We start from the raw sequence: 65552 nt of genomic DNA, 5'->3' as shown, positions 1-65552 counted from the left end.
GTATTCATCAACAATATATACCATTTAAATAAAGGGCACATCATGAAGACCCATAGCATTTGATTTATGCCCCACAGCCAGGATAACCTAAAAACTCAAAAGCGACAAAGTCATAAAAGAATTTTAATCAGCAGCATGAGTGGGATATTAATCATGCCCCACAACTCTTCATGGCATACGTTAAAAACTTTATTAGCACATCTCCTGCGGCATTAATCAAGATAAGTCAGAAGAAATGTTTTTGTAACAATCATACATCAGGGCCATTGATTTGTAATGACTGAGAAAGAAAATTCCATTACTATTACATATATAATATTCTGGGACATTTTTAAGTGCTATGGAGGCTGAATTCTACAATTGTCAAATAGTTTCCTATTTGAAGCAGCCAAAGCCTTTGCTGATACCACAGTTGACAATCTGTCAGGTATAATACGGCCTGTTCTTTTATTTGCATGTGGGATATGGGCATCGCTGGCTAGGCCAACGTTTATTGCCCATCCCTAATTGCCCTGAATAAGGTGGCGGTGAGCTACGTTCTTGAACTGCTGCTGTCCTTGGGATGTAGGTACACCAACAGTACTGTTAGGAAAGGAGTTCCAGGATTTTGACCCAGCGACAGTGAAGGAACGGCGATATAGTTCCAAGTCAGGATGGTGTGTGGCTTGGAGGGGAACCTGGGGTGTTTCCAGGCATTTGCCGCCCTTGTCCATCAATGTGGTAGAGGTTGCATGTTTGGAAGGTGCTGTCCAAGGAGCTTTAGCGAGTTGCTGCAGTGCATCTTATATATAGTACACACTGTTGCCACTGTGTGTCGATGATGGAGGGAGTGAATGTTGAAGGTGGTGGATGGGGTGCTGATCAAGCGGGCTGCTTTATTTTTATTTTTTATTTAGAGATACAGCACCGAAACAGACCCTTCGGCCCACCGAGTCTGTGCCGACTAACAACCACCCATTTTATACTAATCCTACATTAACACCATATTCCCTACCACATCCCCACCATTCTCATACCACCTACCTACACTAGGGGCAGTTTACAATGGCCAATTTACCTATCAACCTGCAAGTCTTTGGCTGTGGGAGGAAACCAGAGCACCCGGCAGAAACCCACACAGTCACAGGGAGAACTTTCAAACTCCGCACAGGCAGTACCCAGAACTGAACCCGGATCACTGGAGCTGTGAGGCTGCGGTGCTAACCACTGCGCCACTGTGCTGTCCATAAAGCTTCATGTCAGAAGTGGAATGGATGGTGTTGAGCTTCTTGAGTGTTGTTGGAGCTGCACCATCCAGGCAAGTGAAGAGTATTCCATCACACTCCTGACTTGTGCCTTGTAGATGGTGGACAAGCATTGGGGAGACAGGAGGTGAGTTACTCGCCACAGAATTCCCAGCCTCTGACATGCTCCTGTAGCCACAGCATTTATGTGGCTGGTCCAGCTCAGTTTTTGGTCAATGGTAATTCCCAGGATGTTAACAGTGGGGGATTCAGTGATGGTAATACCATTGAACGTCAAGGGGAGATGGTTAGATTCTCTTTTGTTTGAGATAGTCATTGCCTGGCACTTGTGTGGCGCGAATGTTACTTGCCACTTATCAGTCCAAGCCTGGAGGTTGTCCGGGTCTTGCTGCATATGGACATGGGCTGCTTTAGTATCTGAGAAGTCGCGAATCGTGCTGAACATTGTGCAATCATCTGACCTTATGTTGGAGGGAAGGTCATTGATGAAGCAGCTGAAGATGGTTGGGACTGGGACACTACCCTGAGGAACTCCTGCAGTGATGTTCTTGGACTGAGATGATTGACCTCCAAGGTAATTTATGGTTTTATAGATAATCCTGCAAGATAGTTTGGGTAGGTCAGTTTAGAAGTTTATTAGTGGCTGAAGATTGATCAGTGACTGATGGTATCAGCTGGCACCTTTCCCAAAAAGAGGATCTGCGGGGGAGGGAAGAGATGTCATTCCAACTGCCTGCCTCTGTTTCACGGCTTTGTAGGTGCCTAGGGGCCCCTGGAGAGGGATCTCAGAGTCCACCCGTACACTCAAGGCCTTCCACAAATGGTGGGCGTGGCAGGACATATCATCAACAACAGCTTGTATTTATAAAGCCCTTTTAATGTAGTAAAATACCCTAAGGCGCTTCACAGAAGCATTATCAAACAAAATATGACACCAAGCCACATAAGGAGATAATATCACAGGTGAGTGGTAGATGCTAAGAACCTTCTTAAAGGAGGAGAGATAGAGAGGCAGAGAGATTTAGGGAGGGAATTCTAGAACATAACGCCTAGGCTGCTGAAGGCACGGCTGCTAATGGTGGAGTGATGTTAATCGGGGTAGCACAAGAGACCAGAATTGGATCATAAGTTGCATCATAGATGAGGAGGAAAAAACTAAGCTTCTCTTTGTTGGATGAACCTTGAGTGAAAATGTTTTATTAGTAGTGCCTGCCTTTGGAAGGGGATATTTGTAATGATGTTATTGCTCAGATGGAACTGGAACCAGGACCATTTTCTAGGTCTATTTCAAATACTCTTTTGGATCTGCTTCCACAACTACTGTCTGTTTCCTGTCACTCAGCCAATTTTGTATCCATGCTGCTACTGTCCCTTTTATTCCATGGACTCTAACCTCAGTAGAGACCGTTAACTTAAAAACATGAGATATGGCCCATGCCTCCAATTCACCAGCCTGTCGATGTCCTCTTGAAGATCACACTATCCTCTTCACAGTTCACAATACATCCAAGTTTTGTATCATCCACAAATTTTGAAATTATGCCCTGTAAACCCAAGTCTAGGTCATTAACATAGATCAAGAAATGCAGCGGACCCAACACCAACCCCTGGGGAACCCCACTATATACCATCCTCCAGTCCAAAAGACAACCGTGAATCAAGCGTCTGTAGGGGTACATTTAGGGGACAATAACCATAGGTTTAAATCATAAGGTTTAGATTAGCTATGGAAAAGAACAAGGAGCAATCCAGAGTAAAAATAATTAATTGGAGAAGGGCCAACTTCAATGGAGTGAGAATGGATTTGGCCCAAGTAAATTGGAATCAAAGATTGGGAGGCAAAACTGTAATTGAACAATGGGCTGCTTTTAAAGAGGAGATAGCTTGGGTACAGTCGAGGTACATTCCCATGAGGGGGAAAGGTAGGGCAAACAAATCCAGAGTTCCTTGGATGATGAAAGAGATAAAGGGTAAGATAAAGCAGAAAAAGGGTGCATATGACAGATGTCAGGTGGGTAATACAATTGTGAACCAGGCTGAATATAGAAGGTTCAGAGGGGAAGTGAGAAAACAAATAGGAGAAGCAGAAAGAGAGTATGAGAGACTCATAACTAACATAAAAAGGAATCTAATAGGCTTCTATAGGCTTATACATAGTAAAATGGTGGTAAAAGGAGCAGTACACACTTTCACTTGCTTCTCTGGTACCAGAAGGCTGAAGAGCTGCTCTGTCTTGAGGCTTAAGCTGCTTCCGTGGGTCCCTGGGACTTTGCTTGAGACAGAGACAGGGAGAGAGAGCTTCCTTCTCTTTTGTCTTCAAATTGCAGTCTGTTAACTTTCTGTGAGCCACAAATCAAACAGTTCCCAGTCTGGCCAGCAGGTAAGTCACATGACCAGCTCTTTGTTTGAAACCGCATTTGATTCCCAAAGTTCTCCAGTCACACTCGGTGGGGTGTGGAGCTCTGGCTCTTACACAGACAAAGAAGGTTGATTATTATGATTGCCCAGACCAATCTTGTTAATTGAATCAGTGAGCACTCCTATTGTCTCTCTATTCAACTATCTCTCAGAATGCAAATATGCAGCCATGTTTTAGCTGTCCAACTCTGTGGTCTTTTTTAAACAAGTTCTGTGCAATGTCCAGCAAAAGGGTTCAAGTAGAGTTCCATTTGACAAAATTAATATGTTTCCATTTGGTAGGTGTGGTTTCCGTCACATATTCAACAGCCTAAAGCTAATAAAGAACCAGTTTTTGTACAGATTCCATATTGTCAGCATAAGGAGATAATAACTAAAATGAATACAGCTTTTCATAGTTTTTAAAATAATTTCTAATGGGTATCCTATCACTTAAGTCCCAATTAGAGTAGGCTAGCAACTGACATCACAAGATTTGAGCCAAACATCAGATCAAACACAAGGTGGCCGACGGGCCAGAAAGTGTAAAATATCAGGGTCCACAATCCCTCAGTGCGCAGAGAACAAGATATCTCAGAAGTGAAACGATAGAGGAACTCCAAGCACATAATGTGAAGGGACAAAAGAACCATTAGACCAGATAGACTGAGAGGGTCTTCACATCAACTGCGAGAGCTGGAAAGTTATTTTCCTAAGTTTGTTAAGTATAATTTTACTTCTAATAAATTTTCTGAACTTACTATCCAAGTATCCTGTTGCCTGAATTGGTTAAGTCTTGTCTAAACAAGAGTTAAAGTTGTTTAGACCTGTAATTGGCGACCGCAGCAGGATGAGACTAAACAGGATTATTTGGTTACTGAGGAAGGATCTTAGTTTGTTTTCTCTGGCCAACCAGCATGAGGTCAGTATTCTCTCGGTATAGAGAGGTTGGAAAAATGTTGGACAAAATATCCAACCTCGTCATTCAGTGCTTACAAAAGGCAAGAGACCTTCTGGCATCCGGCACATATTTTTGTGCCTTGGAAGACGACGAGAAAGACAAAAGAGATTGAGGAGTTAAAACAGCTGCTAGAAAAAGAGAGCAGAATGCTCAGGAGTTAGAGGCCTTAAAGAAACAAAACACAGGAGGTGTGGAGTTTGCAGCTCTGGATTCACGACCCAGAAAGAGATGCCGTTCAGACAGCATGTATGCTGCGACAGCAGAGCTATTCTAGTGCTACTGGAACAGTAGCTGTTGAAAGCGAAATAGCTAAAGCAGGAGGAACTTGGGAGACGGCAGGGGTACCCTTAGAGAATACATTAAACAGTGCCACCGAGAGGCAGATCACTCTCAATGTGAGCTGATAATTTATGATCTAAAAGGAAAGTTATTTGGACAGCCAGCAATGGTCGCTGCCGTCACAAGCTCCCCAGTGTACGGCAGAACGACCCAGAGGTTTACGTATCTGACGAGGAGGAGGTTAGCCATTACGCTCGATAGCGTGAATGGGCAGAAATGTTTGAGACAAGGGACCGCCCCCCAGCACCCTCGAAGGCACATCAATTCCTGTTGCTGTTGTAATGAAAGCCATTGTTAAGAATGTGCAAGGTGCTATATGCCGCCCTGGTTTGCTTAAAACTGTTTGGCTCATGGTATACCAGAGACAGTTCAGAAATAAAAGAAAATTCTGGGTTAGGGAAAATGGCCAAGAGAAAAAGAAAATAAGTTGAAACGCCCAAAGTGAAAGTCAAAACTGCTGTGAGAAAAAAATGAATGTTGGAAGCTTCTGCAAATGTCTTATCTCTGCATGCTTGTGCTCTTTTCTGCAGAGCTAAAAAAAATTAACTCTTTGTAGTCTGGCTGTTGACCTTGGAGGTGTAAGGTTGTTTACTTGTCCTCCTTATTTATATCTTTTGTGTGAAACTTGAATCATGTTTTGGGTGTGAATCAGTTGAAGCTGCGTGTGTTCCTTGGGTTTTGGAATAGGAATTTAACACAGATTTTGGCACTTTGAATTCATAACCCATGACAGGGATCAATATTTCTACGTTGTTTGGAATTAAGAAGCTGTGAATGTGATTGTTTTATGTGTTCATTTAATTTAAGATTGTGAACCCAGAAATGGGATATAAAAACTGAAATTACATTTTAAATTAAAGCTGCTGGTGTAGTGTTTTATTTTTTATTTAAAAGTTAGTTTTGCGACTGTGAAAAGGCACTGAACAGTCTGTTTTGTGAGAGATAAACTTCAGCCTTGAAGCCTTTCTGGCAGAAATCCAACTTTCTGCTATAAGGGCTGCAAGGTTGCAGTGCTGTTTTTAACTCTTTGCAATAAGAATGTTGACGTTTTTATGCAACTGTAAAAACTAACTTTTTCTTAGTTTTTTTTCCAGTTTTATTAGTCATTTGGAAGGGCGCCTAAAGAACAAGAAAAATAATTTACCTTTTCTTTAAAAATCGTATGTTATTCCGCTCTGTGTGTAGTTAATAAGTATTTGTCTGAATTAAGTTTAAATTATTACTTATTACAGTTAACTAACTTGTTAACTTGGGAAAACTGAAACTTCATTTGTGGCCACAATTAACTTCCAAGTTATCATGTCAAGCTATGAGGATGTCTTTGGGCTGGATTTTACATTCCCGCCACTGTGAGTGGTGGCGGGCGAAAAAAATTGCGGCCCTCACGCGTGGGCCATGTGCCACCATGCCGCCATGATCTAGCGCGCGGTGAATCATTATAATAAAAACAAGAAATGCTGGAACCATTCAGCAGGTCTGGCAGCATCTGTGGAAAGAGAAGCAGAGTTAATGTTTCGGGTCAGTGACCCTTCATCGGAACTGACCCGAAACGTTAACTCTGCTTCTCTTTCCACAGATGCTGCCAGACCTGCTGAGTGGTTCCAGCATTTCTTGTTTTTATTTCAGATTTCCAGCATCCGCAGTATTTTGCTTTTATTTTGGTGTTTAATTCACTGCCACTTCTCTTCCAGGAATGCCTACATTGAAGAAGTTCTGCTCTTCTCTCCGACGGGATTTTCGTTTGTCTCTTTTACCTTGTTCACCTTCATTGCTTTCTGTTTCCCTCCTGGTGTTTGATAAGGTAGCTACCAAAACTCATTTTCACAGCCACATCTCCTTCCTCAGTGTCTAACCCCGACATGGTCATCAAACCTGCAGACAAGGGTGGTGCTGTTGTTGTCTGGCGTACCAACCTCTACCTTGCAGAAGCTCAATGCCAACTCACAGACACCTCTTCCTACCTCCCTCTGGACCATGACCCCACCACCGAACATCAAGCCACCGTCCAAAGGACTGTCACTGACCTCATCTCCTCTGGAGATCTTCCCTCTACAGCTTCCAACCTCATAGTCCCACAACCCCGGTCAGCCCGCTTCTACCTCCTTCCCAAAATCCACAAACGGGACTGTCCCGGCAGACCCATTGTGTCAGCCTGCTCCTGCCCCACTGAACTTATTTCTTCCTATCTAGACTCTATCTTTTCTCCGCTGGTCCAGTCTCTTCCCACCTACATCCGTGACTCTTCTGACGCCCTACGTCATTTTGACAATTTCCAGTTTCCTGGTCCCAACCGCCTCCTCTTCACTATGGACGTCCAATCGCTCTACACCTCCATCCCCCACCAGGATGGTTTGAGGGCTCTCCGCTTCTTCCTTGAACAGAGGCCCAGCCAGTCCCCATCCACCACCACCCTCCTCTGCCTAGCTGAACTTGTTCTCACATTGAACAACTTCTCCTTCAACTCCACGCACTTCCTTCAAGTAAAAGGTGTCGCTATGGGTACCCGCATGGGTCCTAGTTATGCCTGTCTTTTTGTGTGATATGTCGAGCATTCTTTGTTCCAGTCCTGCTCAGGCCCCCTCCCCCAACTCTTTTTCCGGTACATTGATGACTGTATCGGTGCCGTTTCCTGCTCCCGCCCCGAACTAGAAAACTTTATCAACTTTGCTTCCAATTTCCACCCTTCTCTCACCTTTACATGGTCCATCTCTGACACTTCCCTTCCCTTCCTCGACTTCTCTGTCTCCATCTCTGGGGATAGGTTGTCTACCAACATCCATTATAAGCCCACCGACTCCCACAGCTACCTCGACTACACTTCTTCACACCCTACCTCCTGTAAGGACTCCATTCCATTCTCCCAGTTTCTCCGTCTCCGACGCATCTGCTCTGATGATGCTACCTTCCATGACGGTGCTTCTGATATGACCTCCTTTTTCCTCAACCGAGGATTTCCCCCCACTGTGGTTGACAGGGCCCTCAACCGTGTCCGACCCATTCCCCGCACCTCTACCCTCACCCCTTCCCCTCCCTCCCAGAACCGTGACAGGGTTTCCCTTGTCCTCACTTTTCATCCCACCAGCCTCCATATCCAAAGGATCATCCTCCGCCATTTTCGCCACCTCCAGCGTGATGCCACTACCAGTCGCATCTTCCCCTCCCTTCCCCTGTCAGCATTCCGAAGGGATCGTTCCCTCCGCGACACCCTGGTCCACTCCTCCATTACCCCCACCACCTCGTCCCCATCCCAGGGCACCTTCCCCTGCAATCGCAGGAGGTGTAATACCTGCCCATTTACCTCCTCTCTCCTCACTATCCCAGGCCCCAAACACTCCTTTCAGGTGAAGCAGCGATTTACTTGTACTTCTTTCAATGTAGTATACTGTATTCGCTGCTCACAGTGTGGTCTCCTCTACATTGGGGAGACCAAGCGCAGACTGGGTGACCGCTTTGCGGAACATCCCCGCTCAGTCCGCAAGCAGGACCCTGAGCTTCCGGTTGCTTGCCATTTCAACACTCCCCCCTGCTCTCATGCTCACATCTCTGTCCTGGGATTGCTGCAGTGTTCCAGTGAACATCAACGCAAGCTCAAGGAACAGCATCTCATCTACCGATTAGGCACACTACAGCCTGCCGGACTGAACATTGAGTTCAATAATTTCAGAGCATGACAGCCCCCCATTTTACTTTCATTTTTAGTTATTTTTTCTTCCTTTTTTTTACATTCTTTTTTACATTTTTTACAATTTTTTTTGCATTTATTTCATTTCATCTTAGTTTGTTCAGTTTGCTTACCCACTGTTTTTACCGACTGTTTTTTTTTCAGGTTTGCACTTGCTGCTGTTCAATATTCAGTGTATTTACACCTAATCTGTACTAATGCTTTGTCTTTCAACACTCCATTAACATATTGTTTGCCTTTTCTCCATGACCTTTTGGTCAGCTATGTGGCCTGGTCCAATCTACACCTTCTCCTTTGTTATCTCTTGCCCCACCCCCACCTCACTTGCTTATAATCTGTGACTTTTCTAATATTTGTCAGTTCCGAAGAAGGGTCACTGACCCGAAACGTTAACTCTGCTTCTCTTTCCACAGATGCTGCCAGACCTGCTGAGTGATTCCAGCATTTCTTGTTTTTATCTCCTTCCTCAGTGACTGTCTCCGACTCCGACTTATTCCACGTGGATTCCAACTGCAGTTTCACCCATCATGCTTTGAAACCACCCAGGATCACAGGTATCTCCGAGAAATACAACGTTCCTCGGACTGCTACTCTCGCCGCATCCTGAAATCCACACTCAGTGCTATGCGCCGCCACATGCACACACTGGACCTTTCTCTCCAGCAGCACTCCTTACACCTTATCTCAAAGCTGTTCTACTCCGCAGTTTCATTTCATCTTTCGTCTCATCCGACGCATTAACAAAAAACTTTTTTTCTTCCTTTCAGGTGTTAAGGAACGCAAGCTCCAGCAGCTGATGGGGACTAATGCCCCTCCAGATCCTCCTTCCGCTTCACTTCCCTCTGACCCCACCCCTTCTGATCTGACCCCTTGCCGTGTATTCAATATACCCTGTGACCTCCCCCTCTCTGATGCTGAGCATTCTGTACTCAGCAAAGGTCTCAGTTTTATCCCCTTACGCCCCCACTTCAATGAATTTCGTGCTCGGCATGACGTTGAGCTCTTCTTCCGTTGCCTCTGCCTCTGGGCTCACTCTTTGACCAGGAGTCCTCCCCCCGACCAGCAGACCCATTCACCTGCCTCCAGCATTCTCCCTCTACCTGGACCCCTCCCCCTGGCCTCTTACCCGCTCTTGATCTCTTCATTGGAAACTGTCGGCGAGACATTGTTCATCTCAATTTCTCTGCCCCCTCACTCACTCTAACCTGTCCCCCTCTGAAATTGAGGCACTCCGTTCTCTCAGGTCTAACCCCGACATGGTAAGCAAACCTGCAGACAAGGGGGCGGGCTCTGCGTTGCCAGCAACGGTGTCAGCTGCGTTTGCACAGGCGCTGGTGCCATTTTTAAAGGGCTGCCAGACCTGCCACAAAATTGGAATATTTAAACCCATGCCCCCAGTACACTGCAAATAAAATGTTGCCCCTTACCCCCAAAAAACATTTACATAAAATAGTTGCCCTCTGCCCCCAAAAACACTTACATTGATGACTTGACCTCTCCCCCCACCCCCTCACTCCACAACTGTTCAAAGTCCAGAGGTCACCCCCCACCCCCCACACACTACACATGCTGAATGGACCTTGTACCACCCCCACTACACTAAAAATCCTAAGTGCCCCCCTTCCCCACCTCCATGGTGGCAGCTTTCCGTGGGCTGGGAAATAAAGATGTGTGAGTGCTAGCCGCCGCACACAAGATCGTGGGCAGCCAATAAGATTGCAGGGAATTGCATTTAAAAGTATTCATGCTCGTTATTTAATTATTTAAAGTTGGGTCCCGTCGCCAAGCAGCAGGGGGGGCGGGTGCCATGGAGCCTCACCCCCATTGGGAAGATCAGGCCCAGCACTATTGGCAGCGGGCTCTGTGGTTGGCCACTACCGGTACGATCTTCTGCACCTGCCCCCGCCCCCCCCCCCCCCCCCCACCGCCACAGATCCCGACATCAAGAGCTCAACAAAATTCAGCCTTTTAATTCTGGATATAAGGCTTGCTCATATAACATTGGCAGTTTTGAACCTGCACTAGGACTTTCACATTAATTCAACTACTTGGGGGAAAATTCACATCCTTCACCCTGTATCTTTAAGCAGAACAATCAATTTGTCTGCCTCACCAGATGGATATGGGGACACCTTACTCTTGAACATAAAACTTCTATAACTTTCAGGGACCTGATTTAATTCATCAGTACATGGGGGAGAACACTCTGCTCAGTTCCGAAGAAGGGTCACTGACCCGAAACGTTAACTCTGCTTCTCTTTTCACAGATGCTGCCAGACCTGCTGAGTGGTTCCAGCATTTCTTGTTTTTATTACCTCTGCTCATTATTCACAATCGCCAAGGCCACTGGTTTGTCAGCTGTGCCTCCTATTATGGCATCCTTTTTAGGACAGGCTTTCTGTAAATTTACCACAGCTACCAGTTTGCCTTTTAACTTGCAGCATTCTAATTTTATCTGCCCTCTTTTATTACAAAAATAACATGTTGGTCCTTTGACATAACCCTAGTCTTTCATACTACTCTGGATTGTTTGTATCCTCTCCTTTACTGTTTCTCTCACTAAAACTAGAGGTCTTTTCCTTCTCAAATCTCTTGTCTCTCCAACTTCTCTGAAACATTCCAAACTGGGGCCTGTAATTACTACTTTTGTGGGTCAATTTGTAATCATCCGTCATTGCTGCGGCATTCCTTATTTTACCAACTCTATGTTCTTCTAGGTTGGACTTTATTCCTGAAGGGACACTATTTTTAAATTCCTCCATTAGGACTACTTCCCTAAGGCTCTCAAAGTCTTGCTCAATCTTCATTGATCTATACCACTGATCAAACATCATTTCCTTCTCTCGAGCAAATTCCATATATGTTTGTTCCTGTTTTTTAAGCTCCTGAATTTTTGTCTGTAAGCTTCTGGTACCAATTCATAAGCATTGAGAACAGCAGTCTTTACTCTGTCATAGCCCCTTGAGTGTTCATCTGACACAGATAAGTACACCCCCAAAGCTTTCCCTACCGAAACATTCTGCTTTTTACGATCTTCAGAGTCCATGGGCTGAATTGGGCCCATGGGCCCGCATGTGCCGCCATGCCATCGCAATCTACCATGCGGCAACCCAAGATAATACATCAGTCTGGCTACCGCCCATCCCGACCCCCCCCCCCCCTCACAATTACATGGTGGGGGCGGGCTCTGCGACACTGGCAACGGCGTCAGCTGCCTGTGCGCAGGTGCTGGTGTCATTTTTAAAGGGCAGCCTGACCTGCTGCTACATTTAAATATTTAAAATCATAGCCCCAGTACACAGCAATAAAAAAATCTCCCCTTCCCTCCCACTGATAGCACCAACAGATAATAGTTGCCCAACCCAAAAGACTTACATGCAAGACTTGACCTTTCCCCCCCTACCCCTCACCCCCACCCAAACAGTTCAAAGTGTAGAGGTCACCCCTTCCCCCTCCCCTACACTATTAATGCACATTTGACCCCATCCCCCACCCCCAACAACACTGAAAATCCTAAGTACCCCCCCTTCCCCACATCAGTGGTACCAGCTTTCCCTGGACGGGAAAGTGAAAGCACGTGAGTGCCGACCACCGCTTGGAAGATCCCGGGCAGCAGGTAAAATCGGTGTGACTTTTATGTCAATTTATTTATGTTCTTCGCTTACTTATGAGAAGTCCTGTCGCCCAATGTTGGGGGACCGCCACAGAGCCTTGCCGCCGGCAGGAAGATCGGTCCTGGCACTCCTGGTTTCGGACTCCGTGGTGGGCTGCTGTCGGTGCAATCTTCTGGCCCCCCCATCCCCTGGCCACAGATCCCGACCTCAGGACTTCAATAAAATCCAGCCCCATATGTCAGACCATAGCAAAACTACCCGGGCTTTCCTTTGTTTCCAGGTGTTAGAGAATGCAACTTGAATTTGCATTTTTAGAGACCCTGGCTCCCTGTTTACAATCTGAGAATCTGGAAGAGCAAAATCCATTGTCCTTTAGTGTTACAACCTTGTACTGTGCTTTCAAAAGGGTCTTTGATCTAGGTTCCTTGTGTTCATGGTAACCAAGACCTGTGTCTTGTCTCTGTGCAGAATTGGTGGGAGGTCATATGTCTCCTCCAAATCTTTTCTACATTGCATTAAAGATCACAGTGTTTAAAACATAAGTATATTACAAAGTCCGGCATTCATAACAACAGACAAGTGTCAAATGAAATTTAATACAGTAAAATGTGAAGTGATTCATTTTAGTAGGAAGAACGAAGAAAGGCAATATAAATTAAAGGGTACAATTCTACCTACCTTCTTTCAATCATAAGGTCAGAAGTGGGGATACTCGCTGATGATTACACAATGTTCAGCACCATTCGTGACTCCTCAGATACTGAAACAGTCCATGTAGAAATGCAGCAAGACCTGGACAATATTCAGGCTTGGACTGATAAGTGGCAAATAACATTCGCATCACACAAGTCCCAGGCAATGACCATCTCCAACAAGAGAGAATCCAACCATCTCCCCTTCACATTCAATGGCATTACCATTGCTGAATCCCCCACTATCAACATCCTCGGGGCTACCATTGACCAGAAACTGAACTGGAGTAGCCATATAAATACTGTGGCAACAAGAGCAGGTCAGAGGCTAGGAATCCTGTGGCGAGTAACTCACCGCCTGACTCCCCAAAGCCTGTCCACCATCTACAAGGCACAAGTCAGGAGTGTGATAGAATACACTCCACTTGCCTGGACGGGTGCAGCTCCAACAACGCTCAAGAAGCTCGACACCATCCAAGACAAAGCAGCCCGCTTGATTGGTACCCCATCCACAAACATTCACTCCCTTCACCACTGACGCACAGTAGCAGCAGTGTGTACCATCTACAAATGCACTTCAGCAACGCTGCGAAGGATACTCAGGCAGCACCTTCCAAACCCGCGACCTCTACCACCTAGAAGGACAAGGGAGGAGATGCGTGGGAACACCACCATCTGCAAGTTCCCCTCCAAGCCACACAACATCCTGACTTGGAACTATATCACTGTTCCTTCACTGTCGCTGGGTCAAAATCCTGGAACTCCCTTCCTAATAGCACTGTGGATACCTACCCCACATGAACTGCAGTGGCTTGTTACGACCAGGTATGAAAGGGGTCTAGGGTTCCCTCTCAGCCTTCACCTGACCTTACCGTAATAGGGTTTTATTTAAAATTCACCGTTTCTTTAGCTCCCCCTTAGTGAATCCTTCTTCACTACTTTCCAATTATAAGGCTGAATTATAATTATTATTAATTCAGTTGAATTCAGGTGAATTATTAATTATAACAGTTTTTCTTAGGTTTAAAGAGGAAAGGTTGAACCTTATTAAACTTAAACTCTAATTCAGTTAACGCCTAAGGATACACGATGTGCCCATTGCTAGCATGCATATGCGATACACACATGCAGATAGAGACAGAAAAAGGCAGAAGAAATAAAGTGGAAAAGTTTGAGGCAATATCTGAAGATGGTTTTGGTTACTGTTCTTCAAGCTCGCTGTAGAGTCCTTGATTGTAGGTAGGTCTTGCTTTTCTTTGGGGTCCAGTATTCTTCTTCAACCTTGTTCCATGTAGGAGACTTTTCTCTCTCTCTCGAGGTTCACGTGTCCTCAGTGGGTCCAGAGGCTTGTGAGAAAGAGATGGGAGCAGACAGGAGAGGTTGTGGCGAGCCAGTCAGGAGAGGTCTTTACAGTCCAGGAGCAAACAATCTCTCTCTCAAACTGTCTGTACAATTCAAGAAAATGCAGACTGCCCAGCAGGTTAGTCATGTGACTAGCTGGTTTGACCACAACTGGATTCGGCCATCTTAGCTGTCATCCTGGAATGTGAGCGTCCTCACCTTCAATGTCTGGTGATCAAAGTCCATTGTGGGTTGAATGTGTCAGGAAATGGTCCTTTGTCTCCACAAGCACTGTCTGTTAGTATGTAAATGTTTTTCCCAGCCAAGGCTGATCTGTTTAACAAGTCATTTCCTTTCTCCAACAACAGTTTAAAATCAATGTTCATATGACAAAATTAATATATCTCATTCTTGGCAGGTGGGAGTCTGCATGACAGGTTCAAGAAGGCAGCTCACCACCACCTTCTCATGGGCAATTAGGGATGGGCAATAAATACTGGCCTGGCCAGCCATGTGCACATCCCATGAAATGAATTTTTAAAAAAATTTGAAAGGGGTTGCAGGAGCAGAGGGATTTGGGGGTATATGTGCACAAATCATTGAAGGTTGCAGGGCAGGTTGAGAAAGCAGTTAATAAAGCATATGGGTTCCTGTGCTTTATAAATAGGGCCATAGAGTACTAAAACAAGGAAATTATGATAAACCTGTATAAAACTCTGGTTTGGCCTCAACTGGAGTATTGTGTTCAGTTCTGGGCACCATGCTTTTGAAAGGATGTGATGGCACTAGAGAGGGCACAGAAAAGATGCACAAAAATGGTTCTAGGGATGAGGAACTTCGTGGACTGGAGAAACTGAGTCTGTTCTCCTTGGAGAAGAAGATTAAGAGGGAGGTGTTCAAAATCCTGAGCAATCTGGACAGAGCAGATGGGGAGAAACTGTTCCCATTGGCTGAAAGATCCAGAACCAGAGGACGCTGATTTAAAAGAAGCAACAGGAGGAAAAAAATTGTTTTCACGCAGTGAGTGGTTAGCATCTGGAATGCACTGCCTGACAGTGTGGTGGAGACAGATTTAATTGCGGCTTTCAAAAGAGAATTGGATAATTATCTGAAGAAAAAAAGATTTACAGGACTACGGGGAAATGGTAGGGGAGTAGAACGAGATGAGTTCTTGCAAAGAGCTGGCATGGACGCGCCCGGCCGAATGGCCTCCCTTTGCGCTGTGACCATTTTATGATTTACACTAGGAATACGATTGGCCTCGTCCTTTAAATGCATTCCATGTGTATTACAGAACAGGTTAATTGTCAATTGGTGCCCAGTGTAAAAGCAGCAGCTCCTGTTCTCTCTTGCTGAGTTCAGGTGGCTTCGCGTGCGCCCCCTGATGGCCAGATCGGGTCACGTGGGGCGGTGCCCGCCGCGTCACATGACCACGCTGAAAATGGCGGCGCACCTGAGCTACGGGAGGGTGATTCTGAACAACCTGCGGGAGGCGGCCCGCAAGGAGCTGCGCGAGTTTCTGGATAAATGTGAAGGCAGCAAGGTCCGGAGCGGGCAGTCGGGAGGAGTGGGCCTTACCGCGGTTCGGGCTTGAATCTTACCGAAAATGTCTGTGCTGCTTGGGGCTGAAGCGCTAGGGCAGTCCTTTCCTTATTAATCCCTGGACATGGTGTCAGCATGAAGGGCATTCACAATCATTATGGCACTGAAGGTGGCCATTTGGCTCATCAAGGGTCTATGCTGGTTCTTTGTGGAGCAGTTCAGTCAGCCCCATTCTGCTGTTCTATCCCTATAGTCCTGCAAGTTTATTTCTCTCCAGTGCCCATCCAGTTTCCTTTTGAAATCATTCATTGTCTCTGCTTCTGCTGCCCTCTTGGGCAACATGTTCCGTGTTATTACCACTCACTGTTTTTTAAAAATTCTTCCTCCCATCTCTCCACCTCTTACACAAAACCTTAAATCTGTGTCCCCCTACTCCTTGTTCCATTTAGTTAATGGGAACAGTTCTTTTTTTGTTGTTGTTTACCTGTCATAATCGTTTGCACCTCTATCAAATCTCCCCTTAATCTGCTTTTGCTGCAAGAAGAAGAATCCCAGTTTCTCGAACCTAACCTTGTAGCTAAAATCTGTCATCCCTGGAACCATTCTGGTAAATCTGTTCTGCACCCTCTCAAGGACCCTCGCGTCCTTCCTAGAGTGTGGTGAGCAGAACTGGGCACAATACTCTCGTGGCCTAATCAGAGTTTTATAAAGGTTCAGCATAACTTCACTGCTTTTGTACTCGCATTAATATTTTTATACATATTTTTCCCTAGAAAGTTGGTGCCAGCATCAGGGGCAGGGTGAGCCTTTTTTATTGATCCCTGTAAACTTGATAACTGTCCTCTTTGATTATGGGGATACTAAACTAAACAATTACTCTGCTTTTAGGGACAATAGGACTTAATTTTTATTAAGGCTCAGTTGTTCTCACTTGTGAAGGGTTATTGATTTTACCAGAGTCCTGATTTTTTTTTTTACACTTTCCCAGTTCAAGAAATTAATTTCAATAGCATTGTTGAGACTGAATTAAATTTTTACCCTTCTGCACCCCACTAAAAGGTTTGTATAAACATGGCTTATTGGGTGAGTGAGCTTGCTAAAGTGTGCCTGTATCTAAAGGTGTTTGGTAAATACACTTGCATTCCATGCATTTTTAACAAAAACTGAAAGTTGAATATTTTTCTGAGATTGGGGTGTAGTATAAAAACCAAGACCCCTCCCCTGCTGACTCCCTCCAAAAATTATGGTTACTTCTGTCTGCACCTTTTCAAAACTTCAGTCACTTAATCCAGTGTCTTTGCTTGCTTCTTTCCTGATTTACCATCTGGTAAAACTGTTAGCTATTTTGGCCCTGCAATCTGAGAGTTGTTCCATTTCCCCCACCCTGGAAGTATTTGTGGAGAGAGTGAAAGTTGACAATTATGCTAGGTGGACTTTTGTCGGAACTGGAAAATGTTACAGATGTAACAGGTTTTAATCTTGGATGTGGGAGGGGAGGAGAGAACAGAGGAGAAGGTCTGTGGCAGGGTGGAAGGCAGAAGGGGTGATGGTGGGACAAGTAACTAAAATACGGTCTAAACGAGTTTTAAATGGCAAGGGCAGAATCATTTGCTGTCTCAAAAAATGGGAGAAGTGCTTATGATGTGAATTTGGTGAACTCAGATGTTGAGTTTAGAAGATTGTAAAGTGGCTAATGGAAAGTTGAGGTGCTGTTCCTCGCACTTGAACTTAATTGAAACTGTGTAGGAGGCTGAGGACAGCGGTTTGAGTGGGAGAATTAAGATGGCAAATGACTGGAAGCTCAGGCTTGCGGATTGAATGGAGGTAATGGCAAAGCTACTGCTTGGTGTCTGGTTTTTGCTTCTATGAAATACCTTGGGATCTTTACTATGTTAAAGGTGCAATTGAGACTGATTCCTTGTACTTAGCTTGCTGCAATGCACTTATTAGGTTTATTTATGTTGCTAGGGCTTATCTTGTTATTAACTTAGTCACATTTGCATTAATTCAGAGTAGGTATAATTCTGTCAACAATTCTACCCTAATTTATATCTTGCTATATCTACACGGGTGATAGCTTTATTGTGTATTTTTTTTTAAGTCACCTAATGTGTAGTGTCTGGTTAATTTTGAATATAGTACTATTGGCTTCCTAAGCCTAATGATGCCTTAGAGTTTTGCTTGAAGTGAGGGGAAAGTTAGAAGTTTTAAAATATTGTGTGTTTTCCTTCCAGGCGCTGCTTGTTTTTCATAAAATTCTATTTATTTCCAATCATTGATTATTATTTTTTTGAATATCAGAGCTCCCTGTTGGTTTAGTTCTTTTCAGTAGCTACAAATATAGTATGATACCACTTTTTGTCCAATCTGTTACCTTTTTTTGCAACTGTAAATTCGACTTATTTTCAAAAGAGTTCAGAAAATAGCAGTGACCTTCAGATGAGTTATAGAATTTTTTTCTCTCGGAGCTAAGGTATTGCATGAATTGCCTACTGCTTAAGATAATTGCATATTAGGTGGTGTCTCAATCTTACAAATTCTCTTGCTAGTGAGCTAAGTTGGAACATGGGACTATGGTATTCTGATATTTTGTTCATATGCAGTTGTGTATCCTCATGCTTGTTATGTTTTAAGCTGTGGAATGACGTGATAGAAATAGTTGTTTTGTGAGAGTCACCTTATTTGACAGTTTTTTGCTTGGACATGACTGTTGGTCAGTACTTTGAATGCATATATCAGATGTTGTGGTAGCCAGAGACATACAACAACTCAATTTTTATCTCGATTTCAGAAGTGTACCTTTCAGAAACTTTTAAAGCCAGCTGGTTCACTGATGTCCTTCAGGGAAGGAAACGTGCTGCCCTAACCTGATCTGGCCCATATATTATTCCAGTACCACACCAATGTAGTTGACTCTTAACTGCCCTTTGAAGTGGTCTAGAAAGACACCCAGTTCTTTCAAGCCACATAGCAAGGTAGCAAGGTAACTAGGCATGGACAATACCTTGGCAGCGATGTCCATACCCCAAGAATTCGTTTTAAAAACAAAATAAGACTGAGCATAAATTTGAAAATCTGTAGTCTTTGCTTTTTGGGTTACTGTTGGCTGATTATTGATTTTTCCTGCAGCAAGTGCAGGTAAAGAACTGTTTGATTCCAGATCTTTGTGAATTCCTGGCATATAAATAACTGTTTTTCTCACACAGGCAATTGTTTGGGATGAGTATCTTACTGGACCATTTGGATTAATTGCACAGTATTCACTGTTAAAGGTAAAAGGCTGTTTCCTAAGAGTTGGACACTTCAAATGGCCAACACTGCTCTGTTTTATTCTAATAAATATCAGTCTCCTAATGTGTAATGTTGATCTTCTCAATGCATCCTGTTCCAAATATGCATGTTCTTTATAGAAGTAATTGGTTATGAGATGCTTGGAACCAGGATTGGAAACTAACCTGTTTTTTCATTTAATACCTTTTGTTTATATAGGTAAAATGTATTTCTATAGAACTGCAGTCTCAGACAATTTGGAGTAACTTAATGTTGAACGTTGCCTGAAACCCATTTTGAAGCAAAATTTGAAGTTCTGTAAAATAATGCATAAACAAACTGTTGTATGCTTTTCTTGTAGACAACAATGCTAGTAAATATTTTTGTGTAATTGCAATAATGGCCAGAATTTTTCCCTCGGCGAATGGGAGCCATGCACTGATTGAAAAGTCAGTGACGAGCTCGCCTCCGCCTGGCCTGGGGATCCGGACTGCATTTTGCAGTCCACAGGGCTTTAATTGATTGGGGGTGGTTGAGGCAGTGGGGGTGGCCCTCCGTCGGGCACAGGGTGCCTGATCATGAGGGCCTCCCCGCCCCAGGCTGTCAGAAAGCCACCCGCTTTTGTCAGGCGGCTTCTCTCTGAGCCTAGTCCGTCCAACCAGCCACGGGTAAAATCCCCGTGGCGGCGGGTGGAGGTCCTTAAGTGGCCACTTAAGGGCGTTGATTGGCCTGGGGCTGGCGGGTTGTTTGCTGGTGGAAGGGACCCCTGAGCCTTCCGCTCCAGTTTGAGTTTGCGCTTACCTCCTGCTCTTTGGCGGGGTGTAAAATTCTGGCCAATGTAGTTAAGAGTGTGATATTTCTCCTTTCTAACAAATATCTAGAATTTTTAAAATAATATCTGCATTTGATGAGCAAAATCATTTGTAAAATCCTGCAAATAAGCCTGTTTTTCCATGAACTTTATAGTTTTTCTCTTAAATCTCAGAGTCATGACACTTACAGTAATAGTAATGTTTTATAATCCTTCAGGAACATGAAGTGGATAAAATGTTTACACTGAAGGAAGGTCGTTTACCTGCAGCTGATGTCAAAAACATAATTTTCTTTGTGAGGCCTAGACTGGAACTAATGGACATCATCGCTGATAATATTCGTTGGTTGGTACTTTTCGCTTTTAAATCAGATTGCTGATTTAAAAAAATTTAATTTGTCATTTTTCAACTTGTTTTCCGTGTCCTTTTGACGTAAGGTGTTAAAATGGATACTCTGGCCCTGGATTGGTGCTCTAATCTGCAGCCAAGGACATACGTTTATGCTGTTATGGTTGTTTTCCCATCATTTGGGGTAACAGTTCCCTCTATAAGCCAACCATTCCAGTCAAGGCACTTGATTATGTAATGGCATAGATAAAGATCCGGGAGCATGTATCCTGGCTGCCTTTTCAGTCAAAGAATTGTACACCTTTGAAGGAGATGTCACATTAAAAAGAAAAGATATTTTTTAAATCTTTTTTGAAATTGTTCAAATGTTCTGGTAACATTTGTCTTTTGTATTGTGCTTTTCTGTTTCCGTCATCAGTGTGAACACTTCATTGTCAAGTGTTTTACCTACTGGCACATGAACTTTTCTAATTCCACCTGGAAAATAACCAACTTGTTCTAGTTTAAGTAGATGGTATAAAAATGGTTAAACTGTTGTTGCAGATGCTGCTGTAATTGAATGACCGTCTTTTGGTTTTTAACTGGAGAGTCAAGTTTTTAGGGTGGTCACTCAATAATTGTAAAGAACAACCAGAGAGTAAAAAGCTGGTTTTCAGTTGCTGTATTTTGAAACATTTGTGCACATATGTTTACAACTAACATTAAGTTTATGTGCACAAGCAGGCTGTTTGTGCATGTACATGTCCTGTTGCATGCACAGTCTTTCCCCACTCTTTATGGTTTTATACTGGACAAAAGTTCTCTAGATATAATCAATCACTAGTCAGATAACTAGCATCACTTGCAACAGGAGAATAAGAATGTGAAACCAGAGTGGTAGAAATGGGACTTGAAATTCAGTACAGTCTGCGCATGAACAGTGTAAATCATTACCTAGATAAATTAATTTAAATTTTTTTTATTATAGTGAAGACAGACTTCATGGTCCTCACAGAGATTTCCATATCCTGTTCCTGCCGCGTCGAAGTCTCCTTTGTGAACAGCGACTAAAAGAACAAGGACTATTGGTCAACATCACCCACATAGACGAGTACAGCTTGGATTTAATCCCATTTGATAGTGACCTGATGTCCATGGAAGCTGAAAGTGCATTTCGGGTAACTGATTATCTCATTTCCATTTCAAAGTCTCAAATTTACTTTATGTATCAGATAAATGTATCTCTTGAAATGAACTTGGTTGCAATTTAGGCTTTCTGTATTTGCTTACGTGACTGGATCAATCAGTTATATTTTCCACAGAGCATTCTGAATGGCCTCTGATCGCATTGGGTGTGGTTCTATATATTCTGATCAATGGTCAGGGCTCGTGTGTTCAGTTGAGATCCCCATTCCTACAAAGTTTGGCACTAGAGCCTGATGCACAAAATTAAATGTAAAAGTGAGGAGATAATGTAATTTGAATAAAGTAGAAATATAAGCACGGTATTGTTTGGTCACAGTGGCAGTTCTTTTTCACTGAGTTTGCACTGGATTCTTGCAGCAATTAAATAAGTAATTTGTTCTTTTAAATGTTTCATATTCATCCCAAGGCTTCCAGTTTGTACAATTTATTGTTTCCTTCGTGGCATTTCCCTCCTCAGTTTTCACTATAGCTTTGACCTACTTTCTACTGCTGCTGGACGAGCAGATTGTATTTGTGCAATCAAATACATCATTATTGGCTGTATATTTTTAACAGTGCAAGGGGCCAAAGTGACAAAGGCACACCTGAGTGTATTCAAAGCTGCTTTCTGAGCATTGGTGAACTTTCTAATGGCTCCAAAGTAACTCTCTCTTTGATTGTTAGAAATAGAAAGGCAATACAGCCGATTAACTAACCTGCCAAAACTCTGTACACACTCAGACATGAATAAATAGTCATGACTGAGATATCAGAAGACTGTTGGTGCCTATAGAACTATTCCCATTATGAGTCACTACTTTAAAAAGAGGAAGGAAAGAAGACTTTTTTTTTTGGAGAAGAGGAGAAGAATCCTAAACACTGGCTACAGTTAGTGCACATTGCTACAGGACCTCCTCTTTAGATAATATTCCAAGAACTGCTGTGATGCTAGATGAACAGAAATGCGCACCACATCTGTGCGTGAGCTATGTGGACAGTTGTGGTGCTCTGATTCAACATCTGCCACAGATTTCTTCCTGGCTGCTACTAATATTATTCTGATGTGTTGTCAAGAGTTGTACTCTTGCAGATCAGAATGGATCCTGCCAGTTTTTACTGCTGTCCTGAGTATTAATAAAAGTCAGACAATTAAAACAAGAATGTTTGAGCATTGATCACAATTATAGTTCAAAGCATACTGTTCTTTGGAGTCCAGTGTTAAAATCACATGGCCTTAGACTTTTGATATATATTTTGATCATTTAAAGTGGTCTTTACAAGTTGCTATGCATACTATATGTTGACATTTTATAATTAATATTAGAGGACAAGTGGCGGCAATTGCTTGCTTCTAACATTAAAAAATCAAGTTTGTAATATTTCCAGGAGGTCCAGTGGATCAAATGGGTGCTTTTAATATGTACAAATAGCTGATCTGATTTACTGTTCAGGACCTTGCTTTAGAGAAAGAAATTTCAAGTTTTGTTGTATTTGCAAATAGGAGTGTTATCTAGAGAATGATCAGACCGTTCTATTCCATGTTGCCAAAGGACTGATGACTCTGCAAGCTTTGTATGGAACAATCCCACAGATATTTGGGAAAGGTGAATGTGCGCGGGTATGTTCAAACTTTTTCCACCTTGCTTGTGAGCTTTATGTTCTTCAATGCTGAGAATAAGATTTGAGGATGGCAGTGTTTATAAGCAGATAAGAATGTCAAAAATATACTTTAATATTTTCCTTTTAATTTTAATTAAGCACAGTATTTTAATATGTAAGTTTGAATCAGTAAACAGGACCATTCTTCCATAGGAGTGAAGCATTGTGCTATTTTCCATCTCAAACTTCTGGCGCAGAACATTGATCTTACAAAGTAGATGAACAAGCGTTATCTATGTTAGTGCTCTGGCAGAGTGAATGGATGATCTAATCCTTGCTCATCTACTATGGAAGGCACTGTGCTTCACAGCAGTGGGAGATGCATCTTGGTGTTCCTTGCGAAAAGTTCACTCACCAGTAAGCTTAGGATTGACTTTGCAGAGACTGTGAGGCCTGTCATGCTCTTTATGGTTTTCTAAACTCCTTCCCAGAATGCAGTAATGTCCATTCTGCAGGCATCTCCTCCCTCAAGCTCCCAAGATTATGCTATGGTCAGTCTGTTATCTTGAGCTCGCCCATTCTGCTGCAGAAGTCCTGTACTTATGAAGTCCTGTTTCTTTATCTTTATTGCCATTGGCTCTGTTCCCAGGCCTCTCTTACCTTTTCTTTGTTGTCATTTAGGAGACAAATCTGGTGTAGAGGGTTTCAATATTTTGGGGATTCTCTCATGGAGTGGAGGTGTAATACAAAGGATTTGATTCATGACAGTCGGGTTCGTAATTTTAACCCTGCCCTTTTCTCCCCAGCTTGTGGCAAATATGATGCTAAGAATGAAACGAGAATTTGCTGGAAGTCAGAACCAGATTTTACCTGTCTTTGATAAACTCCTATTACTTGATCGTAACGTTGACTTGTTAACACCCCTAGCAACACAACTGACCTATGAAGGACTGATTGATGAAATATATGGAATTCAAAATAGTAAGTTCCAAAAATCTACAATTGCTGTTGCACTTATAATAAACTAAATAAATGTTTCATTCCTCAGCAGTTGCAAAAGGCTTTAATAGAAAATAATGAGTAAAATATTTTTACTCCAAAGTGTTGAAGAAATCTCGCTTTAGTATATATGAAGCATACAAGACTCAATTTCTGGAGATTTAGATAAGGACCAGCAAGCCAATTAAAGTTTGCCCGAATTGGAACCAATGTTATCCTCTAGCAAACTTCAATTAAGCTGTTTTGTTTTTCCCCAACCTGAAAAAAAGAGTTAACTCTCATTTCTGGAATCTTATAAATGGAAAAAATAAAAAAATCATACATCCACATACTGCTGTTGAAGATCATGTTGACTCTGGAATAAATGCACTGCATAGTGGTGCTGAACCATACGGACCAAAAACGTTCCAGGTTCAACTTTTGGTGTGTGCTGAGTCAGCTTATCTCATCCAGTGTAGCAGTGGTGCAACGGACCTTAGTGTCCCTTGGTCAGGGAGGGGGGAAATCAGCCAGGGCTCCTGCTCCTGTTAGTCAGTGATGTCTTCAGGGCAATACTTGTACTGTCCTTACCCAAAAGCCACACACCAGTCTTGGCTGCAGTGCTGACTCCCATAGCCTGTTGATGCTCACTATTTAGGCTCACACGTAATAAATAGCCGCAGTCAAATTACGGAAGGCTGCTAGTGCCTATGGAACTGTACTGTAGCATAAACCCCTTCAGAAGAGTTTTTTGTCTAATTTCTCCACTTGTTTTATCTGTTCTCCCTATGAGAAAGCTTCACTTGCTACTACACCAGTACTGTTTTAATTGGGAGGCACAAATTAACATATGGAATAAAGTTCCAGGAAGAGTAGTGGAGGGAAAAATTCTGGAATCTTTTAAGAACTATTGGATGTTGAAAATTGGGAACTTCGGGATCAACTAAAATGAGCTGAATTGCCTTCCCCATCCATAATTATCTTGTGAGCATCTTACCACTCACTCATCTTATCAAGTGTTTCTTCACATAGCTGAATTCGGTGATCATGTATGAGAATGTCCATTTTTCACTGACTGAACATATTGAATATCCACACCTAAACTCACTTTGTGTGTGTGTTTTTCCCCTACCCTCAAAACACTAAATTTTGAATTATTACTGATTAGGAAATATATTGAGATTTTGTCTTGAGTGCCTATTTAAGCAACTTTTTAAACAAAATCTTTTTGTATCTGATTTAAAGGAAATAAAATAAATGAATTTAACTTGCATTATTGTTTTCCATTTAAAATTGGGAAAGCTATCCAATACAAAAAAAAGCTTTCGATCAGGTTGAATGATACTATTTGACATATTGTGATAATTTGCTGTGGATAAGGTTACCTGTAAATATTGTTTTGTATCACTTCTCTGTTGTTCCTATTCTTATAAATGGTTTTCACTTACAAGACAGTAAAGAGGCCTCCTGTAATCTCCACCTCCATTTTCTTGCAGAGGCCATTCTTTCCAATTTCAAGGCCTAGGACATTCAGATAAGGAAGTGTGTTAACCTGAATTCCCATTTTTTTTTTTTTTGCACAATGGTTCTAAATATTTAAATGCATTATGAAAATCCATACCCAAAATATTGGACCTAATGAACAAATGTTGTAAACCATGGTGATGTAAATCTGACTAAGTTTCTGAACATGCCCTACTGCACGTAACTAGCATTTGAAGACCCATTCCTTTACAATTGGTTTTAAAGGGTTCCCGTACTTTGTAAACAATTAACACCATATTTGGCCTCTTTTAAGGCTCCCCCTTAAAAATAAGCAACAGAGTTACTCAACTAGATGAACTGATGTCCCAGTTTCATTGGCCATATTAACAGAACTCTTTCCTTCTGCCTTCAAATTTTTTCTGCATATAGATAAATCCATTCTTTGTAGTGCTCAACAAGCTTTCATCAAACAATCCCGCACTCCCAAAATATCTCGAGATGCTTCCCTCTCCAGTGTGAAATTGTGCTTCTTGGTGGTTGCAATACAATGTGTAGTACTATTATGGTAGGTGACAAAATGGAGTATTGATGTATTAACCTTGAACAGAAAGTGTGCCATTTTCCTTGAATTCTTTTATTATTCTCTGGATACAAGCATGGCTGGCATTTATTACTTATCCTTGGTTACCCTGAATACAACTGAGTGGCTTGCTAGGCCAGTTCAGAGGGCAGTTAAGAGTCAACCATGTTGGTCTGGAACTGGAATCACAAATAGGCCTTACCAGGTAAGGACAGCAGGTTTCCATTCCTGGACATCAATGAACCTGTTGGACTTTTATGACAGTCTCAAGACGTCGTAGTCACTTTTACTGGTACCAGAATTTTAACACTGAATTCAAATTCTTAAACTGCGGTAGCTTGATTTGAACTTGTGTTCCTGGATTTTTAGTCAAGACCATTGGATTACTAGTCCAGTAACATAACCATATGCTACCTAATGGAGTGTAATTTTCCTATAAAATAAAACTATATTGTGAAAACTGTAAAGTTCTGGAATTTTGTTTCAGCTTTAAAGATAGCATAAGAAATCAGAGTAGATCCGTGCGGCCCATTGAGGTTACTCTGCCATTCAATGTGATCATGGCTGATCTTGGGCTTCAACTCCCCTTTTCTGCCTGCTCTGCATATCCCTTGATTCCCCGAGACCAAAAATATGTCTATCCCAACCTTAAATATATTCAACAATGGAGCATCTGCTACCCTTTGGGATAGAGAATTCCAAAGATTCACAACTCTTTGAATGAAAAAAATTCTCCTCATCTCAGTCCTAAATGATCGTGCCCTTATCCTGAAATTGTGCCTCTGATTTTAGATTCCCCAGCCAGCAGAAACAACCACTCGGTGTTTACCCTGTCAAGCCCCTTCAGAATCTTGTTAGTTTCAATGAGATCACCCCTCATTCTTCTAAACTCCAGAGAATATAGGCCCAATTTACTCAGCCTCCTGTAATAAGAAACCCTATCATCACAGGGACCAATCGAGTGGACATTCACTATAGTGCCTCCAATGCAAATATAGCCTTCCTTAAATACGGAGATCAAAATGGCACACAGTATTTCAAGTGTGGTCTCCCCAAAGCCCTGTACAATTAGCAAGATTTCCTTATTCTTGTGCTCCAATCCCCTTGCAATAGAGGCCATCATGCCATTTGCCTTCCTAATTGCTTGCTATACCTGCATGCTAACTTTGCGTTCCTTGTACGAGCACACCCAAGTCTCTTTGAACATCAACATTTATAAGTTTCACGTCCTTTAAAAAGTATTCTGCTGTCCTACTCTTATGACCAAAATGAATAACCCCTCACTTCCCCACATTATATACTCCATCTGCCACCTTGTTGCCTACGCACTTAACCTCTTTGCAGCCTCTGTCCTTCTCTCAGCTTTCATTTCCACCTATCTTCATATCAAACTTAAATACATTATTTCTGTCTCTTCTAAGTCATTAATATAGATTGTAAATAGCTGAGGCCCCAGCACTGATCCTTGCAGTCACAAGCCTGCTAACTTGAAAATGCTCAGTTTATCCCTAGTGTTTGCTTCCTATCCATTAACTAATCCTGTAATCATGCTAATATATTACGCCCAACTCCATGAGCCCTTATCTTGCCTATTAACCTTTTGTCTGACAAACATCTTCAGCCAGAAGTGCCAATTGGATGATCCATTTTGCCTTCCTCCTGAAGTCCCCAGCATCACAGATGCCAGTCTTTAGTCAATCCAATTCACTCCACGTGATATCAAGAAACAGTTGAAGGCAGAGACTATGCGTCCTGACAACATCCCAGCTGTAGTACTGAAGACTTTGACATATTCTGTTCCATGGATGAAAGTGATGCTAGTCAGAGACTTGAGATTCCTGGAGATATTTTTGTTAGGATGATCACTTGAGTGCATGCTCCCATCTTGTCTGTAGTAAAGCAAAATAAATCCAACTATCAATTGGAAATAGGTGCCACTCTGTTCATAAATGACATTAGAACAAGATGTTTACCTCATTCTCACAGCACATGAAAGGTGCTACAGGGGAAATTTAATATGCTGCTATTTTTCATTAATTCTGTTTTATATTTAACAAGTATTATTACTTCCTAAAATAAAATAGTGTTCAGATGAAAAATCACTGACCTGAAATGTTAACTCTGCTTCTCTCTCCATAGATGCTGCCTGACCTGAGTATTTCCAGCATTTTCTGTTTTTATTTAAGTAGTTAAATGCATTATTAACTCCATCAGCACGTTTGCCCTAAGCTATGATCTAGATCACTGAAGGAGTGCTCAGGGATGGAAATACATGATGGTACTGGCAACTTTTACTCAAATGAAAATATTCATTCATGTAATTATCTTCCACTTTGTCAAACCTAATGGAAAAAATAACTTAGTGAAAGCAGAAATGGTTGGATCAGTGTGACATGATCTGGACTATCATTCTTTGTAATGTCAATATGTAGATCTCTTTGTCACCTTTGATTGCTCAATGGGATGAAGTGACCATGTCAATCCTGGCAAAGTATCAGTTTAGTATAGAATGTACTTTGTATATGCCTAGACCATTTTTAAATTGTATCACTTCTGTGCATTATCAAAACATGATTAAACTTTTGGTGTGTGTTTTTTATTCTCCTTGGTTAAACTGGATTAAGCTGTAATGTCATGTCCATGTATATACAACAACAGCTTGCATCTATATAGCACCTTTTAATGTAGTAAAACATCCCAAGGTGCTTCACAGGAGCATTATCAAACAAAATTTGACACCAAGCTGTGGAAGGAGATATTGGAACCAATGACTAAAAGCTTGGTCAAAGGGGTAGGTTTTAAGGAGCGTCTTAGATGAGGTAGAGAGGCAGAGAGGTTAAGGGAAGCAAATTCAGAGTTTGGGGTCTGGACAGTCAAAGAAACATCTGCCATTGGTGGACTGATTAAAATTGGGAATGCATAAGAGACCAGAGTTGGAGGAGTGCAGAGATCTCAGAGGGTTGTAGGGCTGGAAGTTAGAGATAGGGAGGGGCGAGGCCATAGAGGAATTTGAAAACAAGGATGAGAATTTTTTTAATTGACATGTTGCTGGACTGGGAATCTGTGTAGGTCAGTGAGCATGGGGTGATGGATGAATGAACTTGGTGTAACTTAGGATATGGGCAGCAGAGTTTTAAATGAGCTCAAGTTTATGTATGGTGGAAAATGGGAGGCCAGCTAGGAGAGCACAAATAGTCACAAATACAGGTAGCAAAGGCAATTCATTTCAGCAGCAGATGAGATGAGACAGGCAATTTTATGGAGGTGGAAATAGGTGATCTTGGTGATGGAGTGGATGTGTAGTTGGAAGCTCATCTCGGGGTCAGTTACGACATCAACTTTGTGAATGGTGTGGTTCAGTAGTCCCTGCCACAATCTCTGTTCCCTGACTACTGTTTCCTTGATAGATTAATTGAGACTCCTCCTTCCCCTTTTTGTCCCCCCCACCCAAAGTAACTGGTCGGTTCCCTTTTTGAAAATGTTGGAAAGATCTATGTCATTTTGATGCTATTCAAGTTTGTATTTGTGACCTTTGTTTTTCAGCGTATGTAAAGCTGCCGCCTGAGAAATTTGCACCAAAAAAGCAAAATGAAAGTGGCCGAGATCTTCCCACTGAACCTAAAAAGCTACAGTTAAACTCTGCTGAAGAACTCTATGCAGAAATTAGGGACAAAAATTTCAATGCAGTTGGTTCAGTCCTTAGTAAAAAGGCCAAGTTCATCTCTGCTGCATTTGAGGTAATGCACCTTTTACAGTCTGAGATTGGCAACCCCATCAGAGGTACAGATTGTGTTCGTAAAGCAAAATACTGCAGATGCTAGAAATCTGAAATAAAAACATAAAATACTGCAAATACTCAGGTCAGGTAGCATCTGTGGACAGAGAAGCAGTGTTAACGTTTCAGGTCAATGACCTTTCATCAGAACTGGGAAAAATTAGAAATGTAATAGAAGCAAGTAGAAGGGGGTGGGTGGAAAAAAGAGCAAAAGGGAAGATGTGTGATAGGGTTGAAGATAGGAGAGATTAAATGATTTGAGTTAGTTGTGCAGGGCCAAAGGGAGTGGTAATGGGGTAAGTAAAAAAAAAAAACAAACAAAAGTGTCGTGAAGAGGTGTGAATGGTAGAATGATGAACAGCTGCTGTCTGAAAGCAAAAACAAGAGTGAGACAAACATTCAAAAAAGAAAAGGAAACAAAATGGGGACAGAGGTTATGGTCTGAAATTGCTGCAAATAAAGTACACAAATTGAAAGAAGTAGACGTAAATCGTTATTTCACTCCTTTACATGCATTTGCTGCTTACAATGCAGTCTGCTGTACATTGGGGAGACAAAATGCAGATTGGGTGACAGCTTTGTGGAACACCTCCGTTTTGTGCGCAAGCATGACCCCGAGCTGCGGGTCACCTATTTTAATTCTGTACCTTGCACTCTCACTGACCTTTCTGCCCTCAGCCTAGTGCAGTGTTCCAATGAAGCTCAACATAAGCTGGAGGAACAGCATCTCATATTTCAATTGGACACTTTTTACAACCTTCCATTCACAGCTCCTCTATTCATATCTTCTGATTCTTTGTGTCTTTACTTGTTCCATTACCATTTCCTTTGGCCCTACGCCACCAACTCTTTTGTCATTTAATCTCTTCTGTCTTCAAAAGGGAAAGTCTGTGATAGGATTGTTCTTTTTCCATTGTCCCCATTCCACCTGCTTAAATGCTTTTACAGTTCTAACTTTTCCCAGTTCTGATGAAACGTCATTGGTTTGAAACGTTTACTCTGCTTGTCCCTCCACAGATGCTGCCTGACCTGCTGAGTATTTCTAGCATTTTCTGTGTTCCTAAACCAGTTAGGTGAAATGAATCTCTGCAGGTCACAACAGAATTAACTTTGCCCCAACACCTGGCTTTTCTGTTCTTTTTTGCTATTTTATAGGGTAAGTTAGTGAATATTGTACTCATTTGTTGCTATAAGAATTTTCTTCACTGTTAATCATGTGGAGAAACAGCCATATTATTAATTATGGGAAAGGGAAAAGGCAATTCACCTGACCCTTTTATAGTTAAAATTTAGAAACTTGTCTGGACAAAAAATAGATTAATTCGAAAGCTTTTGAAACACTCTGATTTGTTGTTTGTCAATAAATAATGTCGAATATATATTACCTGTCAGTCTATATATATATATATATATATATATATATATATATATATATTTCAATTAAGCACCATTATATGTAATTTTGAATGGATATTGTGTGTAGTGTTAGGAACCAAAAAATATTCATTACATTTCCAACACCAGAAGTTACACCTCGACAATTTTAAGGCTTCATTAACACCTCCATGTTCAGACTTGCCCAACTTCTGAAATCTTCCAATGTTTCCATTGTGAAAACAGCCAGCTAGATGGATGTTCCTTAAAATTCATGAAGGATCTAATGCTTCAATTGTTTTTAAAAGCTGGAGTGTCATGTACAATTCTTCAGTCCTGACTCATCAAATGAACTAAGCTTTTTAGGCCTTATTTGTTTAATATAAAGAAGCATAACAAGGTGCAGCTAGGAATAATTGTAAAGACAATCGATGCTTCTTGGATTTGACACTGCTGATTGCTGTAAATAGAAAGTCAGGGACAAATTTGTGAGCTAGGGATGGATTTTCTGTCCAACTTGTCAAACCAAACTGTCTGGCCACTGATTGGATATTCAGTTGCATTTGTAGAACACTGATGTTGCTAATGACGATTGGTGAAGGACAGTATTGTCAAAGCCTTTAGTATTGGGCAGGGCCTTTGGTAGGATGGCAGTTCCATCCTGGAGCTCAGTCCTGTAATTTTCTTAAACAGTGAATTTCACTCTAGTGCATGCCCTGAAGAGGAAGTTGTATGAGGAAAGTCAAGCTCTTGCCTACAGGCAGTGTGTGTCACCCAAACTGGTGGCCCTCTATGATTCTTAGTAGAGGCCTAGGAATAAGTTGCCTTCTTGGGAGAGAAGGGGTAGTGTGAGGAGAAAAACAAATACCTGAATGTAGCAAATCTTAATTTAAAACTAAATTGAAATGTTTGTTTTATTTGAAATAGCTTTATCAAAACTGGTTTATGATTATTATAACCAGAACTGTTTTGTGCAGGGAAGACATAATGCAAAGACTGTGGGTGAAATTAAACAGTTTGTCTCCCAGCTTCCACATATGCAAGCAGCAAGAACCTCACTAGCTAATCACACATCTATTGCTGAACTCATCAAAGACCTTACAGGTAAAGCTCTGAAATACTTCTGTTTTGTTTTTAAAGTATATTATATACATTTCCCCACTTCTTTTGCTGCTAGATATTAAAAGTTTTGAAAACATGAGCAATAGGAGCTGGAGTAGGCCATATGGGCCCTGCAAGCCTGCTCCACCATTCATTAGATCAAAGTTGATATTTGACTTCAACTCCACATTCCCATATCATCCCCATATTCCTTGATTCCCAGAATCTTATTGATCTCCGTCTTGAATATAAAAGTTTTGGAATAATATCTAGTCAAGTAAACTAAATTATAAATCCGTCTCACTGAAAGGTGTCTTTTACTTGCTATAATTGTTTTCTCTTAGCATCAGAAACATTCTTTGACAATCTGACTGTGGAACAAGAATTTATGTCTGGCATTGATACTGACAAGGTAATAACAAAACCACAGCTTGTCCTTTAAGTCTCAATACAGCTACTTGATGCAAATGAAAGTACAGTATCAGCTGGTTGCTATTACATTTGATTCATTTATCAAAAGTCTAGAATTAAATGTCTTTTATTTTCAGTGGTTTTAATTGTAGTATCTGCTGGAAGGCAAACAATTTTATTTTATTTAAAATGTAGGAATAATTATTGAGAGAATTCAAAGCATTTAGCACTAAAGAAGTAACAAATACTGATATGTCAAGTATGCAAGAGACAATCTGAGTTATTTTAATGAATTGTACACTGCGGCAAACGGGGTAAAATTTAATGTTCGATTTGTAGGTAGGTGAAAGGCTATTGCTGTAAAAACAAATTGTGTATGGTCCCTGATGGACCTAGTTTGAGCTGTAATGCTGGTCAAGTGTGTAACCTGAGTGGTTATTCGGTTAGAAGGAGTGAAATGGGTTGCAATTTTTCAGTTTCGAGCCAACTGATAATTAAATATTGTGAGTTTGCTTAATTGGAACTGCCCTGAGTATACATTGCAATTTCTGTCCACAGGTTAACAGCTATATTGAAGACTCCATTGCTCAACAAGAACCTTTGATAAAGATCCTGCGACTTGTTTGCATGCAGTCAGTATGCAATAATGGCCTGAAACAGAAAGTGCTAGACTACTATAAAAGAGAGATTTTACAGGTTGGACAAAATAATTAATCTACTAAACTTCATACTGGAATTAAACTTCTGTTTTTACAATTTGTTTGGGAACAGTCTGCTTGAAGTTCCGAACAACTTGGTTCATTTACAGTAATTGAGAAATATGAAGTTGTTTTTTTCTTTCTTAAGGCACATGTGTCTCCAAACTCAAATGTTTTGCTGAGTAAACTTACAAGTCAGAGTTGAAGGTAAAGGTTGCCAAACTATAAATAGGTTCAGCTATTTAACTCGATTTGCCATAAATGGATGCTGGTACAGTAACAATTACAAGTATAATATTTAATAAATTGCTAAGTTCTCCATGTATTGACTATTACACCGAAGGGCTCCTTCCAAAACCCACACTATTTAGGCTTACAACATCAAGGCAGTTTACATGGTTGACCCATCCCTTCCATGGTCCAAAACTAATAAACCTATTTTGTGAACTGAATGGGTTAGTGTGCCACAGGGCTAACAATTAACATTTTTGTGAGTTTCAAGCTGGAAAGATGTATAGGATGCCACCATGCTCTCCTGATGATTCCCTTAGGTGGAACAACACCATTCTGATAGACCATAAATTTCAGACTATGCTAAAAGTTATATTTGCTGTGAGATGGAATTTTATACTGAGGCAAAATAAATCAGATAGAATTGCAGTTAAAGCACTTAACTCTGATACTTAACAATTTTCTGAACCAAAATTACCACACAGTTGGAATTCTGAGTCCTTTTAACTTCATCTTGCAATACTGTAATGTGTCTTCATGAAGTGCTGTCTCACTGCAACATGGAGTTAAATGGCTGAAACACGTAAACCAGAAATATGTGAAAGGTTGCTAATCCAGATATCATCAGATCAAAGACGGACCTTTCCTAATACGCAGGCATCTTTTGAAACCATTCCAAATTCTTTTTCAACAACTCAGTAATCAATATTAATTATTTCTATCACCACAGTTAGTTGGGAGATGAAAATCAGCTTCTCCTTGCTATCTGAGTTTATTATATCAGCTTCAAGATACAACTTATTGAATTTTATGGCTGGGAAGATTACACTCTTCGTGAAACATATGCATCAAAAGCCATCAAATGTCACACAGACTAAAGAATTTCTGTGCTATTAACTAATGCCTCCAGCTGGGAATTACAGACTGATTTTGCCTATCGGAAGGAAAGCATAATAGAAACAACAAGCATAGTTTCCATTTTATAAATCCCAGTGCCTTATAAGATAAAATTCATATGAAAAGATGTGCCCATCATCGAAAGTTTCTCATTTCAGCTGTACCAATGGTGGGAAATGACATAGTTTTGTCACTTCCCTCATAGGGAAGAAAAAAGGGTAAATCTAGAATTGCATAAATTAAACAGCGCAACTGGCCTGTGTTGGTGCTTATGGTCACTACCACATTATAATCACCGCGAGTAAAGAAATTTCTCCCTATTTCCCTATTGGCTTTATTAGTAACTATTTTGTATTTATACCCCTAGTTTTGGATTTGTCCACAAGTGGAAACATTCTCTCCACATCTACCCTGTCCAGCCCATTCATAACTTTAAAGACCTTTTATCAGGTCTTCTCTTTTCAAAGAAAGAAGCCCCAACCTGTTCAGTCTTTCCTCATGGCTATAATCTCTCAGCTTTGGTACCATCCTTGTAAATCTTTTTCGTGCTTTCTCCAGTGCTTCTATGTTTTTGTATAAAAATACAGTGTGAACTTAGACTATTCTGACATCTTTTTTGGTAGGTAAAATCTGATTTGCTGAAATAGAGCCTTTAATTTGCCCCAAACATTGTAGATATGGAAAAATTGTATGAATAAGCAATATCTGCCATAGTTGCCATCCCTTCCTGTCAATGAAGAATGACTCCAGATTATTGAAGCACTTTATAATGTGCCAGCTCAAGGTAGGTAATCTTATCCTGTCAAGCAGGTAAGGCATAAAGCAAGAGAGGAAACATAATCTGATTTGAAAGAGTATAGGTGAATTTCCCAGCCACTTTCAGCACATTTGTAGTGCATAATCAGAACAATTACATTTTTGTGGTAGAAAAATCATGTAGAGTCTGTTTTGCCAGATTCTCACTAGTCATCACTTCCCCCGAGTTCCCTCATGCTTTTTAGTCCTTCACAGCCTCATTTAAGTATAAGATAATGAAAGCCAATGACTCTGCAGTATAATTTCCTGATTTTCTATTTGCATTGAATTCAGAGTAACTGAGAATTGTAAAGTGCAGCTGTTGCCAGGATCAGCTGAGATAGGTATCGATTTTTCACCAGCCACAAACCATCTTCCCAGCCCCTGCAATTTTGCTGACACACCTCTGGACCTGCTTCTCATTGTTTGCAGCAAGTTCACACCACAAGCAGATTTTTCTGCTGTCCCTGTCCTCACATTGAAGTGTTCCCATGACCAGTTGTGGCATTTCATATAGGCATACCTTGATATGCCATTATCGAGGAGGAGCAGCAGCACAGGACGGAAAAAAAGGGCGATGAGACAATATTTCAGAAGGATGCAACATGCATTATATTACCTCCTTTATTCTCTCCCACCACCCTGTTAATTGTATATTAATTATGTTTAGTTATATGCAGGTGATGGACATTAATTGGGGTTTCACTTGAGCACATATAAAGAAACACTTATTGAAAGTGGTGTGGTTGAGTTAGGAGGTTTATGCTTGTAATGTTTCACTTTGTAGATAAATGTAAGACTGAGTAAAGATTGGCTTTCCAGATTAGAACACACCATGGTAGAGTGTGCAAGTCTAATGAGGGTCTGACTGAGGAAATTTGTACAAGTACACTCCACCAAAGAGGCAGTAGGAAGCTCTGTCCCCTACTACGTGACGACCTGCAGCCAAACTCATTTCCCAGCACGGCTCTCTCTCTTTCTCGACTACGAAGTCAACCACCGCACTCAACTTTTATGGAACTCGCTCAATCATGCATTCATAGCCAATCTTTGTTGTATGGACCAGGCTGCTTTACAGTCATGCATTCGCAAGGTGACCTCGCCATCTCCCACTGCAAGAGTGCCTCTCCACAAGCTCTATGGCTTTCTCCTACAGGGTTTAAGTTTTCAGATGAAATTCCCTCCAGTGGCCTGCCTGTTGTGGGCATTGTGCTCTGATTTCTCCTGCAAGAGCATTGAGTAAATGAGAGGAAGGCTAGCTTTTGAGTGAATGTGTGCCAAGTGGATTAGAAGAGCTGAAGTAAGATATGTGAAAGTATTAGTCTGTTAAAGTGGAGGAAGGGGTTTTAAGGTTCTGCTTGTTTGTACTTCCTGTTAAGGGAGTTGGTTAGCCATACTGCAAGATTCTGAGTCAGAGTGCCCCCCACCACCAAACCAGAATGAATTGTACTAGTGTGTCTTTAAGCAGATGAAGGATATGCTGGTACCCCAGAAGAAAATAGAGCATGTCTCATGTTACCTTGCTCTCCTGCTGAGGTCATTGAACTTCATTGGGTACTGATCTGTAGTCCTGGAGTAAGAGGGTTGCCATTCCATTCAGATGACACAAATAAGATTCCTGGCAGTTTTGTTGTCTCCTTAGCCTGTTTCCTCCAGGAAGTTCTTGAAGATTGGAGTCAGTAAAAGTTTTGTTGGTTTCTCAGTGCCTATGTGCCATCCGTTGTTGCCTTACCCGGCTGTTTGTTCTAGTGGCTTATCCTGCAGATGTTCTTGGAAAAGTATAAGAAAAAGACTGCGACATACAGTGAAAATATCGGAGTCAAATGAGTGATCCAAGCACCACTACTTCATTAATTGGTTGTCATATTCTGCTTCTGGATTGTTCATCCAGAACTGCCATTTTAAAGGCTGCACTTTAATTTCCATGCATACCAGCAGACATCACCCATTTTTACACTAAATCTCTGGACTATTGCCGAGTGCAAATCTCTTTCTACCAGCGTAAGAGTGGCACAAATCATTACAGGGGAATTCATTCATTTTTTTTTATAAAGTAAAACATCTAAACATGTAGTTGCATATTTTCTTTATGATTGTTTATTTACTTCATTTTATGAGTACCAAATACAATTGGGATATAAACTTCTTTTGTGAATTTAGAGGTCTTGATATAAACAAAGGGACTTCATTTTCTGTGCATGACTGATTTATAATGTTTATTATATATTTCAGACATATGGTTATGAACACATTTTAACTCTGAATAACCTTGAAAAGGCTGGGTTACTGAAACCTCAGACTAGCACCAGAAATAATTATCCCACTATAAGAAAAACTCTGCGCCTTTGGATGGATGACATCAATGAACAGGTTAGTTGGTTTAAAGACCTCCTTCATTGTGAATGACAAATGTCAATACAACAAATAGGTTTTAAAATGAAAATTTTAACAGATGTTGGTGTAAATACTTTTAGTCTCAGAATAAATTCAAATTAACCATATTCTAAAACCGATGAAGTGAAAGTCCTTTATTTTTTCACAACATTCTCATTGTCTGGAATGAGTCTGAGGAGGAGTCTACCCAGATCATATAAATGGAAAGCAGGCTGATTAGTTCCATTCATCTGGCAAATCAACATCATAGATGTCTGATACATTGTAGCAGAGCAGGAAAAAGATAAACACTTTGAACTGAGGATTTTTGATGCAACAAGAAAAGTAATCCTTCAGGAATCTATTCACTGAAAAAGGAAATTATAATCGTCACTGGGAAAATTTCTTCATTTTTCTGGGTACTATAACAGTCATAGAGCCATAGAGAGATACAGCACTGAAACAGGCCCTTCGGCCCACCGAGTCTGTGCCGACCATCAACCACCCATTTATATGTTCAGCTCCACTCGTGACTACTCAGATACTGAAGCAGTCCGTGTAGAAATGCAGCAAGACCTGGACAATATCCAGGCTTGGGCTGATAAGTGGCAAGTAACGTTCGCGCCACACAAGTCCCAGGCAATGATCATCTCCAACAAGGGAGAATCTTAACCATCTCCCCTTGACATTCAACGGCATTACCATCGCTGAATCCCCCACTATCAACATCCTAGGGGCTACCATTGACCAGAAACTGAACTGGAGTAGCCATATCAATACTGTGGCTACAAGAGCAGGTCAGAGGCTAGGAATCCTGAGGGGAGTAACTCACCTCCTGACACCCCAAATCCTGTCCACCATCTACAAGGCACAAGTCAGGAGTGTGATGGAATACACTTCACTTGCCTGGATGGGTGCAGCTCCAACAACACTCAAGAAGCTCGACACCATCCAGTACAAAGCAGCCCGCTTGATTGGCACCCCATCTACAAACATTCACTCCCTCCACCACCGACGCACAGTGGCAGCAGTGTGTACCATCTGCAAGATGCACTGCAGCAATGCACCAAGGCTCCTTAGACAGCACCTTCCAAACCCGCGACCTCTACCACCTAGAAGGACTAGGGCAGCAAATACCTGGGAACACCACCACCTGCAAGTTCCCCTCCAAGTCACACACCATCCTGACTTGGAGCTATATCGCTGTTCCTTCACTGTCACTGGGTCAAAATCTTGGAACTCCCTTCCTAACAGCACTGTGGGACTGCAGCGCTTCAAGGAGGCAGCTCACCACCACCTTCTCGAGGACAATTCGGGATGGGCAATAAATGCTGCCAGTGACGCCTACATCCCATGAGTGAATTGAAAAAAAAACTAATCCTACATTAATCCCATACTCCCTACCGCATCCCCACCTTCACCTATCTACACTAGGGTCATTTTACAATGGCCAATTTACCTATCAAACCTGCACGTCTTTGGCTGTGGGAGGAAACCGGAGCACCCAGCGGAAACTCACGCAGTCACAGGGAGAACTTACAAACTCCACACAGGCAGTACCCAGAAATGAACACGGGTCGCTGGAGCTGTGAGACTGCGGTGCTAACCACTGCGCCACTGTGCCGCCCCACTTGAAACTCACTTGAAACATCCAACAGCTTTTTTCATTATTAGTAAAGCGATCTATATTGCCAAATAAGCACATTCTTACTTGCAGAATATATTGTGTAGATTTTCAACATACATTCTTGTGGATTGCTAGTAGAAATGAGGTGAGCTACAATACTTCCCATTGTTTGTCTCTGCCAATCTCTTTACCGCAGACCTCTTTTATATGACTTGAGCTCATCAGACTCATTTAACTGAAAATGGAGGATGGTGCGATTGATGTAAAGGGCTGGATTTTACAGCCGCCCCAACATTGGGGGTCGTGGCAGGGGGAGGGGGGGGACTGGAAAATGCCTCTGGCGGAAGGCCCAGCTGATATTGGCGGTGGCGCGGCCTCGTGGCGCCCCCCCCCCCCCCCCCCCCCCCCTTCCCAACCCCTCCGCTGCTCGGCGACAGGAGCAAAATCTGCATATTTTTTAAAATGCAGATAAATTAATTACTTACCCACTCCACCATCCGTCCTGCTCCGATCTGCATCCGGAGATCCGAGGCGGAACACTGGTGGGGTGGGGGAAGCAGATACGTTTCTCTGTGCAGGAGGGGGCGGGAGCAGCGTCAGAGTAATTTAATTGGTCTAGGGGATGGTGGGCAGGGGTAAAGTTTAAAGTATATAAGCTTTGTAGGGATGCAGGTCAGGTGCACCAGGTAACTGTTTTGATGTGGGGGAGAAGAGGGCAGGTACCTAATTCTATTGGTATGGGTGGGGGGTGGGGGGGTCAGGATCGTTATTTAATTTAAAAAAAAATTAATGTCCATTTAAATTGCAATCTAGGGCTTGAAGCCCTTTAAAAATGGCGTCAGTGCCTGTGCAGTGGCTCCTGACGCTATTGCTGGGGACGGACCGCCCACCCCCTCCATTTTATCGTGGTCGGAGAGGGTCCACCCAGCTATTTAAAGGAGCCGCCACGTTTAATATTACGGCAGCTCCATGATGTGCGGTCTGCCATTGTTCACATCTGTCGCCGATGACGACGGCAGCGTAAATTGCAGACCAAAGACCTCTAGTGTTGTCAATAGATGGCTTATGTCAGAATACTCAGACTGGGAGCAGGTCATGTTTCTGGAGGTAGCGATAGTAGTTACTGCTTTCATTGTTTAATCATAATATGAATTAATGGTATTCAAGAGCACCTTCAAATGTTTAATGGAAGTTGAGTCATAGAGTCAGAGTCATACAGCACAGAAACAGGCCCTTTGGCCCATCGTGTCTGTGCCGGCCATCAAGCACCTAACTATTCTAGTCCCATTTTCCAGCACTTGGCCCGTAGCCCTGTATGCTATGGCGTTTCAAGTGCTCATCTAAATACTTGAGGTGTCTAACAGACGTGGGATTTATTTTTAGAAACCAGCTCTTATCTTAATTTGTCTTTGACTGTTGCAACAAAGGTTGATAGTCTTGAGCTGGCTACTTGAACAGGGATACATTAGTTTTAACCAGTTATCCAAGAAGAGTCAAACATTTTCCCCTTGCATGTCTTTTTCATTTTCCCCTGTTGGCTAACTCGTTGATCAAATTTCTTACGGTTCGACTCAATTGAAATCATTTAATGTACCAAAATGGTTACGTCATTTGAAAATTGTCTTGCAATACAATAGCAAATATATTTTCATGACTGAGTTTAAATTCCATATTGCAGTTTTAAGCTCCTTTAAAATGGTCTTCAAAGATTTTATGTAATTAAATTTTTCAATATTACAGAATCCCAATGATATCTCTTACGTATACAGTGGTTATGCCCCTCTCAGTGTACGGTTAACACAGTTGCTGGCTCGACCTGGATGGCGAAGCATAGAGGAAGTATTAAAGATGCTGCCAGGACCTCATTTCGATGAAAGGCAACAACTGCCTTCTGGATTGCACAAAAAACGTAAGCAGCCAACAAAAATTTGTATTTATGTAGCATCTGTAAGGTAGTAAAACATTCCTAAGGCATTTCGCAGAAGTATTATTAAACAAAATTTGACACTGATCCACATAAGGAAATTTTGGGGCAGACAACTGAAAGCTTAGTTAAAGAGTGGTTTCAGAGCTTAAGGCTTTGGCAGCTGAAGGCATGGCCACCAATAGTGCAGCAATTAAAATCAGGGATGCTTAAGAGGCCAGAAATGGAGCAGCGCAAATGTCAGAGGGTTTCAGGCCTGGAGGAGATTACAGAGATAGGGAGGGGTGAGGCCATGGAGGGATTTGAAAACAAGGGTGAGAATTTCAAAATCAAGGTGTCGCTTAACCAAATTATGTCAACGAGCACGGGGATAATGGGTAAACGGGACTTGGTGTGAATACGAACATGTGCAGTAAAGCTTTGGATGTCCAGTTTACAGAGGGTAGAAAGTGTTAGGCCAGCCAGAGTCAAGTCTTGAGGTGATGAGGAAGGGCAATATAGAAATAGTTCAGCAACACTGTGATTGATTGATTGATAAGGCTGTGTTTCTACTACAACTTCAGCATCACTGCAAAGCAGTTCCTATTTCACGCTGATAAAGGAAACACAGGTCTGGACAGCTCTGCGTATTGGTCAATACTGCCACAGAAACAGATTTCCTGGAGATGCAGCTGGCTAAAGACTGTTTCAGAAATGGATTTATACTAATCCATAATCTCAATGCCAAATACAGAAATTTCCTATTTTCTTATTTGAGAACTATTCGGTCGTTTTTATTTTGAAGGCTCTTCCGAGAGTCCAGAGAACTGAAAGTACTGAATCAGACATCTAGCAAGTCATAATGGGTAGTGCATCCTTTTCTCAGTTCCCTGTATCTTCCTGCAGCGTGCAAATATGTTTGTAGAAACAAATTGCAAGACTTTGTTGCAATAGTGTTTATCATTTTCTTGCCACAATGTTCTCTTTTTAAATATTATAAGGGAAGAATTTCACAAATGGAATATGGTGTGCCATGTGGTTTTATTCCATAGGAAATGCATTTTCCATTGTTGGTTTAAATAGTTCCTTTGGTGGGTGGGGTGGGGGTGAAATGAAGTGGGAAATCATTATCTGAAACTGCTTGGAGGGGCAGACTTAAGAAACTAATGAAGAATAAAATATATTTTTTGAGAAAGCTGTACAGTGTATAAAATCGGTGTTGTTTCTTTCCTGATCTCTAGGCCAACAGGGAGAGAACAGAGTTACTCTGGTGTTCTTTCTTGGAGGTGTGACCTATGCTGAAATTGCAGCACTTAGATTCTTGTCCCAGATGGAAGAAGGAGGTACAGAATATATTATTGCCACCACAAAACTGATAAACGGAACAAGCTGGATTAAATCTATGATGGACAAATTAGAGCCATCTCTATTCTAAAAGGACAATGTGATGGACGGTATTAATCCCGATGAACATTTTTTGTTTGGCCCCAGATACATTTGGAAAGTAAATTAAATTTAATATGTTTGTTGAGAAACTGAATTGAGCACAGGATGGGATGCAGAAAACATTTCTTATGTGGGCATAGATTCGCATTCAGCTACATTGCCCCTTCTGAGCTGTGCTTTGCTCATTTGATGGAGTCGTGCGTGGAACTGAAATGCTTAGGAATTTAGTGTGCTTCAAAAATCACATTAGAACTGTCTGAAATGTTTCTATCTACAGGCGGAAGTCGAGCGTTCATGCCACTGAGTAGATTTAATTTGCATGCAGACATTACACAAATTCCAAGCACTTGGGTTTCCTCTGAAACGTGAAGTGCTGGTACATGTGCACAAGCACATGTGATGCATGGTACATTGCATGTGAGGTGCATGTACATTGGCATCCTCAATTTAGAAACTGATGTGCTGAGTGCTACAGTGTAGGAAACCTGGCCAGTGCGAAGGAGATATTGTCATCGAATGTGCTTCATTTGTGCCAGCTTGGTAAGTGTGTTGTTTTGAAGATTTATTCATTCTACTGGAATTCATAGTTGAAATTTCACCATCTTAAACTCCTGTTCTGACTTCTGTTTGCTTTTTACCAGATCTGAAATGATTAGAAGCTTTGTTGTCCTGTGAGGGTAAAACTAAATCTCGAAGCACTGGCCTTTTCAGCTTTATTTTCAATGTACTGTTCTGTTTATTGAATGGTTGCATAGTTTCAGGAAACATTGCATCATGAAATCAATATTCCATATTTAGTGGGTGTGAAAGGAGTTTCAGCAAAAAGTTTTACCTTGTTATTTAAACAGAAAATGGAATAATGATTGGGCTTTATACACTACTTTAAATTTTTTTAATTCTAAATCAATTTATAACATTTCATCTATACAGAAAAGCAAAGGTTGTTCAGGAAATGATTCATATGTATAGTTAAACTGACCTTTTCCACTTCAAATGTTTCTATTTGTTTGGGGACAATTGAAGTGATGAAATGCATGCAGTAATTTCTCCCATTCAAATACTGTTTCTTTCCTCAATAAACTAACAAATTTTTGCAGGAGGAATGAACAGTTATGATCTGAGTCACATGAGTGAAATGACTTGTAGAGTCATCGTCAGACAGCACTGAAACAGGCCCTTCGGCCCACCGAGTCTGTGCCGACTATCAACCACCCATTTATACTAATCCTATATTAATCCCGTTTTTCCCTCTCTCATCACCACCTTCCCACAATTCTCCTACAACCTACCTACACTAGGGGCAATTTTTTTACAATGGCCAATTTACCTAACAACCCCCAAGTCTTTGGCATGTGGGAGAAAACCAGAGCACCCGGAGGAAACCCACGCGGTCACAGGGAGAACTTGCAAACTCCGCACAGGCAGTACCCACGACCGAACCTAGGTCGCTGGAGCTGTGAGACTTGTACTTTGAGCTAATATGTAAGACTGTCAATCAGTAGTTTTTTTTTTGCCCTAATGCACTGTTTGACAATAGGCTGATTCTGTGTGGTGACCATCATAATACTGTAACCATACATCAGTTTTAGAGAAACAGGCCATTTGGCCCACCAAGTCTATGCCAACGTTTTTCACCACTTAATTTATCTAGATCATTTATTGTCCATCCCGAGTTGCTCGGAGGGGATTAAGAATCAACCACATTAATGTGGGACTGTAGTTGCAGTACACCAGAGGTTACAGGTTCCCTTCCATGTAGGAGAGACATTAATGAATGATCATTTTCTGGTGCCAGCCCTAAACAGTCAGATTTAAGAATTCAATTTCATAACTTGCCGCAGTTGGATTTAAACATTCAACCTCTGGTCTAACCACTAGTTCGGTACCATTTAACTAGACTACCTTATCCTGTTATTTCTTTAAAGAATTATAAATGAATTAATTCAGATTAGTCCGACCATATTTCTAAAAGTTTGGCTAAATGTAATCTGCCTTTAGAAATCCATGCAGACTGCTCCTGATTAACTTGTGTCTCTTCATGTGCTTAATGAAGTTGCAGCATTTATGAACTCTAGTAGTTTTAGTTCAGTTGTTGGTAAACTAACAGACTCCTGATCTGCTGGCTTATGACTTGCACATTTAGAGGCTTTCTTGAATACTGTTGGGTCATTAGTATAGTGATGATCAAACAATAAAAGTGATAACTATTCTCCTTTCACAGCTCTCCTTTCACAGAATATTGGCAAATTGAAGTCTGAGCCCTGCTAATTGGGTCCTGGTGATTTTGTTGTTTTTTAAGTAACTTGTCTGTAGCATTTCTCTTTGAATAATCGTCAGTTCTACAATCTCAGTATACAGCACCTCTGTGAAAACTGAGTCAAAGCACACATTTAGTGTCTCTGCCATTCACTACACATTTAGCTCCCTCACTTCACAGCCCTTTCTTGATGATTTCTTCAGGTAATGTACCTTTTTAATTGCAATTTAACACTGCAAAATTAAAATTAAATGCATTTGGGGACATATTTTTCCTCACCACAATCTTCCTTTAGATTATGGTGCAACTGTAATAAAAATGTTCACCACTTTGCATTTATAGACTACCTTAAGCAACAACAACTTGGATTTATTTAGCACCCTTAATGTAGTGAAACATCCCTCAGCACTTCATAGGAGCAATTCTCAAACAAAATTTGGCATTGAGCCACTTTAGGAGATATTAGGACAGGTGGCCAAAAGCTTGGTTAGAGGTAGGTTTTGGGGTACCATAATGGGGGAGGGAGAGAGAGAGATAGAAGTTTCGGGAGAGGATTTCATAATTCAGGGCCTAAGCTACTGAAGGCTCAGCCACCAATCATAGAGCAATTGAAATTGGGGATATGCAAAGGGCCACAATTGGATAAGCGCATAGATATTGGACAGTTATAGGGCTGGAGAAAGTTAGCAATGGGGCGGGGTGAGGCCGTGGAAGGCACAAGTTAGGATATAGGCAATAGAGTTTTGGTTGAGCTCAAGTTTAGAGGGTACAAGGTGGAAGGCAAGCTAGGAGAGTATTGGAATAGTCAATCTCGAGGCAACAAAGGGTTGGATGCGGGCTTCAGAAGCACGTGAGCTGAGATGGGCAGTTTTATGGAGGTGGAGATTAGCGGTGATGGAAGGAACAGAAGCTCATCTCGAGCTAAACACAACACCAGGATTGTGAACAGTCCAGCTGAACATACCCAGACAGTGGGGAGAGATGGAGTCATTGGCTGGGGAATGGAGTTTGTGGCAAGGACCGAAGACAATGACTGCAGTCTTCCCAATATATAATTGGATAAAATTCTGCTCATCCATTACTGGATGTTGGACAAGCAGCATGGCAAATCCAAGGCCGAGGGACCGAGAGAGGTTGTGGTGAGACAGAGCTGGGTGTCATCAGCGTACGCATGGAACCTGTTGTGTTTTTGAATGTCGTCTCCAAGGGGCAGCATGAATATGAGAAATAAAAGGAGTCCAAGGATAGAACCTTGGGGAACTCCAGAGGTAACAGCGGAAAGAGGAAGAGAAGCCATTGCTGATGGTTCTCTGGCTACGACTGGATAGATAGGAATGGAACCAGCAAGAGCAGTCACACCCTGCTGGACAACAGAGGAGAGGTGTTGGAGAAGGATCATGTCATCAGTTGTGCCAAAGGCTGCAGGTAAGCCAAGAAGGGTGCAAAGGGATAGTTACTGTGGTCACAGTCACATAGGATGTCATTTGTGACTTTGATGGCCGTTTCAGTGCTGTGGCAGGGGCAGAAACCTAATTGGAGGGGTTCAAACATGGTGCTGCAGGAAAGGTAGACATGAATAAGGAAGGCAACATCACAATAGCTATGTGGAGGGGAGAAAACAAATGTCAATGACTAGGTTATTATATTGAGTTGCTCAACCCAATAGCTAGCTATTGCACTGACTGGTAATGAAAGTTGGCTGTCACTAACATTGTCATGTAATGTGAGCCTCACACACCACCAACAGGTGCAGTACTACAGGAATGTTCTGGGCACTCACTTTTTAACGTTAAAGATTACCCGTCATCTTTTAATTCGGGCTGTTCACTTTTTTTATTTTAGAAGAGTGAGGGACTTCCTCATTGCATTTGAGATCACATTTTTCATTCCTGTGACACCTTTCTACTTTGATGAAAATTCTCTGAACCACTGATGTCTTCTCCCAACTGAGAAATATACATGTAAAGAAAAATTCATGTTTAAATCTGTGACTCCAGACCCACAGCAATGTAGTTGACTCTTAAATGCCCTCTGAAATGACCTAGCAAGCCACTCCGTTCAAGGGCAATTAGGGATGGGTAACAAATGCTGGCCTTGCCAGCGACACCCACATCCCATGAAAGAATAAAAAAAACTTCAATATTTATGTTTATTAGAATTAGATGGAAATTTTGGAAACCTGGCAGATGACCTGTTAATGGAGACAAACACTCACGAAACAGAACATTGCATATTATGTCCTTATTATCTTGCAAGAACATTGGAAGGAGTTCAAAATGCATTTGAATGCTAAATTGAGCAGTTGGACTTCAAAGCCAAATCTGAAAGCTAAACACCCAAACTCCACTTGATAGATTCCTGTTGAACATTCTCTCATCTGTTTGCATGATTAGAATCGATATATATATAGTGAATTCTTCTTTGGCCTGCCTGTCTCTGGAGACAATGGGTAAGCGCCTGGAGGTGGTCAGTGGTTTGTGGAGCAGCGCCTGGAGTGGCTATAAAGGCCAATACTAGAGTGACAGACTCTTCCACAGGTGCTGTAGATAAAATAGGTTGTCAGGGCTGTTTCGCAGTTGGCTCTCCCCTTGCGCTTCTGTCTTTTTTCCTGCCAACTGCTAAGTCTCTTTGACTCACCACACTTTAGCCCCGCCTTTTATGGTTGCCCTCCACCTCTGGCGATCACTGGCAACTGACTCCCACGACTTGTGATCAATGTCACAGGACTTCATGTCGCGTTTGCAGACTTCTTTAAAGTGGAGACATGGACGGCTGGTGGGTCTGATACCAGTGGCGAGCTCGCTGTACAATGTGTCTTTGGGGATCCTGCCATCTTCCATGTGGCTCATATGGCCAAGCCATCTCAAGCGCCGCTGACTCAGTAGTGTGTATAAGCTGGGCATGTTGGCCGCCTCGAGGACTTCTGTGTTGGAGATACGGTCCTCCCACCTGATACCAAGGATTCTCCGGAGGCAGCGAAGATGGAATGAATTGAGATGTCGCTCTTGGCTGACATACGTTGTCCAGGCCTCGCTGCCATAGAGCAAGGTACTGAGGACACAGGCTTGATACACGTGGACTTTTGTGTTCCGTGTCATTGCGCCATTTTCCTACACTCTTGGCCAGTCTGGACATAGCAGTGGAAACCTTTCCCATGCGCTTGTTGATTTCTGCATCGAGAGACAGGTTACTGGTGATAGTTGAGCCTAGGTAGGTGAACTCTTGAACCACTTCCAGAGCGTGGTCGCCGATATTGATGGATGGAGCATTTCTGACGTCCTGTCCCATGATCGTTTTCTTGAGGCTGACGGTTACGCCAAATTAATTGCAGGCAGCCGCAAACCTGTCGATGGGATTCTGCAGACACTCTTCAGTGTGAGATGTTAATGCAGCATCGTCAGCAAAGAGAAGTTCCCTGATGAGGACTTTCCGTACTTTGGTCTTCGCTCTTAGACAGGCAAGGTTGAACAACCTGCTACCTGATCTCGTGTGGAGGAAAATTCCTTCTTAAGACTTGAACGCATGTGAGAGCAGCAGGGAGCAGAAAATCCCAAACCGTGTAGGTGCAAGAACACAGCCCTGTTTCACGCCACTCAGGATAGGAAAGGGGTCTGATGAGGCGCCGCTATGCTGAATTGTGCCTTTTCATATTGTCATGGAATGAGGTGATGATACTTAGTAGCTTTGGTGGACATCCGACCTTTTCTAGTAGTCTGAAGAGACCACTTCTGCTGACGAGGTCAAAGGCTTTGGTGAGATCAATGAAAGCAATGTAGAGGGGCACCTGTTCGCGGCATTTCTCCTGTAGCTGACGAAGGGAGAACAGCATGTCAACGGTCGATCTCTCTGCTCGAAAGCCACACTGTGCCTCAGGTGAATAAGAAGGGTAAAGAAGGCCACCCTATTACATTTTAACATTTTGGCCAGAGGGAATGATTGTTGACTAAACACAACAGCAAAGCAACTAATCAATCCCAAACAAAAACAGGAAATGCAGGTCAGGCAACATCTATGGAAAGAACAGAAGAGCTCATATTTTGGGTAAGGACATTTAATCATATCTCAATCCCAAAAGTTTTTATCTGACCCACTTGGGTGGAGTGGTTGTAACTTGCAGTTCTGTTTCAATTAGTAGATTGGTCAGTGAAACTATCTGCCTCAATTAAACTTCTATATACTTATGATTCTAGTTTAGCTCTCCATAGGGAGTTCAAAGTTAAATTGGATACATATAATTGCCAACAGTCAGTACTCTTCTCATACAGTATGAAGTTGTTGCTTTCCCTTACATTGGTATTCTTGTGAATTGTCCTGATGAGTGCAAGATGAAAAGCTTCAACAACATGTCTCTATTTTCAGCAATACTCAAGTTCTGTACGACCAAAAGACTATTTGGATACATGAAATAGTTTTTACAGCCCCTGTAGAAAGTAAATTCAGTGCCCCAAACAATGTGTATTTATGTAGCATCTTTAATGTATAAAAACACAGTGCTTTACAGTGGCTAATCAAAAAATGGACATTGACCAAAGTAGGACATAGGGTGGGTGACTAAATGCTTGATCAAAAGGGGGTCTTAAAAGGTGAAGAGAGAGGTGGAGGGGTTCAGGCAGGGAATTGATTCCAAAGCATGGGGCTCCAAGACAGTTGAAGCACACATGTTAATGGTGAGGTGGTAGAGGGGGAAAGAGAAAAATGCACATAAGTTCAGAGTAAAAGGAGTGGTGAGTTTGGGGGAGAGTGGGTGGTAGGACTGGAGGAAGTTGCAGGCTTAGATGATAAACTCAGAAATGAGAATTTGAAATTTGAACTGGGGGAACCCAGAGTCAATGCATATCAGCAAGGGCATGGGTAATGGTTGAGTAGGAATTGGTACAGCAGAGCTGACTTTTATGAAGAGTAAAGGATGGCCAGGTGCTCATTAGAGTAGTTGAGTCTGGAGATGACCATTGAAATCTACAAAGGAAGATAAACTGAGGTAATTACAGCAGTGGAAGTAGATGGAGAGAGTTTGGGATATTAAGCTCAGCTGGGGTTGAACAGGATGCCAAAAGTATGAACAGGCTGATTCTACTGAGATGATATTAGGGGAGGTGGTGAAATTAGTGCAGGAGGAGGATGGTGTGGTCAACTGTATGGAAGGCTGCAGAGGAGGAGGGATGATGCAGCATGGTCACACTCAATGTAATTTGTGACTTTAGTTCTAGAACATAGAACAGTACAGCACAGTACAGGCCCTTCGGCCCACGATGTTGTGCCAAACCTTTAACCTACTCTAAGATCTAAGTAACTACCTACCCTTCATTCTACTATCATCCATGTACCTATCCAAGAGTCGCTTAAATGCCCCTAATGTATCTGCTTCTACTACAACTGCTGGCAGCGCATTCCACGCACCCACCACTCTCTGTGTAAAGAACCTACCTCTGATATCTCCCTGAAACCTTCCTCCAATCACCTTAAAATTATGCCCCCTGGTGATAGCCCTTTCCACCCTGGGAAAAAGTCTCTGGCTATGCACTCTATCTATGCCTCTCATCATCTTGTACCCCTCTATCAAGTCACCTCTCATCCTTCTTCGCTCCAATGAGAAAAGCCCTAGCTCCCTCAATCTTTCTTCATAGGACATGCCCTCCAGTCCAGGCAGCATCCTGGTAAATCTCCTCTGCACCCTCTCTAAAGCTTCCACATCCTTCCTATAATGAGGCGACCAGAACTGAACACAGTATTCCCAGTGTGGTCGAACCAGGGCCTTGTAGAGCTGCAGCATAACCTTGCGGCTCTTTAATTCAATCCCCCTGTTAATGAAAGCCAACACACCATACGCCTTCTTAACAACCCTATCAACTTGGGTGGCAACTTTGAGCGATCTATGGACATGGACCCCAAGATCCCTCTTCCTCCACACTACCAAGAATCCTGTCTTTAAGCCTGTATTCTGCATTCAAATTCGACCTTCCAAAATGAATTACTTCACGCTTTTCCAGGTTGAACTCCATATGCCATTTCTCAGCCTAGCTCTGCATCCTGTCAATGTCCCGTTGCAACCTACAACAGCCTTCCACACTATCCACAACTCCAGCAACCTTTGTGTCATCGGCAAACTTGCTAACCCAGCCTTCCACTTCCTCATCCAAGTCATTTATAAAAATCACAAAGAGCAGAGGTCCCAGAACAGATCCTTGTGGAACAGCACTGGTCACCGAGCTCCATGCTGAATACTTTCCATCTACTACCACCCTCTGACTTCTATGGGCCAGCCAATTTTGTATCCAGACAGCCAACTTTCCCTGAATCCCATGCCTCCTTACTTTCTGAATGAGCCTACCATGGGGAACCTTACCAAACGCCTTGCTAAAATCCATATACACCACATCCACTACTCTTCCTTCATCAATGTGTTTTGTCACATCTTCAAAGAATTCAATAAGGCTTGTGAGGCATGACCTGCCCCTTACAAAGCTATGCTGACTGTCACTAATCAAACCATGCTTTTCCAAATAATCATAAATCCTGTCTCTCAGAATCCTCTCCAATAATTTGCCCACTACTGACATAAGACTGACTGGTCTATAATGCCCAGGGTTATCCCTATTCCCTTTCTTGAACAAGGGAACAACATTTGCCACCCTCCAATCATCCGGTACTACTCCAGTGGACAGTGAAGATGCAAAGATCATCGCCAAAGGTGCAGCAATCTCTTTCCTCGCTTCCCGTAATATCCTTGGGTATATCCCATCTGGCCCTGGGGACTTATCTGTCCTCATATCATTCAAAATTTCCAGCACAGCCTCCCTCTTAACCTCAACCAGTTCGAGCACATCAGCCTGTTCCATGCTGTCCTCACAAACGCTGTCGTTGGGGTGGGAACCTGATTGGAAAAATTCAAACATGGAGTCGTGGAAAAGATGGACACGGATTTGAGAGGTCACAGGTTAACTACTAACAAAATATATTTTTTCAGGATACACTCCAGTTGGCTAGCCAACAGCTTTGGAAAAGGAGTGGAATAGATAATGAACAAAAATAACCAAGGGATATGAAATATGTTGACATGGTTTATAGTAGAATACAGACCTTGTATATCTGTCCCCTTCACATGATTAGCAAGGTTGAAAGTAATGTAATGCGTTTATTGGAAAGGGATTCTGGATAAGTTCATAGATCTCTAGTGATTCTTTATGCACGTTTTTCTTAATCTGGACATTTCTGTAGTACGCCGTTTGCCATCGTCTTGTACAAGACCTTTTCAATCCGTAAAGCAGCATAACTTGTTTTTACTAAACAGCAAGAGAGCAGTAAACCTCGAGTGGACTTTGTCTCCAGAGGAGCAATTACCGCTAATAGCTTTCCTGATCAGCTCGTTAATGGCCTGTTTCCGTCTGAAGACAGCAGTGGACGAGGCAATGATTTGATAGCGGGGAATCCTGATTGGATTAGAGGTCCATTTGCTCTTGGTTGGCAGGGGATAATGTGCCTGTTGCTAGAGCAGTTTGATCCAGGATTGATGGGATCATAATTCGTGCCTCACCATTGTGTTCGCTTGTTTTTCAGGCGTTTTTTATATACAAAGACAACTGAGGGCTTCCGTGCCATACAAACTGATAATTGGTCATCGATGAGGAAGTATTTCAGTTCTTTTGGTCCATAAGCAGGAGAAGTTAGTTCTGTGTTTGAGTTACCTTAGAAGTTCATGTAACGTATTTGAATAAATATGTACTGTACTTTCCAGTTGCACAAAATATAACCGAAAACAATGACGTCTGTGAACTTTGCACCGCACTGTAAACGATTGCCAGAAAAGGAAAAAAAATATTCTAGAATTGTGCAAATCCTTCAATATATTTTTTAATATGCAATCCATTTATTGCCTAAAGTAGTTTGACCGTATGTATTTTTTCCCGTAGGGTTGATGGTGGATATGGAACTGGGAGAATTTTAGGTTAACATCTTAAGTGACTAAGAATTTATCGCCCGTCCTCCGTTTTGTTCATTATTCAGCGGTTTCGATGCACAGATTTCCATTTGATATTTTGAAAGGAGCTTGTTGATTGGCACTTGCAGTTATGGAGGGATTCTAGAGCGGTTTAAACAAAATGTGAATTTTCACTTTAGGGTACTTTTTCCTCGCTTCTGAAGAACTCGAGAGTTTGTGACACGCAGTCAGTTTAATAAGCCGCCGGCCCCACCTCATCCATTAGTTTTGCACAAACAACGCGGTGAATGTGAGTAACGTCATGTGATTGACATCGCAAGATTTGTTTTCCGAGGAGGAGATCCGTAAAGCTGATTTGTACCATTAAAAGTACAGTATTGGTGCATAGTTGGAGCTTTACGTTCTGGGAGAAAAATTAATCACATTGTTTCTTCAAGGCAGACACCGGAAAAGGTAAGCACTTCTTAACACTTCACAAAGAGTGAGCACCTGGCGTGATCTTCTCAGGAGGCAGAAACTGTAGACTGGCTGAAGAGGCAGCTGGATGCAGTGATGGTAGACTTCTGTATTTTTGCAGGGATTTATAAGGTTTGACAGAATATATTAATGGCGTATTTACCAGTACAGCATTTAACTTATTTGAAGTTTTTCATAGTCAGAAGCAAGAGCACTGTGGAATTCTCCAAATTGAGTCTCTAAAGCAAACATTTGTAATGAAACATTTTCGTACGGAATACAGCAGAGATATGGAACGCCGTTGTGTTCGACAGTTGACTGCGAGACTGCGCTGCTGTCAAAATACATTTCTAAATACAATTAACTATATGTTGAACTAAAACGGACCTCTCAATATAGTTATCAGAAAACGATGATGATGTGGACAAAATTTAATTCTGTCAAAGTAAATCCTGATATCAAACGGGTTGAGAACATGCTGTAAGCTGATACTGATGGGAAGCTAAACTTGCCACAATCGGCTTTGTACGTACAGCTTCAATCGATCTGTTGCAGTTTTGCTTACAGAAAAATAGCCAGTTCTAGAAAAACATGTTTGCTAAACTGTCCAGTGTTTTGTGAAACTTTATGAAATGACAATTACAACGATTGACATCAGTGCGCTGATGAGTAAAACAAAGTTAAATTTTTCTTTGTCCTTGTTAAGTGGTTATTATAGTTTTCATTTTATTTTCATTCCCTTCTTTCGTATTTGTCTCGTTCATTTGTGGGGAAACAGGAATGTGTAAGCCGCCAGTGACACCCCCTTCCTTTGACCAAGATACCGTCAATGTCACTGCTCTATCCGTACAAAGTATTGGCGAGAACAAACTCAACAATTTCTGTTGGTACTGCACCATCCTTTTATTGTCTTTGACTGCTCGAAAACGTAAAGCTCAATTGAAAACTAATCAATGTAAAGTGAAGGAAGCATTTGCAGTATTAAATATTTATGAAAAAACATCCGCGTCCCGTTTACAGAACAGTGACTGTTAATGTATCTCAATGAATAAAAAAACAAGCTTATCTAGTCATTTCACTCATCTAGTTTTGGTATTCAAATTAAAGCCGGTTTGAATGTAATAGTTATAATCTCATTAGTGTAGGTCGCATATTTTATAGTTTTAGAAAAGTCAGACCTGGGTTTTAATAAATTGACACTCTTCAATGATATAATCTGACTTTGCCTTCAGATATCGCTCTAGCTATTAGTAATCGTCAGGTTAGTTCACTTCGCACTCTTCTGACCTGTTTCCATGCTTGTTTCCGTGCAGGCAGGGGTTACCGATTAAACCTGGAAGAGTTGTGTGCTGGCTGGTGCCTGGTTTTCTCCAATTAACCAACATTTTTCTAAAGGTCCAATTTCCACCATGGCTGGGAGGAAAGCCCGAGTGGAGCCGTTCGCTGTCCATTACCTGCGGGTGCTGAAAGAACTCCTCGCCTTCGTTCTCTTCAGTTACACAGTTCTGCTGGGAGCTTTGGTCATAGCTGGATGGACAACTTACTTAATGATCGTTAAGTGATCTGCTTCGGGCCTCGAAGACGGAAGAAATTCTTCAAATAAGATATATGCAACGCTTCTGAGTAACGTGAAACTCTGCCTAATGTTCAAGAAATAGAAGATTTTTGCACTATGCTTAGATCGTATGAGAACGTAATATAAGGTACAATGTATGTATTTAACTCTCCTCTTGGTAAGTCTATTGAAATAGGTGTTAATGTTGCTGTTGTTTCAAATATGTAGACGCGATATTCACAGGAGGTAGACAAAAATGAATAAAAAAATAAAAGCAAACACGGGGCTATGTTACGTGTATTTGTGGTTTAGAATAATGCCTATTTGTACTTGTTACACATTTAAAGAAAACCCCTGCATTCAGTGATCTAATCCCCACGGGATTTTCTCAGACGCGTTTGGGATTTTGATAAAACTATTGGCCAAGAAAATTAAAAAGGGAGCAGATCTATAAAATGAAATGCATGAGAGATGAAACACCAAGGCGGAAGTATGAAAATCCAGGAAAAAGGGTTAATGCAAAATAACGTCAAGAGGCTAATAATATTGAACAAGAAACACCAAAATAAATGTTAAAAATTAGATGGACAGCTAAGAACAAAAGTTACTTTAAAATGGTGTTAACATTCATATTCCATTCTTGGTTAACTTTAAAAATCAATTCATCAAACTTGCGCTCAGATTCTACTAACCACTATCCTGAGATTTATAAATTTGCCTTAAATATTTCACGTGTGTGTGTAATATATATATATATATATATATATTTAAAAAGCAGACTTACCGGTGCTCACTTGTAAACCTTAAATAATCTAGCAAAATAGATCGAGGTAGAAAATTCGTCTTTAACGAAAAATAGAATACTTTTTAATATCCTGAATTAATTACAGAAATGAAAAATAGACATTTCACCACTTTTTGATTTTTACCTATAAGTGGTTATAGATACCGTGTACGAAGCTTTCTATCTTTTGCTATCAGGTGTTCTTGTGGAGATCCTCCCGAGTCATGATTTTAAAAACAGTAGGGTACAGATACTCTACAATTTTTAATCGGTATTATTACACAGGATGCTGATGGAAATCGTTTGTTTATTGGTTACTTTACTTCTCTTTACAAAGTATTTTCTCTGCAATGTGAAATTCTTTTGAAAGCTCTATAACAAACCTACAGACTTAACATGACTCCACAACTGTAAACGGATCGCATGCTTTTCAACTTTGAAGCTGAAGGAAATAAAACTGGCCAGATTATAACGAACCTCACTGATTTTTAAATTGATATTGGTGTTCTGCAATTGCCTTATGTTTGCATCGTTTTTGGAAAATTTATTGTTAGCATATAGTGCGATATAGAATATTTATATAGTGCACGTATCAGCAAATAGGTCGAACATAAAGATTAGAGGCTGTCGGTGGGTCTGTTTGTGCTAAGCCTCTAAGTATTTGTTGTTCGGTAGAGATGTTTGCTTAGTCTTTTATTGTATATTTTTTCCTCCAGATTTGTTTTAAAAACCCGTATCACTGCTCTGCTGTGTGGGTAAGAGTTAAGGTGGTGTGAGTCTATAAAGTGCCACTTGCGTCGCAATGGGCCAGCAACACAGCTCAGATTTTGAAAAAAATCTTCTGCTTTAACCTTGGGGATGACATTTTGCCCATTGTTCCGCAGCACTGAGGACACAAGTTGTTTAGGCAGTGAGGAAGACGTTGTCTCTGGGTTTTCAATAGGAAAGATTCCAAAAGTTTCCCTCGCATGCCAAGGGGATCGTTATGAGAGATACGAGGAGCAAAAGTCCTAAATTGGTATATTTTTGCATTTTCAATGCAAATGGGAACAAACATTGTGCATTCCTAGAGTCTCTAAACTATGACTTGGGGTCCACATATTGTTCATTTGACCTATCGAGCTGGTCCACAATGGTCAGGCAAATTCCATTTGTGCATATTTCTTAATCCTTTTAGAATTTGAGTTTTGGAAGAGGCTGCTCTTAATGCATTTGCCCAACTGATGGATAAATCTTAAATCAGAGCACCAAGATATATGCAAATTATTGTGAACATTGATGTAAACTTTACATGCGACTCTATAACATTTCATGATATTCACCTAATTGGCCCACAAAGGAAAAAAAAAAGCTTGGACAATGCTGGTGCAGTCCAACATGGTAGGTGGATTAAAAGTGTGAAATGCAAGTGAAATGAGTGAGGGGTTTGTGACCTGGTTCTAGTGAGACTTGGTGAATGTATTATTTTGCAAGTAGTCTTCTTCTTTGGCCTCCTTGTCTCGGGAGACAATGGGTAAGCACCTGCAGGTGGTCAGTGGTTTGTGGAGCAGCGCCTGGAGTGGCTATAAAGGCTAATACTAGAGTGACAGGCTCTTCCACAGGTGCTGCAGATAAAATTGGTTGTCAGGGCTGTTTCACAGTTGGCTCTCCCCTTGCACTTCTGTCTTTTTTCCTGCCAACTGCTAAGTCTCTTCGACACGCCACACTTTAGCCCCGCCTTTATGGCTGCCCGCTAGCTCTGGCGAACGCTGGCAACTGACTCCCACGACTCGTGATCAATGTCACAGGACTTCATGTCGCGTTTGCACACGTCTTTAAATCGGAGACATGGACGGCCGGTGGGTCTGATACCAGTGGCGAGCTCGCTGTACAATGTGTCCTTGGGGATCCTGCCATCTTCCATGCGGCTCACATGGCCAAGCCATCTCAAGCGCCACTGACTGTATAAGCTGGGGATGTTGGCCGCCTCGAGGACTTCTGTGTTGGAGTTACGGTCCTGCCACCTGATACCAAGGATTCTCCGGAGGCAGCGAAGATGGAATGAATTGAGATGTCGCTCTTGGCTGACATACGTTGTCCAGGCCTCGCTGCTGTAGAGCAAGGTACTGAGGACACAGGCTTGATACACTCGGACTTTTGTGTTCCGTGTCAGTGCGCCATTTTCCCACACTCTCTTGGCCAGTCTGGCCATAGCAGTGGAAGCCTTTCCCATGCGCTTGTTGATTTCTGCATCGAGAGACAGGTTACTGGTGATAGTTGAGCCGAGGTAGGTGAACTCGTGAACCACTTCCAGAGCGTGGTCACCAATATTGATGGATGGAGCATGACAGACGTCCTGTCCCATGATGTTCGTTTTCTTGAGGCTGATGGTTAGGCCAAATTCATTGCAGGCAGCCGCAAACCTGTCGATGTGATTCTGCAGACGCTCTTCAGTGTGAGATGTTAATGCAGCATCGTCAGCAAAGAGAAGTTCCCTGATGAGGACTTTCCGTACTTTGGTCTTCGCTCTTAGACGGGCAAGGCTGAACAACCTGCCACCTGATCTTGCTTGGAGGAAAATTCCTTCTTAAGACTTGAACGCATGTGAGAGCAGCAGGGAGAAGAAAATCCCAAACAGTGTAGGTGCGAGAACACAGCCCTGTTTCACGCCACCCAGGATTGGAAAGGGGTCTGATGAGGCGCCGCTATACTGAATTGTGCCTTTCATATTGTCATGGAATGAGGTGATGATACTTAGTAGCTTTGGTGGACATCCGATCTTTTCTAGTAGTCTGAAGCGACCACATCTGATGACGAGGGTAAAGGCTTTGGTGCGATCAGTAAAAGCAATGTCAAGGGGCATCTGTTGTTCCTGGCATTTCTCCTGTAACTGACGAAGGGAGAACAGCATGTCAATGGTCGATCTCTCTGCTCGAAAGTCACACTGTGACTCAGGGTAGACACGCTCGGCCAGCTTCTGGAGCCTGTTTGAAGTGACTCGAGCGAAGACTTTCCCCACTGTGCTGAGCAGGGAGATTCCACGGTAGTTGTTGCAGTCACCGCGGTCACATTTGTTTTTATAGAGGGTGATGATATTGGCATCGCGCATGTTCTGTGGTACTGCACCCTCGTCCCAGCACAGGCAAAGCAGTTCATGGGGTACTGAGAGTATAGCAGGCTTAGCACTCTTAATTATTTCAGGGGTAATGCCGTCCTTCCCAGGGGCATTTCCACTGGCTAGAGAATCAATGGCATTACTGAGTTTCAATTTTGTTGGCTGTACGTCCAGCTCATCCATGACTGGCAGAGGCTGGGCTGCATTGAGGTGGTCTCAGTGACAACATTCTCCCTGGAGTACTGTTCTCGGTAGTGCTCAACCCAGTGGTCTATTTGCTTGCGTTGGTCAGTGATTGTGTCCCCTGATTTAGATTTGAGGGGGGCGACCTTCTTGATTGGCCCAAAAGCTCTCTTAATGCCATCATACATTCCTCTGATGTTTCCGGTGTCTGAGGCCAGCTGAATATGACTGCATAGGTGTTGCCAGTAGTTCTTTGTGCAGCGCATCTGGCTGCTTTAAGTACTATGGATGTTAACTTGCTGGGGGCTTTCTTGTAGTTCAACAGTGCAATGCGCTTAGCGGCTATGACAGGTTCCAGCTCTTCATTATGAGATTGAAACCAGTCTGCATTCCACTTCACGCCATAGGTGGTCATAGCTGACTCGTCGATGGCGTCTCTGATGTGGGCCCACTTGGTCTCTGCATCCTCTGTGGGAGTGTTTTGAAGGGCTTTTTCAAGTGAATTTAGAAATTTTTGTAACAGCTATAGATGAGAAATTCTGCTCGTGTTGATGCGCGGGTAGCCCTTCTGCTTGGAGTGCTGCAGCTTCTTTGGTTTGAGTCTAACCTTGCTGCACACCAGGGAGTGGTCAGTGTCGCAGTCCGCACTGTGGAAGCTGCGTGTGGTTTGAACGCTGTTTAAAGTCGCTCGCCTTGTGACGATGAGGTCCAGCTGGTGCCAACGACGTGATCTTGGGTGCCTCCAAGAAACCTGGTGACAGGGTTTATTGTGAAAGAACGAGTTGGTGATGCAGACGTTATGATAGGTACACAACTCAAGCAGTCTCTGTCCATTCTCATTTATCCTTCCAACGCCATAGCGCCCAAGGCAGGAGGGCCATGAGTCATGGTCGGCCCCAACCCTGGCACAGTCCCCAGCAGGAACAGATGTTCGGTATTGGGGATGCTACTAATAATATTATGGAGTTCCTCATAGAACTGGTCTTTAGCTTCTTGTGGGGAGCAGAGTGTTGGAGCATAGATGCTGAGTAGGTGTACTGGACCAGAGGCGGTGAGCAGTCAGATGGACAGTATGCATTCTGAGCCATTTGAAGATGGCTCTATTATGCTGAGCAAAGAGTTTCTGATGGAGAAGCACACTCCATGCTGTCTTGGTTCTTCAGGATCCCTACCCTGCCAGAAGAAGGTGTAGTCTTGCTCTCTTAGAGATCCACTCGCGGGGAGGCGTGTCTCCTGAAGTGTTGCAATGTCTACCTTGAGTCTACTGAGCTCGTTGTTAATGATGGTGGTCTTCCGAGAATCGTTGATTTGTGTAAGGTCTTCCAACAGGCCAGGACACATAGTTCTGACGTACCAGCTTGCAAAATGAAGGACTGGTACCTTCTTTCCTTTTTTTGTTGTGCTGTTTGGGGCGGTGTTACAGTATGCTTTTCGGGCAATGACCCTGAGCTCCAAGCACCCATTGAAGCAGGTGGACTGTGGCGGGCCAGAACCTTATTGACCAGGGGCTGCCCGGTTTGAGGCAGGCGGTAGCTGTCCAGTGAGGTGCGATGACCTCTCCCACTGACAAAGGCAACCCGTGGCGCCCAATCTCTACGCCAATTGAGCTGGACTTATAACCCATAACTGCTGCCTTCCGTGTTGTTTCGGTCGCTGTGAGGCGACTATGGAGTGACCTCTCCATGGCGCGTGCCTGGGCGAATGTATGGGGGTTGTGAGTTGCCCAAGCGTCAAAACCCACCTCTCGGCCTTTCTGCTGGGGTCAAATGGAGTGCAGAGTATGACGTTTGGCACCGGTATGGCTGCAGGCACTGCCGGAAACATGCCAAAGGTGACATATGACCGCCTACGGGGTTCAGCTCCGGATTTTCTGTTAGGGTTTACTCCCTTAGCCTTGGACTCTCCCGAGGTGCCCACAAGGCAGTGGGGTTGTTAGGGCCCTTGCTCGGGCACAGGTGGATGCCGGTGGGAGGAGGGGGTGCGAGGGGGAGGCAAGGGGGTGCGGGGGGAAGATGGTGCGAGGGGGGACCTGGGAAGGGGTTGCGAGGGGGTGGGGGAAGAGGAAGCGGGGGGTGGTGGGGGAAGGGGGTGCAGGTAATAAAACATTTCATCAGTTCCCACTATCTTAAGACCTCGCTGTGCCTGGTGTATTGGTTGCTGCTGTGTTTAACAGGATTTCTCATAAGGATTACTAATGGAGATGACAAAGGTGGTTCGTAAACCATCACAAAACCCACTGCCGCACATCAATTGTCATCAGCCTGGGAGAATGTTACCAGTGGAGTCCCACAGGGGTCTGCTTTGCAACCTGTTTCATATCTTCATAAAAACTTTGCAGCTAGGATTCACAGCTCATCCGCGTCCTCCGGGAGGTGGGCGACAGCCTCGGGCGCCAGTATCGGCAGAAATTCGCCGACATTGTGCTGCAGATGCGCTACGAGCTGCACATCTCCCGCGGGCGCTTTGAAGTTGTGGCCGAGGAGCAGTTCCGCGATGGCGTCAACGGGGGCTGGGTTGTGGCTTTTTACGTGTTCGGGGGCTCCTTTTTCTCAATGCTTCCCCTCTGTTGTGGGTTGGCTTTTAAACAATTTCAAATGGTTTGCAGATGATCTGAGAGGCTTTTTAGTCCCTAAAATGCTATAAATTCAACTTCTTGTTTGATGCCAGGGGCTGTAAAAGGTCTCACCACATGAATGATGCCACTTATACCTTGAATGAAGGTGAAATTAAATGACAGACTGGCCACATAAGAAGATTGGGTGGCAGCCTTCATAACAAATGCATTTGTGTTTATTGGCAGCTGAAAAGGTGAAACCTGTTGCGTTTGGGTAACTACAACCTTTTTAAAATGTTTCTATTCCAGAATAATCTGAAATGTATTTGTGTATCAATGGAGATCATTTGAGGGACGGTGGCTGGGAATATGTGGTACAGAGCTATATTTCTTCTCAGTACACTTGTGCTCTCCAGCAAGAATAGAAAGGTACCAGGTAGCCTTATAAGTCTTTAACTGATGTTAAAGATTTAGATTTAGATAAGTTCAGAATCATCTCTTGTTCTTTACAATTCTCGTCTCTACTTTCTTGTTTCCTGGTTTTAGGATTAACCAAATGGGCTGCAGAGACTTTTCCAGTTTTGTACTTATCCATGTTCCTGATTTCTTTAGTCCTGTTGCAGCTCTTCCCTAACCACCAAATAATTACCTTACCAAAAATGTATTCAATTCCTTTTTAGGATTTTTCTTTTCTGAGATATACTTTTTAGAAATAAAAGGATCCCATTATAAATGAATTGCTTTACATTGGCACCCTACTCTGAATTGCATCAATTGGCTGTTGTGTGTTGCTGCTGTGCTAACCAGTTGGTAGGTTCAATTCAAATCAAGAGATATTATTTGGCACAGGATTATGCAAAGTTAGCTGAAAGAAGTCATGCTTCGCTCAAGTGGTTTTAGCAATAGAGGAACAGGATAAAGAGTACTGCAGCAAACCTTTGTCAAGATTTTTTGGTTAAACAGCATTGATAGTGAGTCATCAACATCTATTGTGCATAATTGAGTTGATCTCAGCACACTTACAGTAAATAGTAACAGCATAAAAATCTATACTGCCTCTTAAATAGTGGCAGATGATTACCAATTTGACCTCTAAATGTCAGAACAAAATATCTGTTTCCCTTTGTTCAAGTTCTTAATAATTTAGGTTGCACTGTATAAAGTGTTCTGGTGGTAAAGCACTCAGCTGAAGTGGATACCTCATCAATAAATATTGTCAAACAACAACTTGCATTTATGTTGGACCTTTCATGTGGAAAAATGTCTCTTAGCACTTTACAGGGTTGGGTTGGGGTTGGGGTGGTGGTAGGGAGAGAGAGACTCCTTCTACCTAAAAACAAGTGCAAAATAGTTGTTGCCGTTATCTATCTTTTGAAATTTGGGGTCCTCAACTGATGATGGACGAGAAGCTGGGGTTGTTTCCTTAGAGTAGAGCAGGTTGAGGGAGATTTGATGGAGGTGCTTAAAATCATGAGGGGTCTGAACAGCGTAGATAGGGAGAAGCTGTTTCCATTGGTGGAAGAGTCCCGAACCAGACGACACCAATTTTAAAATGACTGGTAAAAGAACCAGGGGCGATATGAGGAAAAACATTTTTTAACGCAGTGAGTGGTTAGGGATCTGGAATGCACTAGCTGAGTGTGTGGTGGAGGTAGATTCAATTGTGCCTTTCAAAAGAGAATTGGATAATTATCTGAAAAGAAAGGATCGGCCGGGCTATGGGGAAAAGGCAGGTGAGTGGAACTAGCTGAGTTTCTTTGAGAGCCGGCATAGACACGATGGGCCAAATGGCTGCCTTCTGTGTTGTAGCTATTCTATGATTCTATTATGAGTCTGTAGAAGATTTCCTTCATAAGCTATCTTGGACATCATTTTGAAATATATGTATGTCTAAGACGAAATGGATTTCCCCAACATATCTTCACACTGGACAATGGTGGAAAATCCATTAACAACAGAATTAAAGAACCCCTGCAGCATTTGCCTCTTGAGGGAAAAGCTGGCAGGGAAAACTGGAAAGAACAAAAATGAACACATTTGCTCATATCAAAATCAAAAGTGATCCCTCCTCCCAAATGAGTCTGGAGAGTGTCCATTTCCCCAATATGAAATGGGTATTGTGTGGCCCTCACAAAATTAAGCAGCTTTCAGCTTTACAGATGTCACCATAGTAACATGATTCTAGAAATATACCAAGGACTATGAAAGTAGCTAAGTACATCAGTTTTCTCTCTGTGTCCCCACAACAGTCTGGATAAGGTCAGTAGAGAGAAAAATGGCAGCCCTGATTACAAGGCAAAACACAGGAGAAAGAAAGGATTGTTCAGTCTTGAAGCCAAGTTTGACTGGATGCATTATACTGCAGCTGTTCTTCTGTGACTCATTTGGATTGGTATCTGATGTAAGTTTACTGTACTGCATTAATATGAAACTCGTGTTCAGTAGTACTGTTTCATGACCATAGTAGTACATTGAGAGGGATTACCATTGTGTTTCAATAAATAATCCTAATAATCTTTGTGTCTGTACTCCATCTCTATCTTTTATTTGAACCTCAGTCAGTGGCTACATTGCCCAATTGTGTTGGCTCCATCAGGGAACTCTTTATTGAAATTTGCTTATGTGCGAGTGGGAGGAAAATTAAAATAAAATGATCTTATGCAAAGAATAATCTATTTACCCTACTGGCTAACTTGTTTTTTTTTAATCCACTAATAAAGAAGTTCTGAGAAACTGCATACTGTGCAACTGGAAAGAAAGAACTTTTAGTTTTGTGACTTCCTTCTGAGAAGTGATATTAAGGAAAAGAAAGTTCTTCTAAGAAATAGACAGGAAGTCTACTGTGTGTTTGACCATTTCTATTTTAATCTTTAGTAAAAGTGCATTGTTAAGATTTCTGTTGGGGAGGACAGAAATGGTGATTAAACACAAGTGCATTTATTTTATTACAAAATGGCAGTGTGCTGTGAGATTCCTTGCATCTTTTCAGTACTTCTAGAACAATTTTTTTTTTTTTAAAGTATGAGTTTAGAAATTCTGGAGGTCATACCCCACCACTAGAAATATTGGGTCATGACTTTTGCCTGTTTGGCCTGGCCCTGATCCTGCCCCAAATTCTGTGGGGTGGGGTAGTTTGAATAATAGGGACAGATGCGTCACCATTAGGTCATCCACCGTGTTGGGGTGGGTGGGGGTCCTTGCTACTGACCAGACTGGCCTAAGTGTTGAGGTCATAATTTTAAGTGTTACCTACTGATTCATTGTTGAGATCAATTGAGATCTGGATAAGGCAATGTATGGCCCTTATATGGCAAGTGAAGTAACTATGCTTCATTCTGTCGCACTTACCACCAGTTTTACGCTGAGCGCGACTGGCAGGATTTCCAGAGGAAGCTGGCATTCTGCCAGTCCTGCCTCCAAATTTGATGTCACATGACGGAGGCTGTAGGCAGAAGATGTGTTAGTGTACTGCCCACCACCCGCCCCCCACGTCAGACATTTTCAGTGAAGTCAGTGAGGCAGAAAAAAGTCTGCTCAAATTCCTGTCCTTTTTTTCCAGATCACAATATGCTGCACACAAAACAAGCCAGAAATTCTAGGGCATGATCTCCAAATCGCAAACAAAAATTGTTTTTTTACTAAGCTCTTGTAAATTTAGCTTAGTCAGTTACTTAACTTTCAAAAAGTGCATTGGGTCCCAATGCTGATAAGCAGGATCTTTATTTCTGCTATTCATTTTAGTGCAGTTTTATATTCAGCCCCTGTGTGATCAGACCAATGTTTTGATAGTTTTCTGTGTAAATTCTAAATTTTAAAAAATGCATTTTGAATGTTCTCAGTCCCTTTACCCAAGATATTTCAAACAAGTCTATTCATGTTGTGCACAGCAAGGGACTCAATCTCTTGAGTTTCCAGCACTTATTCACAGGTGCTTTCAAATAGCATTATATTAATCTCAATTATCACCTAATAAAGGAGAGCCTTCACAGGTTAAGGGAGGAAGTTGAGGATATAAAGTAAGTAAAGACACATCAGTGTCTCCTTTTCAAAAAAA

General features: G+C 42.2%; 1 protein-coding gene across 2 annotated transcripts; it reads left to right on the top strand.

Moving 5' to 3' along the window:
• The first annotated feature begins 15691 nt into the window (after positions 1 to 15691).
• Positions 15692 to 45146, top strand: vps33a (VPS33A core subunit of CORVET and HOPS complexes). Of its 2 annotated transcripts, XM_068055037.1 has the most exons (13): positions 15692 to 15813; positions 19019 to 19084; positions 20112 to 20239; positions 21210 to 21399; positions 22908 to 23024; positions 23812 to 23986; positions 29592 to 29785; positions 32175 to 32301; positions 32643 to 32710; positions 33268 to 33405; positions 37563 to 37700; positions 41071 to 41239; positions 42475 to 45143. In XM_068055037.1, exons 1-13 carry the CDS (start codon positions 15697 to 15699, stop codon positions 42666 to 42668), a joined length of 1821 nt encoding a protein of 606 aa, XP_067911138.1. In that variant the 5' UTR covers positions 15692 to 15696; the 3' UTR covers positions 42669 to 45143. The 2 variants fall into 2 exon arrangements, with proteins under 2 accessions (XP_067911138.1, XP_067911139.1); XM_068055038.1 differs by lacking the exon at positions 22908 to 23024 and having other exon boundaries at positions 42475 to 45146.
• Positions 45147 to 65552: the final 20406 nt, after the last annotated feature.

Source organism: Heterodontus francisci, chromosome 23, assembly GCF_036365525.1.
Source record: "Heterodontus francisci isolate sHetFra1 chromosome 23, sHetFra1.hap1, whole genome shotgun sequence".
In the NCBI taxonomy this organism is placed as follows: Eukaryota; Metazoa; Chordata; class Chondrichthyes; order Heterodontiformes; family Heterodontidae; genus Heterodontus; species Heterodontus francisci.
Note: the sequence above shows the minus strand (reverse complement) of the source record. Positions and strands in the feature narration are given on the sequence as shown.

Bases quoted from the DNA above. Each gene is read 5' to 3' on its own strand.
- vps33a (XM_068055037.1), top strand. From the start codon at position 15,697: ATGACCACGCTGAAAATGGCGGCGCACCTGAGCTACGGGAGGGTGATT. The intron at 29,786-32,174 runs GTAATGCACCTT...TGTTTTGTGCAG, and splicing joins TCATCTCTGCTGCATTTGAG to GGAAGACATAATGCAAAGAC. The intron at 41,240-42,474 runs GTAAGCAGCCAA...CCTGATCTCTAG, and splicing joins TTCTGGATTGCACAAAAAAC to GCCAACAGGGAGAGAACAGA.